The sequence below is a fragment of the Micropterus dolomieu genome, linkage group LG11, assembly GCF_021292245.1.
Source record: "Micropterus dolomieu isolate WLL.071019.BEF.003 ecotype Adirondacks linkage group LG11, ASM2129224v1, whole genome shotgun sequence".
Lineage (NCBI taxonomy): Eukaryota > Metazoa > Chordata > Actinopteri > Centrarchiformes > Centrarchidae > Micropterus > Micropterus dolomieu.
Window position 1 is genome coordinate 14,414,538 of NC_060160.1, and position 63,527 is coordinate 14,478,064.

At 39.6% G+C, this 63,527-nt stretch overlaps 6 protein-coding genes across 20 annotated transcripts in view; 2 read left to right on the plus strand and 4 right to left on the minus strand.

The window, feature by feature from the left end:
* The window catches only part of orc3 (origin recognition complex, subunit 3), a 9,502-nt gene extending 6,826 nt beyond the window's left edge, over nt 1-2,676 (minus strand). Inside the window, exons 1-8 of the mRNA XM_046062873.1 lie at nt 2,509-2,676; nt 2,308-2,359; nt 2,107-2,204; nt 1,530-1,668; nt 1,295-1,399; nt 982-1,145; nt 729-868; nt 434-593 (exon numbers count right to left, since the gene is read on the minus strand). Coding sequence (XP_045918829.1) covers nt 434-593; nt 729-868; nt 982-1,145; nt 1,295-1,399; nt 1,530-1,668; nt 2,107-2,204; nt 2,308-2,359; nt 2,509-2,532 — 882 coding nt within the window. The 5' untranslated portion in view covers nt 2,533-2,676. The remainder of the gene's footprint in view (nt 1-433; nt 594-728; nt 869-981; nt 1,146-1,294; nt 1,400-1,529; nt 1,669-2,106; nt 2,205-2,307; nt 2,360-2,508) is intronic.
* Nucleotides 2,677-3,867: 1,191 nt separating this feature from the next.
* Nucleotides 3,868-17,158, minus strand: znf292a (zinc finger protein 292a). Its single transcript, XM_046062930.1, has 8 exons — nt 17,003-17,158; nt 14,714-14,868; nt 13,326-13,404; nt 12,843-12,978; nt 12,472-12,674; nt 12,078-12,214; nt 10,572-10,713; nt 3,868-10,431 (listed from the first exon to the last, which is right to left on the minus strand). The coding sequence occupies exons 1-8, from the start codon at nt 17,150-17,152 to the stop codon at nt 4,291-4,293; spliced, it is 7,143 nt and encodes a 2,380-aa protein (XP_045918886.1). The 5' UTR covers nt 17,153-17,158; the 3' UTR covers nt 3,868-4,290.
* A 1,168-nt stretch (nt 17,159-18,326) lies between these two features.
* Nucleotides 18,327-26,831, minus strand: cga (glycoprotein hormones, alpha polypeptide). 3 transcript variants are annotated; one of them, XM_046063506.1, is made up of 4 exons: nt 26,681-26,831; nt 19,683-19,794; nt 19,204-19,388; nt 18,327-18,537 (listed from the first exon to the last, which is right to left on the minus strand). In XM_046063506.1, the coding sequence occupies exons 2-4, from the start codon at nt 19,774-19,776 to the stop codon at nt 18,463-18,465; spliced, it is 354 nt and encodes a 117-aa protein (XP_045919462.1). In that variant the 5' UTR covers nt 19,777-19,794; nt 26,681-26,831; the 3' UTR covers nt 18,327-18,462. The 3 variants fall into 3 exon arrangements, with proteins under 3 accessions (XP_045919462.1, XP_045919461.1, XP_045919459.1); XM_046063505.1 differs by lacking the exon at nt 26,681-26,831 and adding an exon at nt 20,507-20,568; XM_046063503.1 differs by lacking the exon at nt 26,681-26,831 and adding an exon at nt 19,882-20,120.
* On the plus strand, nt 25,593-34,005 carry LOC123979537 (heterogeneous nuclear ribonucleoprotein Q). Of its 5 annotated transcripts, none has more exons than XM_046063498.1 (12): nt 25,593-25,751; nt 27,585-27,744; nt 28,726-28,844; nt 29,117-29,224; nt 29,468-29,581; nt 29,886-30,062; nt 30,275-30,410; nt 30,810-31,015; nt 31,095-31,244; nt 31,360-31,481; nt 31,586-31,908; nt 32,484-34,005. In XM_046063498.1, exons 2-12 carry the CDS (start codon nt 27,597-27,599, stop codon nt 32,516-32,518), a joined length of 1,638 nt encoding a protein of 545 aa, XP_045919454.1. In that variant the 5' UTR covers nt 25,593-25,751; nt 27,585-27,596; the 3' UTR covers nt 32,519-34,005. The 5 variants fall into 5 exon arrangements, with proteins under 5 accessions (XP_045919454.1, XP_045919456.1, XP_045919457.1 ...); XM_046063500.1 differs by having other exon boundaries at nt 32,490-34,005; XM_046063501.1 differs by having other exon boundaries at nt 32,493-34,005.
* An 831-nt stretch (nt 34,006-34,836) lies between these two features.
* Nucleotides 34,837-53,721, plus strand: LOC123979535 (sorting nexin-14-like). 9 transcript variants are annotated; one of them, XM_046063489.1, is made up of 32 exons: nt 34,838-34,937; nt 35,126-35,455; nt 35,623-35,805; nt 35,920-36,040; nt 36,429-36,502; nt 36,994-37,072; nt 37,168-37,211; nt 37,302-37,389; nt 37,478-37,562; nt 37,631-37,787; nt 37,987-38,062; nt 38,211-38,255; nt 38,393-38,473; nt 38,684-38,798; nt 39,076-39,231; nt 39,750-39,874; nt 40,593-40,651; nt 41,218-41,244; nt 42,099-42,245; nt 42,958-43,090; nt 44,081-44,267; nt 46,174-46,257; nt 46,448-46,548; nt 47,868-47,979; nt 48,155-48,195; nt 48,351-48,470; nt 50,123-50,246; nt 51,308-51,472; nt 51,623-51,718; nt 51,874-51,965; nt 52,526-52,582; nt 53,478-53,721. In XM_046063489.1, the coding sequence occupies exons 3-32, from the start codon at nt 35,669-35,671 to the stop codon at nt 53,514-53,516; spliced, it is 2,967 nt and encodes a 988-aa protein (XP_045919445.1). In that variant the 5' UTR covers nt 34,838-34,937; nt 35,126-35,455; nt 35,623-35,668; the 3' UTR covers nt 53,517-53,721. The 9 variants fall into 9 exon arrangements, with proteins under 9 accessions (XP_045919448.1, XP_045919445.1, XP_045919447.1 ...); XM_046063491.1 differs by having other exon boundaries at nt 39,106-39,231; nt 53,475-53,721; XM_046063488.1 differs by having other exon boundaries at nt 34,839-34,937; nt 53,475-53,721.
* A 715-nt stretch (nt 53,722-54,436) lies between these two features.
* On the minus strand, nt 54,437-60,690 carry LOC123979407 (snake venom 5'-nucleotidase-like). The gene is made up of 9 exons (XM_046063320.1): nt 60,346-60,690; nt 59,960-60,182; nt 59,480-59,668; nt 59,136-59,333; nt 58,646-58,800; nt 57,552-57,660; nt 57,305-57,454; nt 56,485-56,685; nt 54,437-55,136 (listed from the first exon to the last, which is right to left on the minus strand). The coding sequence occupies exons 1-9, from the start codon at nt 60,688-60,690 to the stop codon at nt 54,964-54,966; spliced, it is 1,743 nt and encodes a 580-aa protein (XP_045919276.1). The 3' UTR covers nt 54,437-54,963.
* Nucleotides 60,691-63,527: the final 2,837 nt, after the last annotated feature.

The window sequence follows — 63,527 nt, forward strand, 5'->3', positions numbered from 1 at the left end:
TTTCTAACTAAGATATTGATTTTGTTGAGGAAAAGGCACTGAAAAAGGATTTTATTTAATTTTACTCATGCATATTTATTGAAAATTTTTTTTTAATGTTCGACCTCAGATGTGTTCAGTGATCCACTGTTTGGAAAGTTTGTCATGTTTTGATCATGAAGAATGGTTTAAAACCACAATTAACCATCTGATCTCAATCTTCTCTCAGGAACAAAAATCAGTCTCTAAAACTGAAAGAAATAATGACATTTATCGTGATGATTATCGATCTCGAATTCTCTCTCTCTCTCTCGTGTGTATATATATATATATATATATATATATATATATATATATACATACACACACACACACACACACACACACACACACACACACACATTTTTTTGTGGCCATATCGCCCCACCCTACTTGAACTCTACTCTTCTACTACCTTGTCTATGACTGTGGCCAGGTGCTGCGTACAGGACAGGGACTGGAAGAGCTCTATACACAGCAGAGAGGACACCGAGTGGGGCAGCATGTGTTGGATGGTGCTGGGTGATGTGGCGATACCAAAGATGAACATCAGCGGAAGACGTTCAATGTACCGGCTGTGGAACACAGAACACGTTCACAGATATACAGTTTTAACATTAGATACAAATGTCAGTCATTATATTGTAGTTCCGTAAACAGGAGGAGACTGATACGACAATAAAATTGTTCAACTCTGAGTTTCTCCTTACCTGCAAATGAGTATGAAGTCTTGAAGAACTCTTGGATTGAAAGCCTCAAAATCTTTGAAAATAATTACAACGGGCGGCTTCTGTAGATCATCTCTGACAGGAGAACTACGCTTTTCTCCAGGAGTACCAGTGTTTGATTTCTGAAATACGATGGGAAAATTGGCTTCAAGTGCTTTCAAGTGATCAAATTACTTTTATTCACCTAATCGCAAATGTAAAATCATGTGCACTAGCTATGCTATGATGGTCCCACCTTTGTTTTTGTAGTGTACCAATCACAGAGTGTACTGAGGCAGCAGTGCACGCTCTTGAGGAGAAGACTACTAGTCTGCTCAGCCTCCTCTTCTTCCTCATCATCCACATTCACAGCAGTGTCCATCAACCTCTCCAAGACCCTCTTCATCAAATGCTTCAATGCTGAAATGATAAAGCAGACATTATAAGAGACCACAAACTGTAATGTGGGTACATGACAAAATACTTAAACCACTACCATTGGTACTCTGACACAACGTTTTTCCAAGCCTTCCAAATCAAAAGAGTTGGTGATCCTCTGAGTCTCTTACCTCCACAATCTTTGGCCTGAATAGAGGCCACATGGGGACTGACAGACTGCTGGAGCAGGTCAGACAGACTCTGGAAGGTCATGTCATGGTCCGGGACATTCACACCTATGTGGGATATCAAAGGTAAAAGAAAAGCAGACACAATGTGTGGCTTCAAGAAAAGAATAATGATGAAAATAAAAAGAGTGGTGATGTTTCAATTGGGCTGGTGTTTGGATCAGCAAATGTCAAATACCAAGCACAAGAGCCGCTGTGGGAATCTCACTGGCCCTCATCTGTGATGCCCAGTCACTGTGTTGGCGGGTGGATGAGCACTTCCTTGTGAAGTCCAGCAAGCTGTCCAAGATTTTCCTGTTGAGTTCATCCTGTAAGACCTTACATGCAGAGAAAAAAAAATGTTAAACTTTTTTATTCCCTTTATTGAAAAAAATTCTATTCCATAAATTGTGTATAAGACCCAGTTTTGGGCTAATATTTAAAAAAAAATAAATACATATTTCTATACATTTTGTTTCAACTGAATTACAAATCAATGTCCTTTAGAGGGTTTTGTTCACAATAATGCACCGTTGAGGTTGGAGAGTTGGGGTGGCTTCTCCCGTTTCTGTCACCATAGATGGTTGTTTTTGTGACTTTGTAAAACACTGCTGTTGAGACACCACTAATGGGCTTTGCAAAGCTCCAAAACACTTAATACATCTTTAGTCTAACGCTTATAATGCGTTAGACTAAAGATGTCATGATTACCAAATCATGACATCGGCATATTAAACAAAGATATTTAGGTCCACATGTTCAACATCTGTTCTCACCTCTGTGTCTGTTTTAATTTTGTCCCACAGATCTTGACAGAGTTTGAATCGTATTTCACTGTTCTCGGCACCTTCGCAGCCATCGGTGAAATGATCCTCTGTGGAGAAATGGCCTCAACGTGAGTGTAACTCAGGACACCTCAAGAAGTCATCTGACAGCTCACCTGAGCATACTCTCCTATAAACATTACGACAACTCACCCAAACCGAGTGTTTTTTTCTTCTTAGCACTTGGCTTGAAAACAAAGCAGCCCTGAAATATCAACAGTGCCATTTAATTAAAAACATAAACAAAGAAACTAAACTGTGTAGCCATGTTTGGTCACGACTATCAATCTACTTTCATGAGGTTTAGTAAGCATAACGTTACACATGCAACATAGCGTCAGAATATTACGTTACCTTTGACACAGATGAAGTAGACATCCCAACTACATGTAAATGTATCGTTCGTTTTATATTTAGGATACTCAGTCAGACTTGCGCTTCTGCTGTTTAAAGGAATAATACTTTACGTTTAAAATGTAGCTTGTGCTGTGCCTTACTGAAGCGTCTACTTCCCGCCACTGTGACGTTTACGGAAAGGGTTGTGTACAGCTCATAAAAAGTTACGCGGGTATGTAAGTTTTATGTTATGTGGCATGATAAAATGAAATGACTGTCATAACCAAATTAAAAATGCCATATGCGACCTTAAGGTGTTTAACATCAGTTTAGTTTTTACTCTTTCTAGTTTTAATTGCGGTTGTTTTGTTTTTTTAACATTGCTGGTCTTGAACTACCCCAACCCTTTAAGCATCCCAGGCTGTTGCCTCCCTGCAGTCCAACTGTTTCCTGTTGCAGTATTCACACTCATGTTGCTCTCTAATACTAATAATCCGATTATAATAATAAATATACAATAGTAGTAATAAAAGTAATAGTTGAAATAAGTAATAGTATTACCTTTAGCTTTATTTATTTATATCAGCATGTACATTTTAAGTGTATATAGATGACATAATTAAAGTTTAGCTGTATATTTCAAGTGTTGAATTAATATTTTAATGTAAGTCTTATAAAAAAGGGACCTGGCTAGGACTTTATTTAGCCCTTTACAAAATTTTGTTAGCATTTCATGCAGTCCAGTAAGTAAGTGTGTTATTTGTGTGTAAAGTAAGTAAGCAGGCAAGAAGATTAATTAAAGTGATCTTCCTCTGATGTTTTGTAAGAAATTCAGCAATGGTATATGGCCATTATATGTCTATTTTCCATACTTTATCTATTATTGTGTATTTGTAATTGCATCTTATTACAGTAGGTCAGAGCATGAAATCTTGGATGCCTGAGAAACACATTTACTCTACTGCAGAGGATTTTAAAGTTTGAGGCGGGCTCAAAATAGTTTCAGGGGAGGCTCAGTAAATGGAAGTGAAACAATATTACATATTAAATTAGTTATCAACAGGAGATCACATAGAATAGCGTACATGTGAGAGAGCATACAGAGATACAGTAGTTTTGGGGAACTGTTTTTCTAATTTTATCAGAGTCAGAAACTAATAAATGCCTTAAGACAGACCTTTTTTAATGTATCTGGTGTAGTCTGAAGTTACGTCAAACAGCAATATTAGGCTATCTTGGCTCAATTGTTGAGTGTCTACGGGATCAAATAGTATAATCATGATCCCATAGGCTCTTCTCAGACTCTGAAAACCATTGGTCTACCATGAACAAGATATCAACAGAAAAACAGATCTGCAGCCAATACTTTACAAAAAGAACCAGTAACATTTTATTGAACACTGTGTGGAAGACATGTAAATATTACAGATAGGTCTACTAGTGTTGAAAAAGGATGAAATAAATACAAACAGAACTTGAAATCCCATAGGGATATATAAAAACATTGTTTTTCTTAAAAGTCTCCATTTAGCAAAAGAAAAAAAAACATCTTCAATACTAAGCATAAATACAAACATGTTTCTAAAATCTATGCCCTATAGATTACCTGGTTATTATAACTAACATACATACTTAAAATCATCCAAGACATTTTTTCATTAAGTACAAAATAGGCCATTTCATCGTTAACTGTGACCGTTACTGTTATCAGTTGGAAATCTGATGCATTAACAAACAAACCATTCTGCAGCATAACTTCTCAAATCCTGAGTGAGATCGAGTTGAAAACAAAATACCGGGCTATGATCCGCTATAAAGCCACTTTTTTATTAGGACTGTGGGTTTCATATCTTGTAGCTGCTTTAGCAAAAGATCAGCACCGTCTGAAAATGTTTTATCCATGACAATCTTGACATTGCTCACTGATTTCAGATTAAGGGGATTTCTGAAGTCTACAAGATTTTCACAGCCAGTTACTTTACTTTTCATCGCAAATTTCTGTTTGTGAGTTTGTTGTCTTTTGGACGGCAGTTCAGCACTAGATTTGTCATTTAATTTGCGTTTGGAAGAGTGAGTTGACTCTGAGGTTTCCAAGAACTTAAGAAAAGAGTCTTCAAGTCCTAAAGGCTTGAAAGACCCTGGCATAACCCCATCGTCACGTTGTTCTTGGGCTGTAGGGGTTCCAGGATTTGAGTTCTCTCTTGAGCTGTTAACAGTCGAACGATTCCGAAGTGTCTGCATCCTCTCTGGACAAGCTGGTGTAGGATGTGCAGGTTTTCTGGGACGGCCTCTTTTAGTTCCTCCGTCCGTCCCAGTGGAAGCTTGAGATTCTGCACTATCGTCGTTGGACTGCTTGCTGTCTTCTTGGCCTATTCTATCCACCAGCTCATCTGTTTTCTGGTCACTGGGCTTTTCTCCGTCGTCTGGCTCCGTCTCCTCAGAAGATGAGCTTGACGCGCCCTCTGGTTTCTTTGCATCCTTGAATCTGGCGCGTGAGTACTTTTTGCAGAAAATGAACTGGCTCCTCTGGTCTTCGATGTATCTTTCTGTGAGGCCATGAGTGGTGTAATGCTTAAATATACTTCTTTCAGCCCGCTCCACTGCATCGCAGCCTATTATCATGCATGGGTACTGCAGGGCAGACTTCTTGGTGCACATGGCTGATGCCTCCTCATGGGATTTTAGTGTAGGTTTTCCAAAACTAGTCCAGTGTTCAATGGACTTTCCATCTTTCTTTTTAGTGTTTTTCTTCTTCACTTTGAATTTGTTTTCTACATTCTCTTTCCCATTGTTAACCCCCGGGAAGAGTCCTACTGATTTGGTCCTTCTTCCGTCACTTGTTTTAGGATCATAAACATAATCATGCTTTTTTATAAGGTGTCTGAGGAGGTTTGATTTTGTAGTGTAAACGCGGTCGCATCCCTCATACTCGCACCTGAAAGTTGGATCAACTGAGCCGCTCTCTGAGATGGCGATTTCCTTGTGGAAATTCTTAATGTGCTCAATGTACTTATCCACAGAGTTGAAGGGGAGAGCGCACTCCGGCCGGTCACAGTTGAAAGTCCCTATGGTCATGCTGGCCATCATGGCGGTGGCTTTGTCACGGGTAAACTTGTGAAGTAAGAGGTAATGCTGCACTAACCTTGTGATTCCCATGAACACCCTTGAACAGTCTTTCACTTGACACCTGACTTCATTATCTTTGTCTACGCTCTGATCGCTCTCCTGTCCATTATTAACACTTGGCTTTTCAATGTCAGTTTCCGGTTTGGTGGGGGGGAGGGATGCCTGATGCATGGCCCTGTAATGGAGAATCAAATTCTGCTGGATGGTGAATGCGGCAGTGCATCCTTCATGAACACAGCGATATGGTCTATATGGACTGTAGGCGTCTGTTTCACACATTTTGAGGCTCAGCCGTTTCGGGGTTTTCTCTTTCCTCTGTGCTTCGTCCTTCGTTGGTGTGGTTTTGGAGCTGCTGGGTTTCTCTGGGGAAGATGAAGGAGATGCAGTAGGAGAGCTGGACTTGGGCTCTTTCACTTTACTTAATGGTGCATCTGATCGTCCTTGCTGCTCCTTCACTTTGCCAACTGGACTGGGTTTCTGTTGTAAACTGGATTTCTGTTTCACATCTGGACTCTTGTTTACAACAGCCACCTTAGGCTGCTCTGGGGCTTCATGAACTGATGGTGCCACCTCACCAAACGACCCATCAGTCAAATAGTTGGGAGGAGACGGTAGTCGTGTAACAGTTGATACTTCAGGTGTGAAGCCTTGTTTAACTGCCTCTCCTGGTAATATGATTTGAGGAACTTCTGGATTGTTGTCACTGTCTGTTTGAGGTGCAATTGCAATGTCAAGCGGTTCTTGTTTTATAGCAGGAATTACCGCTGCAGATTGGGTCATGTGACTGGTATTGGCATCAGTGGTTGCACGGCTAATAAACACTTCATCTTTGTTAAGTCTAAAAGCACGCCTGTTTCGAGCACTGATCCGTAGCTTCTGCATTTCTGCCTTTGACAGTCGATGGACTTTTTCATAGTGAATTCTCAAACCTGTCGTTCTTGTGAATGTTTTGGGGCAAATCTGACAAGGATATGGAGACAGTTTGGATGGGGTTCTCTTTAGTTCTTCAATCATCTCATTAGAGTAATCATGCATTTTACTCAAGTGTTTGAATAACGCTTCCTTTGTCATGAATGAGTACTCACAGTCATCCTGGTCACATTTAAAAGGTTTGGGTACCTTTTCAGAGGGCTTGTCATCATTTTTACTCAGCATTTTACTTTTTTCAATCTCAGGGGCTGTATCACAATGACTGACATTTTGCTCTAACGACAGAGCACTCCGCATTTTCTCTTGTGCTGCCTCAATCAAATCCAACCTTTGAAAGGCATGTGAAATTTCCATCAAGTGATCTTCTTGATAAGGTACAGCGAGGGCTGAATTAGCCAACTCTACTGGCTTCTCTTGCTGGATTTCAGAGGAAACCGATAAGGAGTTTGAATAGTCCATTATATTTGTATTTTGGGGCTCCTGTTTCAACACCATGGGTGAAGTCAAAGTGGTCAAGCTACACGATTGCTGTGAAAAATCACCATTTGACACATTGTATGTTGCTCCGTTAGTGTCAGGGACATGGGGGTCATTGAGAAAATCAAGAAAAGATGTTGGCAGATCAGCTGTTAGGTCGATTTCGTCTACAGGCCTGCACTGTGAGCGTTTAGATAAGTGACCTCCGAGAGACTTGGTGCTTGTGAACTCTCTGAAGCATCTCCTGCAGAGGACCTTGCCATCCTTAATGATGGCTGGCCATTTGGTTCGCTTGCTCAACCTGGTGCGTTTTCCTTTCTGCACGTCAGGCTCACTGCCCTTTTCATCTGAAGGGTTAGCCTCACAGTCAGCATTAAGACAGTCCTCTTCATAAGGGAACTCTGTTTGAGTGACACTGGGTGGACTGAGCATGCCATCCACGGAGTTGTCCATCGGTTCATACCCAGGAGTGGACATATTCTCTGTTTTAATGATTTGATTTGCTGCATTAAATGCAATGTGGGCCTCGGGGCTTAGACACTTCATGGGAATATCAACTGATGAGCCTTGAGTATGACAAGAGTTTTCGCTCTGAGCATATGGAGTGTGGTAACTTCTTTCATGGAGGCCATCAATTGTTGAGATATTGTTTCCATTATCCAAGTGACTTGTCATACTTTCACTGCTTTTTCTCATATCTACATTGTCTCCACTCCCCTCTGGATGCATTAGACCATACTGATGCCCTCCATTATGTATTTGCCCTCCATTGTCGAGCATCAAAGAACTGGAGACATACTGGGACATCAAACTTGAATCTGAAGGAGCGTGCGACATAGTGGGACCATGTATAGCTGCCATCGAAGGCTCTCTATCAGATGGGAGAGGCGCTGTGGTTTGATAAGGGTCTGCCTGCCATTGAGGATAGCTCCGAGAGGGGTACTCATTCATGTTAAAGGCATCTGGATAGCAGTTATTCATGGGAGGTGAAGACCATGACTGGGACATGTCTGAATGAATCATTCCGCTGGGATTACTTGGGCTTCCCCATGATGGATACAGAGTGGGGTTCACCATTGGAGTGATAGGCACAGGCTCCATTGATCCAGGATAACACTGGGAAGGTGAGGTTGAACATCCCGTTGGGTAATCCATTTGCTTCATCCCAGGTTTGTTGCATAGTATTCCTGGCTGATTTGATGGCCTGTTCCCCAGGTTCTGGGGCGGATTAGGTGAAGCTGGCCCACATGGTGCTTTTTTTGCTGTAATCTTGGCAACTTTGTTATATTTCTTTGCCAATTTCCAGTCTTCAAATATTTCCGGGTGTTGCTTCTTGACATGCCTAGAAAGACTTTTGTTTGTACTGTATGCCCTTGTACAGTCATTATATGGGCAGCAATGCAAGTTCTCCTCATTTCCAGCAGTTACAGCAGGCGTGCTGGAAGGGTATCCTTGCAGCGAAGAAGGAATTTCTGTCTTGATTTGACTTGGAGAAATAATTTGTGGAATAGCTTTTGAAACTTCATTGCTCTGTACATTATTAAGCCCCTCACCCTGTTGACTTGCCACAGGATTTGTTGTGCTGGGTACAGGGTACAATGGAGGGATCTCACCTTGCCCAGCCTCATCATGGTGCACATGAGGAGCCTCCGGTGCTGCTTCCACATCAGGTGGTGCTGCAGTGGGCTTTGTCAGCGGAGTGTAGCAGTTCTCTGGTTCTTCCATTTCAGGATCTTCCGCAGAATTCAGCATGCTTTCAATCGAGTGTTTCACTCTTACAGGACCAGCTTCTTTAGCAAGCTCTGCTAATGTGCATGGTGATGTGGTTGTCTTTGTCTCCTCCTTCATATATGTGTCTGTATTAGTCCTTTCAGGGCAGAAAACTGCAGGACTTGCATACTCTTTGCTCAGGGTGCTCTCGAGGGTTGCTTCTACTTTTGGAGTGAAAGGAGGGTTTTGATTTGTGATGGGCAAACAGTTAACTGCATAATTTGTACTATGATTCTCTTGATGAGACAAGAATTGAGACTGTGAGTAGAATATTTTGCCACAGTTATCAGTTTGGCAGGTGTAAGTAAGGTAATGCTGAGCCTCGTGATCATACAACAGGTAGGCCTCACTGAAAACTTGGCCACAGTTAGGGAACATGCACTGGGCCTTAAATTCAGGATGTGTTTTTCTATGCATGAGAAGCTCAGAATTGGAGTTAAAGTTGGCCTTGCAATCCAACTGTATGCAGATATATGGTTTGCTGCCACAGTGCATCTGCAAATGATCATTAAGATGTCTGACATTAACAAACTGCCGTCTGCAATACTGGCACACCACTTTTTGTTTTTGGATCTCTAAAAACCTCATGGCCTCTTCGTCGTCCTTGTGAGATCTGACATGAGCCATGAGGTTACGGAAAAACTTGAAAGCCTTGGAACAGTTTTTGACAGGACAGAAACAGTCTTGGCTGATGTGTGTGTCAGATGTAGTTTGTTCTATCTTAACAGGAGACACCAACTGGTCGGCAATTTGCGATTCAATTTTAACAGGACTAATGCTCATCTTTGCAGCAACCTTTGAATTTTTTGATGGACTTTTAGGGGACTGAGGTGGTTTTGTTACCTTTCTAGCAGCTTTCATTGCAGCTAGTCTCTCCTTGCAAGATTGCTTTACATGCGATGCTACATGTGGCTCTAAAACCTCCCTACTCTCAAAACTGTCAGCACAAATCGGACAAAGATAGACTCCATCTTTGAAGTGCTTCTGCGCATGGCGAACTATTCTGTGACCCAAGAACTCCTTGTCACACAACACACAATACTGCATGTAGGCTCGCCAATTTCTGAACCTGGCAGACACAAAGCCCTGCTCCCGGAGTTTTTTAGCCTCTCTGTTTTTCTCTCTTTCATCTGTGATTTCATTGAGTTCATTTGTAGTGGTTAACAGAAAATCCTCCAGATCTCTGTATTCAGGGAGTTTGCCAAGTGCACTTTCCACCTCATGTTCGTCTGTGTCATTGAGTGTGTCAATGGATGACACAATAGCTGCCTCCTCGCCCATCAGTGCCAAGCAGTTGCGTTTCAGTGTCTTCCAGTCCCAGAACTCTGGATCAAAAGGCCACTGTGTCTTCAAGGCCAGCAGTAACTCGCAGCGTAAAGAATTGGGCACTGGTAGACTCCCGTCCTCTGGCTTTTGGTCGGGTTCGTTGTACAGCGACTCCACAGCATAATACGAGTCAATGGTAGGTTGGAGGAGGAACTCAGTCAGCTGGCACGCACGCTTAACCTCTAGATCAGTTGGCAAGAGGCAGGAAATAGTTTTGCAGATGGTGGACTTGCTATCCTTATGGTCACTGGAGGTCATTTTCAGAGCTTGAATGCACATTTCCACGCACACTGGAAGCCCCACCTCTCCAACCTACGGAAATAAAAAAGTAACATAAATGTCAAGGATTTGATTAGTTGATTTGATTAGTTGTAGTATGAGTCATTGTTGGCGTGAATGGCTCTGTGTAATGGTTCTGCTATAAGCTAAAATCTGCAGACTATTTTTCTTACCTCGTTTTGGATTACTTTGATTAGAAACAGAATATGACAGACGCTTCTGCAGAGAAGAGCCATCTCTTTGCTGTGTCCAAGAAATGCATCAGCTGACGACGCTAAACGAATGAGTAGCTTACTCCAGAACAGTGTGAGTTCCCTGGAAAACATCACAAACACAACTGTTAAACACAACTAATGTTTATTTTAATTATTGACTGGGCGATATGGCCAAAAATTTTATCACGATAAAACATATCAGTCGATAATTATCACGATAAATGTCAAATTTCCTAAGTTTAAAGGCTGATCTTTGCTCCTGAATGAAAGTTGAAGAAACCAGATGGTTAATTGTGTTTTAAACTATTCTTTATGGTCAGAACATGACAAACACTTGCCAAACAGTGGATCACTTAATATATCTGAAGTAGAACATTCAAAACAATCATAATAATAAAAGAAAAGTCAACAAATAAGTTAATAAGTTAAATCTTTTTGGAGCTTTTTCCTTGACAAAATAAATATCTTAATAGAAAAAATAAGTTACTGAGTCATTTTTGAGTCAGTTGAGTCAATTGAACATTTACTATACTGTTATTGAGGAAAATTATATTGCGATGATTATCGTTATCGTTTTATCACCCAGCCCTATTATAATCTTTCAATCAAAGTCTTGGTCTAGAAAATATTACAAAACAATGAAAAATACCCATCGCAATCTCCTAGATCCCAAGGTGACATCATCATACCAAAAGTCCCAAAAACCCATAATATTCAATTTACTATCATATAGAACAAGGAAAGTCTATTTCTCACATATAAGAACATGAAGCCATTAAATGTTTGGTGTTTTTGCTTGAAACATGACCTAAATGATGAATCAATTACCAATAGTTTTCGATGAATGTTCTGTTAATTGACTAATTGTTGCAGTTTTATTTATTCAAAAAGTATACGGTATATTCAGATTACAGATAACCACTTATCTAAAAGTGTACTTGTACAGTTTCAACTAGACGGTTGCTGTTGCAGTCATGGATTAATGAGAGCAAGTCATTTATACTCTTACTCATTCAGTCACAGTTAGCCAAGTCTCACATATCCAGATCTCCACACTTGATTTTAGCACTGTGCCAGCGCTCGAGAAAGGCTGGCTGAACACCTCATCATTCTGGTATAGAGGAAAAAGCAGCCTGGCTTGTTTGTATTTCTTTAAACCCATCACAATCATCTTGAGTGCCACCAAGCCCAGGATGCAACAACGGTGCCCTCGCAAAACGGTAACATGCAGATAACAGAAGGAGCGGAGAATTCCCACTGAAGTAGTTGTATCTGCACCCTACTTCCTGTGAGACTAAAGTTGGCCTGTCTTTAGCATCAGCACAGTGAGGGTATCTTTGTTTGCTTCGGGTTTGGATAAAAGTCAGTTGCATAATACATTTGTTCCATGACCACTGTATTCTAAAGGGCAATGTGTGGTAAGTGTTAAAAGAGTATTTATGTGAATTAAACAGCAATACTTACCAGGCACAATAAACATCTCCTTGGAGAAGCTGTCGCTTGAGAAAGGCAGAACATAAACAGAGAGCTCCTTTCTCATCTGCCTCTGACTCCAAGTTGCAGATCATTTCAAGAGCATCTTTACAGTCTATTGACGCAATCTAGAAAGAGAAATAATCAAAGAAACAGTCAATTTAAATGAAATCAAATAAAGATGTTTGAAACCCCTGTTGGGCCATCAAACAAGTGCTGAATGATTACTTGGTTTAGCTAAGTCCATTTTCAGTCCAATCTGTTTTAATGATTCTTACAAAAAAAAAAAAAAAAACAACTTAAAAATGGCAGCAGAGTACTTGTTCAAGTGTTACATGTAACAACTTTGTGTGTACAAATAACTCTGCTGTGTGTCATTTCTTACCTCTTCCATTAGCTGCTCCTGATTTTTTGTCATGCAGATGCAGAGCAAGTAGGTTTGTTTGAAGTTTCCTTTTCCTTCATATCCGGCATACTCCGAGCACATCTTTGCAAGGACAGCAGCTTTATCAATGCTGTCCACTTTGATAAGGTGCTTTATTCTCATGTTCAGAAGCGTGGGACCTTCCAACTCAAGATACTCATGAACTAAGAAACAAATCATTAAAAAAAAGAGAGTAGAAGACAAGAGACAAAAGATGAGAAACTGCTGATAAGAGGCCATTCAGACGATTATAATATACACACTGAACAATTATAATTTCACGTGACTGTGCAAGTTAGGGTGGTGCATCTTCGTACAAAGTGAGAGCTAACCTTGCTCAGTTTGAGGGATTTGATTGGAGAGGATGCTGCTTAGTGTGGTGTTGGACCAGACGCCATCCTGCTGCGCCAGAACTGAGAGCAGGCAAAGCTGTGTGCTCCCACTTTCTTGTAAAAGGCTTTGTGCCAACTGCAACAGAAGATAAATAAATATGTAGTAAGTAAATTACTACAACTTCTGTGACTCATCAGTGTTAGACAGTCAAGAATCTAAAGTCATCGTTACAACAATGTTATTGTAGTGATTTTGTCACCATTCAACAGTTTAAATTTCTTCAAAGGCAGCAGTGAACAGAACATTTCATAAAATGTCATTCTTGTAAAGAGAACCAACCGAACATTCAGCCCAGTTGTTTATACTACTTTCCAATGATGAGCTAAACCAAATGCATTCTAATTGCTAAACAACCTTTCTTTGCTTATCGCTGCAAAGATAAGCCTCAGAAAAAGTCTCCGAACAGCCCTGGGGATACTGACCTTCATGGAGGACTGAAACTCCTCCCATAAGGCACCAGGGACATGCTGGGGCAGTAAGAGCAGCAGCTCCGCACAGCTCCTGTGGATCAAACACAGCCATTTTTTTAAAGCCACATTTAGGTCAAGGATGTGCACACACTCCAAAATATAAGGGTAACCACTAAGTGAGATCAGTCAGTGTGACATTTTGGAAATACAATAAAGTTTTAAACAGGAACAATGCAGGGTGTAAGTCAGTAGCAGTGAGACACTTTAGTTAGATGGCTCAATATAGGTGTTATTAAATAGTTGTTTATAATATGGTAGTTATGGAAAAACAGCTCAGAAAGGCTTCATCAGTAATTGTGATCAATACTTAAGTTGCATTCTTGGCATTAATAATGGTTGCCTCCGATTCCCTTCATTTTGTGTATGGAGTGCACCTCCATGTGCAAAGTAGCTCGTCCCAAATATGTCGAAGCTCCCCAAGAGGTAGCCTACATTTCTATTCTGTATTACAGCCTCAAGGACTTTGCCTCCAATAACTACTTCAACAGCACATTGTGCGAATAGCTGAGTAGTTCCTGTATACTGTTTGCTGAGTCTTTCCAAATGTTTCATACGGTACCTAAATTTCCTTTGAGATTTGGGTGTGTTTAGTTTTATTGTTATTGTCAAATATTTTGCATCTTTCATGTAATATCTAAAGAGATCACTGTCAGCCAAAGACAAAGCTACACCAGTGGAACAGCAAAGCAAACTAATGTTAATGCATTATAATGCTAATAATGTTAATGGTGTAACGCAGTATGTGGTGCAGTAATAGAAAATAAATAAATACATTTACTCAAGTACTATAAGTATACAAGTGTGTGTGTGTGTGTGTATATATATATTTATTTACTCCACTACATCTCAGTGGGAAATACTGTACTTTTCACTCTGTTACTTTGCATATCAACAAAAGAATTATGATGTTTTAGATAAGACATAAAAAAAATTACCCAACAGTATAAAAAGTAATGAAAATAAGCTCCACTTTTAATAGCTGCAAAACTTTTACTCAAGTCAATTATTAAATGCTAGACTTTCACTTGTAACTAAGTATTTCTACACTGTGGTATTACTATGTTAACTTAAATTAATGATGAGCTTATCTTTTACCACTGACGTCATCTGCACATCCACAACCTGTAAGCCATTCTTTGCCACATCAACTTTACACTAACACAGGAGAGCTTGAAGGAGATGCTCTCCCCTAATATACAATCTGAGCATTATATTTCTGTCATCCATGCATAACATGTAGTTACACATCCACAGTAAAGATGCTGTTTGAAAGAACAAGACAAAATAATACAGGATTTTAAGAAATTTCCAGCGACACCCCTGTCAGAGTCTCTACTCACAGTGCTAACTTTTCAAGTAGCAGTGGCACGTTTTCACATTCGGAGGAGAGACAGGAGGCGGCCTTAGCAAAGCTGAGGATAGCTACAGTGTAGACCTCCAGCAAAGGCAGTGGATCCTCATCCGTTTTCCAACGGCCAGCATGTTCCACAAGGACCTGGAAAACATTAAAATTGCTACAATTAGAATAAACCCACTGACAGATTGATTAAAGTTAAAGCCAACTGCTGATTCGGCACATCCTAGTATAGAATAACTGGCTGGGAAAAATGAAAATCCAAGCTTATAAAAATAAACACCATGTGTTTAAATCACTATTATCTTTCTTTAGCGCTGAAACAACTACTCAATTACTCCATCACGTAAAAATGCACAACATCCTGTGTCTAGCTTCTCATGTGAGGATTTGCTGCTTTTCTCTGTTTTACATCATTTGGAAATTGAATTTCTTTGGGGTTTTGGGCAACTGCCTGGATAAAACAACCAATTTAGAGAGGTCACCTTTGGCACTGGGAAATTGTGTCAGGCATGTTTCACAGTTCTGACATTTTGTAAACTCAGCAAATAATCAGTTATTCTTAAAACCAACCGACAGATTGGAGATTGGAGACTGGAGACAGGTTTCAGACCTATTTTGCTAATTTATTAACTATTTTTGTTGTATATGTGTATTTACATATAGACAAATTATGCTTAGTGATGCCCCTGTGTCAATAATATAAGCTAAGTAAAATCAGAATCAGCTTTATTGCCAGGTATGTGTAAACATACGAGGAATTTGACTAAGGATTGTACATTGCTCATGATGTGCTTACTCATAAATGTGTCCATAGTAGTAAAAAGACAAAATACAGGCTTCATAGTCATGGAGGCTGAATCAAAATCAAAGTTGTTAAGTGAGAAAAAATATTCCTCTGTACTAGGACTGATTACAAACATGTTGTAAAAGATTTAGCTTTGCCGTTTGCTTTTACTTGAAAAAGCTACTTAAGATTTTAATATATATATCACAAACTATTAAAGTTGAAATGTTTAATTTGCATCAATATTTATTATGTTATTATTTGCTGATAATGATGTCATGTAGACACCTAAAACAACAAAGCACCAAGTTATGAGTAGCCTTTTTTTATCCTCCCTCTCTTTTTTCCTTTCCCTCAGCTCAAGTAATGCCAAACCTTCATCTCTTAAAAAAGTCCCTCCATTTCTTCCACCCACAATATTCATGCCGATCCATTTCATCCAGAATGACTCTAATATGCAGCTGTAAGTTACTTTTATTAGATAAATCTCGATCATGAGCATTCAGCATACAGCCCGAGGCTCATCCCCCCCTTTTCCCCCTCAAATAACTTAAACTTAAAGTTGAATTAATTCCTCACTGCCGGTTAATGTGGGATAGAAACAAACCCATAATCTTACATTAATTTGGTGCAATGACAGTAATCCTTGCAGTATCAGATGGATATCAGGTAAATGGATACCTCGCGTGATATTTACGTGGTCAGGGCAAATTAATGAGGAGAATGTGTAATGGAGTCAGTGACCACTGCCACCCTTTCCCTTTTTAAATCACTGCCACGGCCAGCTGCAGGCACATCGGTTGCCATAAAATTGAATCAATTTAACATCTTTTTTTCTGGTGCAGGCTATATGACTATAACGAGCATCTCCGCTGATGTGGTTAGCAGGATTAATTAGTGCACAAGGCCTGGGCTAGCACCTTAGAAAAATCATTGATCTTTCCGTACGATAAAACAGCTTCATAAAAGTAACCCCTTTTCCATCAAGCGAAAACTTAAACAAGCATGGAGATGCAGTATAATAACGTCTGAATGATATTTTCTACGTGGCGTATACTCTTGTAATTCAGTGCATATCAATGCAATCGCCCTGTAAAATCTCGCTAACGTAGCTTTCCATTTTTTGCACAGCATGACCACTGCACAGGACAGGGGGACCCTGCATACCAGCTAGCAACATCCATCTGCTAATAGCTATGTGGCCTGGAAAATACGAGTAATACATGCACAATGCACACACATTGCTGTGACTTCTCGCCGCGTGGATAGTGAGACTTTGCAAATAAGTTAAAGCCACAGACAAACATCATTGAGGGAATAGCTGAAAACCGCGGAGGAGTTTTTTTCCCCATCTTGAAATGCCAGGCAGCTAGCTATGCAGCTAGCTCCTTAGCTACATTGTTGTAGCAAACGTAGACGCGCATCCTCGGCCAGGAAGCCAGAGGGGCTGCAGGCTGCCCGGGATGAGCAGCAGGAGAACGGGCTAACCTGGCAAAACTCCTGGCAGAAATGCAGCGAGGCTTCCAGCGGAGACTGCAAGCTCTCTTTCAAAGCTGTGGTCAAACCCTGGAACCGCTCTCGGAGCTCCTCGATGGCTTTCCGTGTGTCATATTCCTTCTCTGTCTCCCCCTCCGCCATCTTCACAACAATCACGACCGCGTACGCACAGATGTTACGCTGCCAGACTCGCACTCGCACGCGCACGCAGGGGAGGGGGTGGCGATGGGGTTGAGGGGTGGGGATGGCTGGGGTGGGGGAGGGCACACAGTGTGCTCCAAATACACATACACCCCCTGATGTCAACAAAGCATCCATGACCTTACAGTGGCACAAAATCACACTCTTCACACAGGCAGGGCTGAAATGTTTGCTTATGAGCTACTCTCAGGTATGACTGGACTTTCCCTGAACATGCTCCATGCTATACCATCCATGCACAGACACTACTGCATGTCAGCTATGACCTCCATTAAGCAACCTCTGGGAAGCAAATTGTATTTTCCAACAAGTTTTAACCAACCTCCAATATCTCCAAGGCAAGATAATCATATCTTTCTTGTCCCTCCAGACTTAAACACTTAAAAAGAGTGATGTTAAAATATCATTGGTTACTGTACAGTAGTTACTATGATGTGCACTACAGTTTATGTTAACTTCTTAGTTTTTAGTTCTTAGTAAGTTTTACATTACCCTCAAAATGTGTCTAAATTTATTTCCGCAAACAAACTAAGGTGTTGACTTTCCACATTACAATCTCCACACGGAATGTGCATTAAATAGGCATTTTATTTCAAAATAATTTTGATTCTGGCGCTGTTCTATGTATAGTATGTCATACCACACAACCTTCATCAGCATCACTTGTCATGGAAATGTAGAGGTTAAAATTACCATTTTTTTCTCCTTTTTTTGTTTTGAGCACTTTAATGACTTCTCTCCAGCTTCAATTTCAATCCTGTTTTTTATTGGCTACTTGACTGCCAGTCCTGATTGGTGAATCAGGGTTGTCATAGCTAAAGCTTGTAATCAACCTCAAAGTCAAGTTTCACTTTCAGACAGTTTCTCACTTTCCCTTTCACTGCATTCATTTAGACACATATGTCAACTTACGTAAAACGATTTGTTACACAACCAAAACAATTAGCCTACTCCTCCACACATGCCCACACACACTACAATCCCATGCATTTTAGTGTAGGACAAATTCATGAAAATGCAACATCTGGGTGCACATTTTAATTGCTTTTCAATCTACAGGAAATAATATACATATATCAATGCAAAATGTAGATGTCACATTACACATCGCAAACACAGGATTCCTACAAAAATATTTTCTGGAAAAGCAACAACTTACACTGTAAAACAGACAAGAGCTTGTGCATATTAAAATAAACACAATTTGTTGCAAAGCGGACTGCTGCAGAATGGTCTCCACTTTCCACCTGTCATATCTTGTGAAAATAGCAAGTGCTGCAGTGGCAGTCTGTATGGTTTCTCACCCTTATGCCGGCCACCTCTGTCTGAAAGAAGAACAGATGGAGAAAGAAACAAGAGTGAATATTAACAAAGCCTCATCAATCTACAGCAGCAACTATGTATGATGGAATGTTCTTTTTAGCATTGTGAGGAGTCAAAACGTCTGCACTTCTGAACAACTTGAAGTGACAGAAACCAGAATTGAAATAAACTGCAAAATCAATTAAAACGAAACATTGGTAAAATAACAGAAGAATTTAAATATTTTACCTAAATAGACATACCAATACCACAAGGTATAAATACTCCATTATAAGTTTAAGTACTGCATTTGAAGTCTTACTTAAGTAAAATGTAGAGATTCAGCTAAATGTACTTTAAGTATAGGTTCACAATTTTTCAAGTCTGTCTTAAAACCCCATGTGATTTGCTTGCTGTAATCACTCCTCCTGTTCATACTGGGCATTCAAAGATCCTTGTCCAAAGATCCATGTGATTAATGGTGATGGGGGACCAAATCTACACTACACTCCTTGTGCAAACCTTTACTCAAAAGTTTATCTGAAGTTAATCTGAGTCATCTGTGGCAATTACACGGTATACAGTCAGGACAGACTCTTTTCAATCTCGCTATAACCTCTACAATGTATAGTAAATAGGCACAGTATTAAGAAAAGTTTGACTAGCATGTCTTGTGTCTGCTCCTGTACCTCGTAGCTGTGCTTGGCGACACAGCACGTTGCCTCCGAGGTGATGTTCTTTGGGATCGTCATTGTCTTCATGGCCTTGAGAGGGGTTGGGTACGCTCTGGAGAAGCAGCAGCCCATGCACTGGTAGACTGGACGATCCCTCGAGAAAACAATGTTCTTTCTCAGTGTGCACTCCTCACAGCCCACTGGAGAAAGTACAAGTTTTACAACCAGAGTCAAAAAAGTATTGATCACGAACAGCTTGTGATACAGAGCCTGTAACAGCTGAAATCTGAGACTGAAAGCACAGTGCACACTCTTTGTGAATAGAGATAAGTAAAAGCAGATGGTGCCAATTCACTGAACAAGATCCTTAGTTTGTGTACTCACATTACATTTAAATTTCAGTTATTATTTACATATGAACAATTAAATGCCTTTATAGTAAATGAGAGGAGAGTACTTAACACACTAGTGCTTTTATTATAAACAAATCTTACTGTTTGACAAGTCAGTGTTGGGGTATGAATCAGCTACATAAAGAAGAAAAGACAACAGGAGAAGAGAAAGTCCGGTTGACTTCACTGAGCCCATCGTGGTTGAGGCAGTTACCTAATATAACAGAGATAAAACAAAATGGTCAATCAAAAATCTGTTGAATCAAGCCAGAGTAAGCCATAGAAAGAGATAGAGTATTACCATGTTGAGAGAAAGTATCCCCTTCATTGTGCTTCTGTGTGGGAAGGCTTTTTATTGAAAACCTCTGCTTCACTCCAGGTCGATTTATACCCGTGCCCCGCAGTGTGTGACGACTTCCTGGATTAAGTGAACCCTACCAACCTTATCAGTGATCTCACTGACTCACTGCCCACTTTGCAACCTTTCTCATAATCCCTTTAAAGCACAAAATTATGGTGAAAAGTCAAAACATACTTCCACCATCCTTCCTTCCTGACTATGGATGCTGCATTTAATCCCTGGGTTTTTGTTACTTGGTAACTGAGGGTTGTTATTGGGGTTGTCATGTCACAGCAAAAGAAGGGTCATTAGTTTTGGCGTTTCTTGACTCATTTTGGCTTGCTGCAGAAAGACAGTTTGTAGCCTGTGAGTGGCCTAAATGTGTTATGTGTAAATTATAAAGAGTGTCAGAGGCATAGGCTATCACTTTCTAAAGCAATGTCCTAGGTGTCATAAACTTTAAAAAAAAAAAAAAAAATAAAAAAAATTCTGAATATTAATTACATGATGTGTATTTTCCCATATACTGTAAAATCTAATGAAATAGGAGTAAGTAAAATTGTCTTTGATTTCAAAATAGACATACCCCATTTGAGAAGGTTCTGGCTGCCTCCTGGCAAAAATGAACAATTTGAGATCTTCCTTGAGTTAAAATCGATTTTGTTGATTGGCATCTATTTTGAAAGTGAAAACATGCCCAAACATTCTGTAGTTCCAGCTTCTCAAATTTGGTGTGGCTTTTTTTTGTGTCATGTATGATTGTTAATTGAACACCGGTGGAGTTTGCACCTTGGTCGGACACAACAAGGCATTTTGAGGTGTCACAAGGGTCTCTTGGAAGTTGTGTTGGGATTTTTTTTAAGGTAGATATTTAATAGACTAAACAATTAATCACTTAATAAAAAAAATCGCACACTAATCCTAATAAAATCATTATGTAGTTTAACATTGCATACTATACATATTAATACAACAAAACGCTGGAATGCTGCCATATGTCATTTTAGGTTTAAAAATAACACATTTTATTTAGAAATATATATGAATGATTCATTTATATTGGGTGTATTATTTCTACCCATAATTCTTGACTATATATTGAGGCAAAACTAATTTCAGTGACCCTGGCTCCTTCAAAACTGTAGGCTGGATGGAAAAGGTGATGAATAAATGGAGAGATATTTGATAGTTGATATTTGAGGTCTGTCCACCTCCTACATCTGAAATGTCAAGGATGAATATGAATTTATTTTGTATTTCATCTGTCTGTTTACTTAAGTACCCATGTCCTGTGTCCTTGGTTGTGCTGGTGATAAATCCTTGGCCTAAGATTTGTAATTCAGTAAGAGCAAAAAATGAGATGGTAAATCCCACAGATGTTTAAAGGGAGTTTTTGTGTTGTCTAAATTCACAGTATTTGTACCCTTCTATCCAAAGTTGTTTTGTAAATCATTTAACAAATGGTGCTAATTGTCCTATAAATGGCTGTTACACTGTGTGTTGTGGCTTTGGCTATATGTAATTTTAGTTATATATTGTACAATCATTTAATCAAATAAAATGTACTGTCTATATAATTGACACACATTATTTGACCACATCTACCTACACAGACTTACTGAAAAATACATTTCAAAACATTAAAAAATAATCTCGATCATCAACCTGAGGGAAAAATGAGTAACAACAACTCTCTCGGGACCCCACAGGTTATTGATCATATCATGCTTACTTGTCTGGGACTCTTCTATTACATCAGACTTAGCAATTTGCAGCTGTGTTTGAAATAACTGCTTGAAATAATCATAGAGTGGACTGGTGACTGAGTTAAATGTTTCCGAGCCAGCTGAGTATGTTTAAGATACTAAGAGATGAGATGTTATGAGATATTTAAGAAAAAAGGCAACCAGGTGAGAATAGAGGCACAGAGGATTAGTTTGAGGACATGTTCCTTTCTCTATATTTCGACGCTGTTATTGACCCGCTATACAGCCTCCTGATGTTTGAATCAAGGAGTGGAGTTTCTTATGTTCTGCAGGCAGCAAGATCAAGATGCTCTGACTCTCTCTTTGTGTCCTACATTGATCTGGATGAGGACAAGAACCAAATCAATTCAATTTTATTCATTATTTTTATTTATTTATTATTTATATAGCGCCAATTCATAATATGAAAGTTATCTTGTTGCATTTTTGATATAGAGCAGGTCTAGACCGTACTCTTTGTAATATTATTAACAGAGACCCACCATGAGCAAGCACTTGGTGACACAGGCAAGGAAAAACTCCCTTTTAGGAGGTATAAACCTTGAGAGAAAAAGATAGAGAGAGGGAGAGGGTGAGAAGCAGTCCAGCACAATATCCACACAGACATACAGTAAAGGTGGTAATGGTACACACGGAAAAAAAATTATAGTACTAATAATGATAGTTTTAATGATAATAATAATAGGACTAATAATAATAATAATAATAACAATCGTAGCAATGGGTGTCAAGCAAGAACATGAGGGCAGCAGAAAGATTGTAACCACAGATCCAGACCCCACAGCCCCGGAGGCAGAAACACCTGCAGAAACACCTGCAGAAAGCAACAGAGATGTAGAAAGCCCCAGCTGTACAGTAAATGGTGTGTAGCCCACATGGTCATGCTCTGGGACACACTAGTGAGATATATGCTCCGGTGTCAACACTGCCACGGTTGCTGTAGTCTGGAGAGAGCACAGGACACACAGTGAGGTTAGCAGGTCATGTCTATTCTCAGCCAGGTGCTACACAGTTCAAAGCCAATGTGCTCTAGATGGCATCCCCAAGATAACCCCCAACAAGCCAGTGACACCAGACAACAAATGAGGTAATTAGATTAGACCTGTAATTTTCTTGGTTATGAAGCTAATGACAATATTATTAAGTGAAGCAGTAAAGAGAAAAGTGAGGATGATTATGAAAACCATCAAGTCCGTCCATATTCATGATCCTAGCTCATTCCCAGCTCAACACAAACTGAGGGTTGACTAAAAAAATATTAATTAAATGAAAGTCACAGCAGGCTGTTAAAAGATGTTGCACTCTGGACAAGTGCAAAAATTCAGTAGTTTACCAGTTAAAAATGACTATCCATCTTATTTATTGCATTTACACAAAGATTTTTCTTTTTTAAATTCTTGTAAAATATTAATTATTTTCCTTAATATCAAAGCATAATTTTAATGGGATATAGGTAATTTTGCACCATACATGCAGGCACACACACTTATGCTCTTGTGTACTCTTGTAAACACAAAAACAAAAGGCTGAATGTGATGAACAGGGGTTTTGCTCAAGATGTGTTGCTTAAGAGCTCAGATAATTTTGCTTTGGTTGATGAGTACACAGAGGCACTCTCTCCACACGGTGGCATGAGAGATCTGCAGTGTAGGAACAATTATGGTCCTTATCTTATTCAAGAGTTCGTATGGAGCCAAAAATACTGGCTCTGCAGGTTCTCAGAGGCTTTTATGCTGGAATAATGATTGTATGTCACTGAAATCAAAGTAGAAGTTGTCGGAGACAGACAAACAATGAGGTTTTCATAAGCATGCATAAAAATTGTCATAAAAAAAGTGTCTGGGTTGAAGAGGAAATTTGATGTCAATACTGACCTTGTTCATTCCTCAAACTCAGAACATTTTAATACGTCAATCCAAACCTAAATACTTATTTTATCCTGGAGTTTTTTTACTTGAGAATCTTGTTAATCATGATCAAATCAGGCTTTTGGCATACGCCTCTTGGAACAATGAACAGTGCTGTTGTCATACCAGTCATGCCCATCTTGGGTCCTCATTTTCAATTTAGAAACAAAACCAACAAAAATTTCCCCTTTTCTGTTGTTTCTATTTAAGGGGCTGCACCTCTATAAATAATGCTGAAACTGGATCTTCATTTGACTTTTTATGGTAAAATAAGGTTTATTTTATAGTTCCAGCAGTTCAGAATCACAAATTCTACTGACAGAGTTTTGGCTAATACCTGAAAATCTACAGAGCTCTTCTACAGTCATGGTTATTAGTTTTAGAGCTGAATACAAAACTTTCTGAGCCAATTGTTTTGTACTGAAATATCTTTCTGAGCTATGATAACGATTTGTTGACAAGCCTTTAGTGGCATGAGTAATTAACGTATTGTAGTCTCATACAGTGAAAAACATTACTCTGAACTCCATCTGTAGAGTTTCCAGGTCTATAACAGGCTGCAGCTGATTAAACAAGAAGGCAAAGCTTATAAGCAAAGTCTTAATTATGCCAATAGTATTTATTTTATTATCTTTCTCTGGATATTCTTTGTTTTGATAATATCTGAACTTTCATTTATTCTTTCTTAATCATTATGTTAAACTTTGCCATTCTGTGAAACAACTTGCAACAGACTTGGATTCTGTTTATGAAACATTAGTACTGATTGGGGAAATGTTCCAGGAAATCCATCTGTAGCTCAGTTCCTCAACAGCTGCGTAAGTTATTCCTCTAAATCTTCCAGCCATCATCATCCAGCTGTTAATGCTCTATACCTGTGGGGGTTGTTGGAGTCAGTTACCTGCTAAAAGTTTTATTATTTCAGCCATGAGCCAAAGATTAAGGCTGTGAATCATGCACCCCAGCTATGATGAAGATAGCAGATAACCCAATTCAAAATTCATAACTACATTTTATTGTCACTGCAAAGTATTTTCAAGGATCAACACTGACACATGTACATTTCACATGATAATTACTGATAAGTAACGTATTAATCTTGGACTGTTCAAATATATTAATTGTAATTTAAAAATATATTAACAGGTGGGATTTGACCAGTTTTTGACACACACAGTAAGATATTGTGAACACTTAACATTGCTTACAAACTAGATTTTTCTGCAACAAACTAAGACACGTGTAGCACATTTTTATTCAAATCCAGTTTGTAAAGCATGGATGATGAAAAATAACTTTTCTTTCCCATAATGTGGCAGAGAATATTTTACAACAGCAGTACAATTGTTATGTACTTTGGCATTACATAAATAAAGAACTCTTCACTAGAGAAAACCCTTAACCCCCCTCCCCCATCTGTTGAATCAAACAAATAATTTTGTTTTCTATACACATACACACTCTTGACGTATTCTTTTGTTCATGTTGTAGAAGATATGTTAAATATATAGCAAGAGTGACACAGTGTGGTGGGAAGTGGGACCTACTTCACGTTTTCCAGTCAAGCACTGCTAAAATACTCTTGTATAAAGTAAAATGTGGGTCTGTTACGGTCCCATACAGCATTTCATTTTAAATTTAAATATATGTGTACTTGATATAATTATGTCTGACAATACTGACCATATTTAAAATATATTAGTGTATTAGTAAATTATTAATAATACACTAAATTGTTTCATTGTTATTATTACTTATTTTATTTCATTATTATTTACTTTAGTGGTAAAGATCAGTTTTGGCTTTTAGTCTCAACGTTTTGTTTCTGTAACTGTTTTATTAGGAAGCACTTGAATGTATCCGTCAAATAAACGGCACTGTTGTGAAATTACTCATCGTTAGTAATTATGATGGATGCTGTGGATGACCTGCTGCTCTTCTGTAAAATGCATACAAGGCAAGCCCGTGCAGGGTTGTCCAAGAAACCCCATCGACGAGACAAAACTCGAGGCGTGAACGTGGCAGCCATTTTACATCATCAAGAGTGAATGACTGAAGCCGGATCAGTGCCGGGAGTTTTACACTTTTTCTGTCTTTTAAATATCACATTTATCTTCCTAAATAATCAACACCATACACGTTGGTGATCCAGCGGCAGGTAGGGCGAATGCTATTAATTGGTCACGTGATTGTTGCTTAATTGATTGCTAAAAAGTCTGAATCGTGCGGTGCTGTTTGAAACAATGTGGAAACTGGTGGTTGGGAACGAGTTCTCCAGACCGGCTTTTTGAAAATGGACTCTTCCTATATGGCGGCACGTTGACAAACCACGCATCTAGAAGGCTAAACCTCTAGCTTTCAAGGCCTCGTTGAATGTAATTAAAATTTAGAGCCATATTTTGTCAATTGGAGAAGACCGCGTACAGACAAATGACGTTGTAACAATGGCCTCACTGAAATTCCGTCCGAATTAGCATGCTAGCTTAAGCTAGCCTATTTTGACAGATCATGGAATTGACATGCTCATTGTCATCGTATGCTAACAGCAGCTAGCTGGCCACAGGCAGTTAACTTTGCAAGAATGTGCGATCCTGCGTTGCTGCTGTACTAACTGACATGCTCCTTCCCTGCTGAAATACTAACGCAGATGTAGTCATAGAAAATTGATACTAGCGCGTCATGTTATTGTCCCGATGAAGGTCCTCAGTTCGCTCGATTTGCTGTAACGTTAGCTGTGCAAACTAGCCCGCTAGCTAGCTAACGTTAGCCTCAACGTGTGCGAGTCAGTCCCTCCCCGCTAAAACTAACGTTTTCATTAACCTCGGATTAAAATAATAGAGACCCGGAAATGCGTTAATGTTAGAGTTACATGTTTAAGGCTGACTTACACGATGGGTTTACGGTTACTTTTAACGTTGCAGAAATGTTTTAACCACAGTGAAAGCACGTGCTTAACGTTGCCGATATGAGAGTGATTAGCAGACGCTAGTTACAAGATAAAGGTTGCATGATATCATAAGTTTTAACTTACGTGAGCCTAGTTAACGTTTTGCTTAAACAGAATACTGCAGTCCACCGTTAACTTACCAGACTCGGTAACGTTAATGTGATCAGAGAGTATCGTTAGATTGTTGTTCTGCACAGGTTCATGTCTCTTTATCAGTCGATACAAACAAATGGGAAGTAATAGTTGGGTTGGTCATTAACGTGATAATTGGAGCATTTAATGTTACCTTAGTGTTACAGTATATGCTGTCAAAGTGTCAAGAAACAAAATGCTATAGGGTGCATACTTTTTCAATGGACAGCCACCGGAAACCGGGGCTCGCTCGCTCTCTGATGGAACACGTGTATCGGCTATCTAGCCTGTGCTGAAGTCAGCAGTGAGAAGGTAGGCTAACATGTAATTTGGAGACCAAAGCAGACCAGGCTTCCTCACCAACAACGACCAAGAGAGCTGTGAAACAGGCGTTAGCAAGTGAACTTGGCTCCATTTGCACAAACTTCTTAACCTAGGACAAACCAAAATGGAAAAAAATGCAGTATGGACCCAAACCCAGTAGTTTCACTGTTTAAAAAAAAAAAAAAGAAAAGAAAAAGTCATTCAGTTGATTTCGGTGCGGAATTTGGTATGTGCATCGTCTGTGTTGCGTGCAATGTTGAATCATCTGTCCACTGCCTTATAAACAGCTTTCCGGGCTTCTACCACTTGCAAACTGAGAGCAGCAAGTGTTGACTCAGGAAAGTGAAAAGTCTCCAGACGATAAGACCACATAACCATGTTAACTTGTTTTGCACACCATGACATCCCCTGTTGATTGATAAATTGTGCCTAATAACATGACAGTCAGCCTGTATCCAGGTTCATAAATGTTAAATTTTTTGTGTTAGAAATGATTTTCCTGACAAGTGTGAGACTTTGCACTCTCCTGAACACATCCAAAGTCTTGCCCTTGACCCAGGATTAATTTGGCTCATTGCATTTACACAGATTTCTGGAGACATGGCCACAGAACATATTAATGGAAATGGTCCAGAAGAACCAATGGACACCTCTGCTGCAGTTACCCATTCTGAGCACTTCCAGACTTTATTAGAAGCTGGTTTACCACAGAAAGTTGCTGAAAAACTAGATGAAATTTACATAGCAGGTAAGGCACAATGAATATACTTGCATATTCAAATATGCAATTTTCCATGTTTATCAATTTCTTGCATGTATTGTCATTTATCGCCTTTTTGAATGGGGGGAATTGGGATCCTGAAGCAACTTTTTGTGGTTTCCTACCAAAATGGGTACTGCAGTGCTACAAAATATTAAATTACACATTACCAGTGTGAAAATGTGTAAATGACTGCAGCATTTGCATTCCCTACATAGTTGCATGATCACTGGTGTCAGGGTGAATTGAATGTCTTCTCCCTGGGAGTGTCGTGGTGAGCCTGTCCAGTCTCTCTTAGTTTCTATTAAGTTTCCCTGCACCTCATAAGATTAATGCAGAGGGATAAGTTTTGTGAGCTACAGTTTTAAGTATCTGTCGGTCACATCTATACACGTTTGTACCGGGTGAGCTGCAGGGAACGAGTTTGGGGGTCATTTTAGAACTTGTCTGGTTGGTCAGATATTGAAAAGTACTGCTCTGGCCTTTTCAACCATCTGGGGCCGAGACAGAAACAATGGCAGCAGCTGCCTGGTGTGTGGCTGCCTGGGACAGGTGATGGCCCCTCCGTAGAGGAGAATGCAGACCTGCTCATTAGAAACTCCTAGCCACAGTATAGAGGGGCACTGGCATATCGAGTTGCATTGTCACATCTGTTGTGATTAGTTCTGCAAAAACGTGCTGGTTGGAGAGTGAAGAGAATGCAGCCTCACTACTGAATACAGCTCTATTGGGTTAAGCTGCCCCTCATTCCTAATTGTAGTAATTATTGATCATTTAGCAATAAAAAAAAAGATGTTTGTTATGCAAGATGACTCGCATGTAAAAGCTTCTCTATAGTCCTTTTTAAGTTGTACTTTAACCTCTCTGCTTAAATGACGAGCTTGTAATGAAACCTTTCTCAGTCTTTCTTGTTAGTAGCTCATCTGATCATTTCTCTCTCTGTGTTGTCCCCCCTCCTGCCTCCCCCAGGTTTGGTGTCACACAGTGACTTAGATGATCGAGCGATTGAGGCTCTGAAAGAATTCAACGAGGAAGGTGCTCTGCAAGTCCTCTTGCAATTTAAGGACAGTGACCTCTCACATGTTCAGGTATGCATGTGGCACTGTTGGTGTATTGTTTAGATAACTTGGACCTTTTCATTTCTGTTGCCTTCATACAAAGTGGATGATTGTCCTCTGTGTGATGTGTACTGGCATTATGTAGTGGAAATGGGGTTGCACAATAGCTTTAAGCTGTTATTGATTGTATCTACAAGACAGACTCTTGCTGTCTTGTGTAGCAGCTTCTTTTTTATGTGTGTACAACCAGGAATCAGAAGTTTTAAATGTTTCATAGTATTTATCTTTTTTTGTCTTTTCAGAACAAAAGTGCCTTTCTTTGTGGCGTGATGAAGACGTACAGACAGAGAGAGAAACAAGGGACCAAAGTGTCAGACACCAATAAAGGACCAGATGAAGCCAAAATCAAAGTGAGAATTTTACATTTAAAAAGGACTATTTGATTTTAATGCTTAGGACAACATGTGATTGTGGCTGAAATGCTTGTAAGTGTAAAAATGTAGTTCATCTTTATAACCAGGATGCTGTTTGAATATAAGACCCATTTCAAATAAGAAATGTTGTCAGCTTTTAATGTGCTTATTGAGACTTTAATTTATTTGACTCTGAGTAAACTGTGTCCTCCTTTCTTTTCACTGTTTTCTGATGATCAGGCTTTGCTGGAGAGGACTGGCTACACGCTTGATGTGACAACAGGCCAGAGGAAGTATGGGGGTCCCCCACCAGAGACCGCTCACTCAGGGGCACAGCCCACCATCGGTACAGAGGTACATATCTAAGACACCTTTTAAGTTGTACTATAAAGATTTTGAAAATGAGGCACTTTTATTTTTACCTGTTGAGCTGTTTGTTGTAAGTTATGGGCCAAGTGCATTCAGGTTTCATGCCTTGTCCAAATGATGAAGCTTTTTTTTTGATCAGTAGTAACCTTGGTTTCATTAATAGTTTACCGCTAAGAGCTGACTGGATACCTTTTAACCTAAAGGCCATCTGTACCTTGTCTTAAGTTTACATGTCAAATTGAGCAGTTTCTCTCATTCACCATATCTCCCTTTCCTCTCAACCTGGCAGATATTTGTAGGCAAAATCCCCAGAGACCTCTTTGAGGATGAGCTGGTTCCGCTGTTTGAAAAAGCTGGACCCATCTGGGATTTGCGCCTGATGATGGATCCCCTCAGTGGCCTGAACAGAGGCTACGCCTTTGTCACTTTCTGCACTAAAGAAGCTGCACAGCAGGCTGTCAAATTGGTATGTCCACTCTACTGCCAGTATGACCAGAAAGAGAGCGGCTGATTGAATTTTTGTTTGAAACGCAGACAGTAGGCTTCAGATAACAAAGTAAGCTTGTGTATAAGGATGTAAAATGTTAATCACAAGTTGCTGTTAAGCTCCTTTATGTTGGTTCTGTTGCTTTTTCCCTCCTTCTCTTACTTATCACAGTAATATCTATCCATTCGCAGTGCAACAACAATGAAATTCGACCGGGGAAACACATCGGCGTGTGCATCTCTGTGGCCAATAATAGACTGTTTGTTGGCTCCATCCCCAAGAGTAAAACAAAAGAGCAGATTGTTGAAGAATTTGCAAAAGTCACAGGTGAGTCGGCACCATCCTTGGATATGTCATTCCATAAGATCTGTGTAATATTTATTCATCAGTTTCATCACTACATTTTTAATAGTATTTACTTGATTGTGTCCACATGATGACCTCATTACAATGCTGGAGTGACTCACGTTACTGTGATGGTTTACCGCTAAGATCTGACTGGACACTAAACACAGTAAAAGTAGTTCTTTGACATCACTCACAGGTGTCTTGAGAGAGAGAGATATAAAAAATCAGTTTTATTGTGTTTGTGGCTGTTTCTAAAGGAAGGTTTTATGTCACTAGTTTGTTGGTAGGTCATTGATATAACAGTGACTTTTGTTGAATAAATACACTTAACCACCTGCTGCCTTTTCTTCACCTCTCTCCCATTTCTTGTCTCGACAGAGGGTCTAAATGATGTCATATTGTACCACCAGCCAGACGACAAGAAGAAGAATCGGGGGTTCTGCTTCCTGGAGTATGAAGACCACAAGACGGCAGCTCAGGCCCGTCGGCGGCTAATGAGCGGCAAGGTGAAAGTGTGGGGAAATGTGGTCACCGTAGAGTGGGCAGATCCCATCGAGGACCCAGACCCAGAGGTCATGGCCAAGGTAAGGCATGCTGTTAATGATGTGTGACCAATATGTGTTTGTTCGTGGCTGTCTGCTGACCCTGTGTTTACATCACCAGGTCAAAGTGCTCTTTGTGAGGAACTTGGCGAGCACCGTTACGGAGGAGATACTTGAAAAGGCCTTTAGTCAGTTTGGCAAGCTGGAGCGGGTGAAAAAGTTGAAAGACTATGCCTTTATCCACTTCGAGGAAAGGGATGGCGCCGTGAAGGTATGGACGAAAAAAAGCTTTGTCACTGGACAGACATGCAACACGTTTATCATGAACATAAAATTAACTTTGTTGTAATTGCACTGAAAACATAATTTTATATTCATTTTCACAGGCTTTGGCTGATCTCAATGGCAAAGACCTCGAGGGAGAGCATATTGAAATCGTCTTCGCCAAGCCGCCTGACCAGAAGAGGAAAGAGCGCAAAGCCCAGAGACAAGCAGCTAAAACACAAATGTAAGAGACCAGTGCAACTAAACCTGTGAGCCGTGGCGTTATCAACTTAAATTTTGATATAAAGCAGGATGCCATGTTTGTTGAGTCTGTCTGTCCTCTTTCAGGTATGATGAATACTATTATTATGGGCCTCCCCACATGCCGCCACCCTCACGAGGCAGAGGCCGAGGTGGGCGGGGGGGTTATTCTTACCCTCCTGACTATTACGGCTATGAAGACTATTATGATTACTATGGATACGACTACCACAACTACCGGGGCGGCTACGATGACCCATACTATGGCTACGATGACTTCCAGGGGTCTGGGAGAGGACGAGTAGGAAGAGGAGTCCGTGGTGGTGCCAGTCAGACCAGGGGCCGCGGTGGTGTCACACCAAGGGGCCGAGTAGGCTTCTCCCAACGAGGAGGCCCTGGAACAAGCAGAGGTAAATTTAAAAATATTATGATAATGTTGGTTTCAAAGTGGGTAAAATCAAATGAGTCACTCTGTGGTGAATAAAAGTTTGATTACTGCTCCTTGGTGAAAAGAGCTTGCTACGTGGCTCAGTTTAGTTTGAGTTGATGCTTTTTTAGATCACTTGGCTGGTCTTTGTGTCGGCATATGTTCCATCAGTGGGTCAGTTGCAAAAGCACACAGTACAGAGGAATGAACGGAAGGCGCATGGTTGGTAAGCACATGAAAGACGCTGTAGTTGGGGAAGCTGAAAGTGAAAGATTACCTACAGTGCAGGTACTGATTGTCTTGAAAGGAAGTTCCACCTGCTGATTGGATTCCATAACTAATCGCTGACAGGTTTTCAGGCCAGCCATTCAGCTTGTTTGCTAGCAGGAAAAGGTCATTCACAATGTTACTATATTTTTAAGAAGGCTAACAGAGTCCCTCCCTTGTGGCAAAACGGTCAGTTTCTGTCAAAATTTTGTGGGATTTCATGAATCTGTATTTTGTTGTTTTTTTTTTTTCCATCAAAACTCTGTACTAATTTTATCTTTGCTCTCATTGGCCTAGCAGGGAAACGTGGCCGAGGGCGGTCCTGACCTGTCACAGTGGATACTGACTTGATGTGTGGGGTTACACCGTAAGCTGCAATGGATGTGAAAAGAGCACGACAAAAAGGTCCAATGATATTCCAGCCTTACAGAAGAATCATCTCCCTTTTACCCATGTTTTTTTATTTTCATTTTTTTCTGAAACTGCCACCTTTTTTTTTTTTAAAAGATGACCGGAGGATTCTGAATACTCGCCACAGCCTCTTTGCCCCAAGCCCTTGTACCCAGCCCTGATATCCAGGGCTCTTACGTATTGCCCTTACAATCTACCCCTACCCTGTCCCTCAACATGCCATTTATTATTGAAGAATTTGCACTTTTTAAGTTCTTAGGTTTGAAGTGGCTCAAACGAGCTTGATGCTATTGTATATTTTTGTGCTAATCGCAATTTTTATGTCGGAATATCCATGTTAATCTTAATCTTTTGATCTGGATGTTTGACAGAGAACATTTGCAGGTTTATAGGGTGAGCCCACCTGGCATGGATAAGTCAGGCATTCCAGGAAAGTGGTTCTTTTCAGAACTTGTCTTTAAAGGGTTGGTTGACTACCTCAGTACAGAGGACTAAACTACCCGGCCTGTACTGTAAATAGGGAAACTATATTGATGAAAGCAGGGCTTGTTTTCATACAAAATATGCACAAGAGCTGCAGCGCAAAAACGATGTACTTAATGTAATATAGTCATTTCTACTGCAGCTCTGACACTGCAAACAGTCAAACTGGGCATGCAAAACAATCTCATATGATGAGTCTGAACAAGCCCTGCTTTTATCTTATTTTGAACTGAATTAGCCGCCTTGCTTTTTCAGAGTATGTAGTTTAATGGTTGTATAGTTTTTTCTGGATAAAATGTTACTTTTGTAAAGGCTTCAACGTCACAGGCATCCAACTGCCTTTGATTTAAAAAAATAAAAAACAAAAATAAAGCCCTGCAGTGTCCCTTTTGTGCCACTGTATTATTCCAGTGGGTTTGTTTTTATAAGATACAATACATTTTCAAACGACGTCAGCATAATGTAAAACAACCTAATCCTATCCTTCATATGAAATCATGTTTAATCTTGAATGATCCCTTTCCAGCTCCCAAGACGGCAACTATGTAGAAGATCTTTCGAGTTACTCTTGATGGATGACTGAATTGCCATATTGCCCAGCCAGTGAGCATGTGTGCCTAATGTTAGCTGCCATGGTTTGGTAAGGGATCATAGTCACATAGTGGTAGAAGGGATACTGCAGTGAATGATTTCTATTTCCGGGTATAGCAAAAAGGAAACTGCTCTTCAATCCCAGTTTTCTATACAGTTAACTCCCTCAATAAAATCATAACAACCACCTTTTGAAAAAAAGATGTTAGCAGTTTTAAACTATTGTTGGTGGCCAACAACGTTTTTTGCATTCCTGCAAATAAATTGTTTTATACTGTAAAATGGAGGTGAGTGTAACTTATTTTTGTAATAAAGTTTTTGATTTCTATTTGTGTCTTACTCTTTGGATAAAATCTTCCTGAGATGCAAATTGAGTGGTGTTTGATTCAGTTTTGGTAACTCATTGTGTGAATTTATTTCAATTACTCTTGGTGTGTTGTGAACAAATATCTCTTACTGTGTTCATCTCAGTTAGAAATTATTCATTTTGAGGAACAAGCTCATTAAGTGCCAGTAAATCCAGAACAAACGTGGGTGTACAGGTAGGCCTTGAAAAGATCATTAAGATTAAAATTTAGTACAATCACTCTTTCAGGTTTTAGCTATTAAACGGACCAAAATGCATTTTCTTATTAATTTACGAAACATTGTAGATTTCAGAGCAGACATTTGTAGTCACAGCAAAGGTGAAATAATAATGACTCGGTTTCATTTTAAGTGTCGCAGGAAACCATACAAGGGAGCTGTCATGCACAATACTGTGGCCCTGAAACTGACAGAACTAAATTGACTAAAGCTATAAATTACACCTTTGTTTTTCGTTTTGACATTTCAAAAACACTGGAGTGAAAATACTCTACTTAATAGAACTAACAATACCCAAAGGCCAATTAGGTAAGTTAGTCGGCTCCCAGTGCATAACGTTAAACAGTGAGTGAATTGTATGTGTTGCTATAAAAGTGTGAATATATGGCAAGAAGAGCCATCGTTACTTTAAAATAAGTGCCTTTCCAGCTGGCCGGGACCTGTAAAATAGATTTTATGGTTTACACCTCAAACACAAATGCGCTGTAGGGTAATATCTTTTTATGTACAGTCTATGGGTAATATGCGGGTAACCATAGCAACAGCGCTGGTGTGGCTACTTCAGCGGAACTCATTCATTTGCGGTTGTTTCCAAGATAACGTTAGCGCAAGTTAGCAAAAAAACAAACAACAAACGTAACATGGATGTTGTGTGTGTAATGTTAGTTGTCTTGGGTAAGTTATCAACCAAACTGATATCGCGAAAGCACTTTGAACCCCTTAACGTTATTTAAAGAAAAATAATAAAAATCAACATGGCGGACCGCCCCCCCCTTCGGCCTCGTATTTTTATGTGGGACATGTATTGTGGCTTATTTATTTTAAGTTGCAGCTGGTGTACTACTTGTTTGTCTGAATTACAGTCGATGTGGGCGCAGCGGAGGTGACATCACGCGTCCCCACCGCTGACAGCAGTAACCGTTGGCCTCTCGGCGAGTGGTGGGCAGGATTGACAGCTGGAGCACCGCAGCCATTAGCCAAACAGTAGCTGAGTCCCAGGACAGCGTACACACACATATATATGATGCTGTGTAATTACCTCTAATTCGGTTTACAGCTGTGTACGGCACCTCTCATCTCCTCTAAGCTGATCCTACACACAGGCAGCCTGCGTATTTATTCGGCAAATTCATGACGCTGTCGCTGCTGGACTACAGAGAGAAATGGCCCGCATCATGCGCCGTACACTTACAGTAAGTGCTGGAGTGGATTTAAACAAAATTACGGACACCTTGGTATGTAAAGCAAAGAAGCAGCAGAAATATTTCACGATATTAAGTTGTCGCTTTAATGTGTCGCAGCTACACGCCCTTATTTATTTTTCGACAGTCGCTCCAATGGTTTCTTTTTTATTTTACAGTTCTATATAACAGGCTACATGTGAGCAGACCACCAAAGCGACGACGATGGGATGCATCAGGGCTTGTCTGCAGGCAGTAAGACGCAGGATGAAGCTAAACCGGTTTAGAGAGCTGGGCCGACAGTATCCAGTGTTCTGCTTTCTGCTGCTGGTCTTGCTGTTGTCCACTGTGCTTTTAAACAGGTGTGGTGTACTGTTTGTATAAAGTAGCTGTTACTCCATAATACTACTTCATATGTGACACCACTGACAGCATCATCTCTTCTCTTTGTATGCTTAAACTGTCTGTTTTGACAGATATATTCACATCATAATGGTGTTTTGGTCCTTCCTGGCTGGAGTCGTCACTTTCTACTGCTCTTTGGGGCCTGAGTCTCTGCTGCCCAACATCTTCGTCTCCATCAAACCAAAAACCAAGGTCGGTGAGAAAGCAAGAATTACTGAATAGAGTTGTCTGATGTTGACAACATTAAAAATTCACAGTATTTGTGAATCTGTGCCTTGATCATACCATTTTCGGTGTCTTTTGATGCTTTTAATATGGTTTATAGTGATGTCTGAAGAAAAAATTCTACTGATATGAGCGTGTGAACACAATAACATGAAATTATACTGATATTCAGTGTCTATATGACGGTGTGTTAGAAATGGCAGGTAAATTAAACAAAAATTGGCTGTTTGCTGTAAATGAATGGACATTTAATTGCTTGGACATACAATCCCTTATGATTAAGGCACTTTTGTGGCTGCAGTGGTAAGACGCCGTGAACGCTGGTAACCAACATTATATTGACTTTCTCTTGCAGTCATACCAACAGGAGCTGTTTCCACTGGGCCACAGCTGTGCCGTTTGTGGAAAAATCAGATGCAAAAGGCACAGGTGAGATACCTGGTTCTGTTGTGGTGCAGTGAGGACGTGGTTGTATTGTGTTGTTCTGTGACCTTATCATTTGCCTCAGCAGTAGTTATGCTTACAAGGTAAACTCTTAGTGTCTGCAGACACAAGAGGGCATGCGATAGACCTGGATATTACCTGTGACTGTGTATATCAGCATGCATTTCTTAGGTTTACGTGCGGTAGTAATAGTGCAGTCCAGTGTAAAAATCTAACATAGTGATTAATTTGGAAGGACACTGTGAGGTAAAGTGGAAAATAGTCCTCTGTATTAATTGAAGAGAGACTATATTTATATATTTATATAATTCTGCCTGAATCATGTTGTATTTGGTATGTAATCATGCAGTCAATGTGGTCAATTGTTCATCAAGTTATGAGAGATGTTACACTGCACTCTAGTGGTCAGAAAGGATTCGATGTTTTTATTTACGTATTAGAGGGTGATTTATTTGTTTTTACTTATTTATTGATAGACCAACTTTATTACTGGAAAACTATCAACCATGGCTTGACCTGGAAGTTCCCTCTAAGGTGGATGCCTCCCTTTCAGAGGTAATGCATTGCATGCATGGATATTTGGGTTGAACATATATTTAAATATGATTATTAAATGAATAGACCAAATTATCTGTTTTATTTTGGTCAAGATTCTGGAGCTGGTGCTGGAAAATTTTGTGTACCCTTGGTATAGGTAGGCCATGCTTTCTGTATTCATGTACAAAGTGAGGCATCATAATATTATATGTAGTGACAGATGTGACTGTAAAATGTTTCTTTTCAGAGACATCACAGATGATGAGGCGTTTGTTGACGAGCTGAGGGTGACATTGCGCTTCTTTGCAGCTGTGCTGGTCCGCCGAACCCAGAAGGTGACAAACTAGACTGCATTGAGGTAAAATGCTGGGATGCTGGTTGACTGAGCGTGAATTATCTTTTATAATTTTTTTTCTCTCTTAGGTGGAAGTGGCGTCCCTCATCACACGGAAGCTTCTTAAAGTTTCCATGAAGCACATTGAAATAATTAGCAAAGCAAGACAGAAAGGTATTGCTAAAAATGCTTCACCCACCAAGTCCTGTCTTTGTGTTCACCATCTATGCTCTCCTCCATAGTAAAGAACTCAGAGTATCTTCAACAAGCTGCCCTGGAGGAATATGGTCCTGACCTCCACATTGCCCTTCGCAGTCGCAGAGATGAGCTCCTCTACCTCAGGAAGCTGACTGAGATGCTCTTCCCCTACATCCTGCCACCCAAGGCTACAGACTGCAGGTAAACTCAGTGCTGTGACAATAAAGGCCATGCAGTGCCTCCATATATTTATATATTTGTTTAAGTGAGTCACAAAACATCACAGCATCAGCGCACTTTATTGTCCCCCAAGGAGAAAGTCTGACAGCATTAGATAAGGATCACTCTTTACGCTTTCATTTTCTTATTTCCTGCTGCCTTATCTCTTCGCTCCTCTCAGATCTCTTACTCTCCTGATAAGAGAAGTCTTGGCTGGTTCTGTCTTCCTTCCTTCAATGGACTACTTGGCTGATCCTGTGAGTGTAGACACATCAAGGGCAGATTATTGGATTTGTAGTCAGTTAATGTTATTTGCCACAAGTATGTGAATGGAAGACAAAGATGTCTCTTTTGCATAACATCAAAAATACTTCTACTTACTGGCTGCACTTTTTTTTATTTCAGGACACAGTGAATCATCTAATTTTGATATTCATCGAAAACTCCCCTGTAAGTATATGAACTGTGGACTGATGCACAGGCAGTTCTATTTAGATTCTGTGTATTTAAATGTATTGCTGCAGAGCGTATGTCATTTGTGGGAGAATACGATAAACTTGTTTTCTGTCTATTTTTGTCCATTCCAGCCTGAAGAAGCCACAGAGCCCACTTCGATGTTGGTTCCGTTCCTGCAAAAGTACTCTGATACTCGCAACAAAAAGCCCTCAGTAAGTGTTTCCTCTGATCCAGGGGACTGTAGTCATACAGTGATTCTTAAAATGTTTGAAATGCATACAATCTCTGATCACATTGAGCCGACAGATATGGTAGATAATAATATCTAGTATATACTGTAAGCACAATAAGCAGACTTAGTGTGTTTCAGTACATTATGTAACTTACTGTATCTTTCCCTACTGCCCTCTCTCTCTCATCAGGTGCTGAAACTGGAGTTGAAGGAAATCAGAGAACAGCAAGACCTTCTCTTCCGTTTTATGAACTTTCTGAAGCAAGAAGGGGCTGTCCATGTGCTCCAGTTCTGCCTTGCAGTCGGTAAGCATGTCCCGAACCTTTTTAGATGTTTTCAAAAGATCCCTTCTTTTACCAGCTTGAAATTCAGGTTTTAAATTGTAAATTTCAAATTTTAAATGATTTTCAAAATATGTTACACTTTACAAGTTACAAGTTAAGTAAGTCTCCCATTTCTCATTTTTTTTTTTGTTTAATTTCTTGGAAGTTGTAGTAGCTATAGCACTCTCACAGATACCACAGTGACTTCTTAGGTCCTTGCACAGTGAGACTGAGATGTCCGACTCTTTTAATATCTCAGAGGAATTCAATGATAGGATACTGTGCCCAGAGCTGTCTGACTCAGAGAAGATGATGCTTCATGAGGAGGTGAAGAAGATCTATGAGACCTACTGTTTGGACGAGAGTGTTGACAAGATCCGCTTCGACCCCTTTATAGTGGAAGAAATACGCAACAGTATGTGACATGATCACTGAAATTGCTAGAGCCTGACCGATAATCTACGTGCTGAAATTATTGGCTCATATGAGGTAATTGCAGATAAATCGGGAATGGTGTTTATAACAGACAATAAATTACAACTAAAAAAGAAATGGGATGACTGAAGATGGATCCTTCTGCCATGTTATGAGTGTTGTTGTTGCATAGTTTGTCCACCAGAGGGCACTCTGCAACTCCCCAATCAGCTGACACAATCAGCTGTACTATGCATAACAATAGCACTGCATTATGTAATTTTATCTTGGTGAGGTCTACTACACATGACAAATGTTCAGGACAATCTTTTTTATGTTATGTTTTTCTGTAAAGAAGCAAAAAGAATATCGGGCGATATATAGGAATATAAGTCCCATATCGGCCAGGCTCTAGTAATTACAATTTCTCAAAGAAGGACATAATAATAATACCTACTGGACCCACCTTAACAAGTGTGTATGCTGTTAACCTGCATGTTGTTTTGTTTAACTTCCCAGTTGCAGACGGTCCGTATTCAGAGGTGGTGAAACTGCAGACCATGAGGTGTTTGTTTGAAGCCTACGAGCACGTCCTGTCCCTGCTGGAGAATGTTTTCACCCCCATGTTTTGTCACAGTGATGAGGTTAGTGTCTCCTAATCAATCAACTCACTGTCACCTAGCTTGACAACACAAGCCTGAGGCTCAGCCCAATTAATGTACCTCCTTTATATCTGTATTGCATATGTCTGTCACACTCTGGTTTCTAAATACTCTTCTTTCAAAATAAGGGTGTTTTAGCACAGACTGAAAGTTAATGTTGACTTGTTTGTGTCTGAAGTAACAAAACAAAATCTGCCAAATGTGGGATTTAGAGTTGATTAGGAATTCATTGGCTAATACTCTTCCGATCTCTCAAACACCAACCACTATCAGCCGTGTCATCAATACCAGATGCGCGACTGGCCAATGAGCCGACTCTGGCGTTATGCCAAGCTGCTGAGCCGGATTTCATCCCTCAGAGGCTGTTTCATTGAATACAGCTAGGTGGACCAGTGCTAAGCCATTGTCCACAGCAGGCCACTGCCCTGAATGAACAGTCTGTCTGTAAAATAATTATATTATTTGATATATTGTTGGCGACTCCTACCACTCCCGTTTGTGCTCCAAATAAACAGTGCAGTCACTATTATTATTATTATTATTATTATTATTATTATTAAGACATAAATAGGTCACTTGGTACATACAGTTGTCTATTTATTTAGTGTCTCTTATATACTGTCCCAGAATTTGCAAATGCTGTGTTTGACTAACCTGAAATGTACATACCTTAATTTGCTCTTTCCATGTCATTCTCCAGTACTTCCGCCAGCTTCTGAGAGGGGCCGAGTCCCCTGCCAGGAATTCCAAGATGAGCAGGTACGTTTCACCTTACCAACAGAAAATAAAAGAAACCTGACCATAATGTTTTTAGCAGTATATTGATTTATCAGTTAGTATTTGACAAAAGGTACAGATGACTTTTGATTATTTAGTCACAGAAAGCAATTAAAACCCAGAAAGCCTCACTGAAAGTTTTTTAAGGTAGAAAAGTGAGTGCTGTGTTTGCACCCACATATAACCCAAGTTCATTTAATCTTTCTGAAATTCGCTGATAAAATATTTTTTATATATATATATATATATATATATATATATATATATATATTAATTATACTGTTTTAAAATTTGCAGTACTCTCAATGTGCCAGCTGCATCAAATCTAAACATAAGTTTTGTCATAATACAGCCTAACAGAAGCTGTAAATTAGCTTGTAAATTTAATTTTACAAGCTAAATGTAAATTTACCTTGCAGTATAATGAAACTTAAATTAGATGTGAAGTGACCTGAGCCCAGGGATCGACTATCATGTTTCTATCACGGGGTGTGGTGTGTATGTGGCCACGCGGCCCTGCCACTAACTCCTTGTGCATATTGTTCCAGAAATAGCCTCAGTTTGGATGACATTCGGTGAGTATAAGGCATCGGTGTGCTGATCAGAACAGTGGCTGGCTGAACAGTGCTGCTGCACGCTAGATACAAACGACACTTCATTCTTGCCTGACTGGTCTACAGAGGAACATGTGCTGCCTTTTTAACAAATTCACTGTGCTCTGGGCCCTCTGCAATCAGGGCTTCAGTTCAATGAGCACTAGTTGATATGTTAATTATATATAATTTTATTGCAAATCTAATTTCCCCCCTAAATATGTGTTGTATTTGGTGCCTGTGCTGTAAATGCAAATGAGAGAAGATTGAGAAAAGTGACCTTAATCAGCTAATCATGTTAATCACAGCATGAGTCATCATTAAGCATATATTAATATGAGGCATAAGAGTCATGCTGCTGAACACATGCAATATCAAATCTTAATTTTGGGAGGTTTAGGCATTATTTTTTAATGATTTTCTTGTTACATTTTACAAACTTAGTTTTGCTTGCTTCCAAAATTACAGAATTAAAAATCAGGGGTTGTTTTTGTTCATCTAGTTAAGAAAGCATTCTTATTCTAAAGGAAGTTTTCAAAGCAGCATGAATTATGCATCTGAAAGGGGATAGATGAGATAATGACTCTTACTCCATTCGTAAACACTGACCAATTATGAGCCTCAACTCCCTCCATGTCTGCGATTCAGTAACCCCCCCCCCCTCCACTCTGCCTGTCTGTCTGCCCGTTACTCCATCTATGTATTGCCACCACCGTGCTGTGTCTGTGACTGTATGTCCACTCTGATTCTGTAACCACCATACTGCCTGCCCCGGTATGATCCACGGTCCTCTCCTTCCTCTTGCCCGTGGGGACGTGACCCTGTTCTGCTTATAGTTCCTGGGACTGGAGCCCCGAGTCCCCATCCTCACTGTTCACCGCCTCTGGCAGCTCTTCACCTGCATCTTTTAACTCCCTCCATGCCCAGTCCACGTTCACGACTTTCCCATATGGCTCGTTATCCCACCGCCACTCATCACCCAAGTAAGTCAGGGTCCATCCATGTGTCACAGGTCGCTCAGTGTGATGTCATGCTGTCCACTTTCCCCTACCTGAACCCGGTCCCAGCGAGACGCCTGCATGATGGGACCAATGCATGGGATCCCGTTTTTATTTGTCATGTGTCCTTCCTCCAACTTTGTCGTGTTGTTTAGGCCAAAGACTCTCCTGTTGTTTTTTGACAATGCAGTGACTTTTCAATGTTCAGTTTCTCGTGTATTGGGTACATTAACATGTATCATATGGTGATTTTTTTTATTTCACTTAATCTAACAGGCACTCACACAGAGCACCTGTGATGTTTTGTGTGTGGTCTAGTTGACTGGTAACTGATCATACAGCATTTTTGCAATCATTACAATTTGTGATCCCCTTCCAACTAGACATCTGTTCATGAAATCACTGCTCACTGCTGTATGCTGTGTTTGCTTTTGGCCCTGTAGCCCCTAATCAGCAACCCACGCATTTCATTTCATTGTGAAATGGCTGTGAAGTGACATTTTGGCTTTGGGTTTGGCTACCATAGCTTTTTCTCCCCATTGTACAGTCATGATACCAATGCAGTACACTGCTCCTTGCTTCTCCTCCTCTCCTCTACAGTTCCTTCCCTGTTTTCTTAAGCTGCATGCGCTTTGCTGAAGCCATGCGCATGTGCGACATCACGCATTGTCTAATAACCTCCCTGTTTGGCCTGCAGGAGCACGGCAAAGAGGGGCGAGTCCTTTGGGATCAGCCGCATTGGCAGTAAGATCAAAGGAGTGTTCAAGAGCACGACCATGGAGGGAGCCATGCTGCCATCCTATGGGCTGGTTGAGGGAGAAGACGATATGGTGAGGCTGATCTAAAAATATTCCAAACACTAGTTTTTAGATGATTTAAATTAGTTGTTATAACAGGACGATAGTTTCCTGCAGTCTTGATTGAAACCATAAAAATCAAATGCTGCTGTATGTGTTCCTCATTTTTACAGATGTCTCTGATTAATGCTGCATGTACACTTTAAAGCAATACATCAAATTAAAAAAGTAGTAACACATTTAAAAAAAAATAAATCCTGTTTTGATTTTTTCTTAACCAAATAGGCAACTGCAAAAAGTAAAATTCTAACTAAAGCACTTCTCTACACAATTACTGTAGTTACCACTTGGGGGCGTTGGTGAGTGAAGAAAGAAAGCCACACTGTTCACCAAATCTGCCTCCCATATGTTAACTCCTTTCAACTTTGATGATATCACAAGTTTTAGTCTTGGATCACTGCTGTCTGGCATCCAGACATTCACGTGATTCCTTTGAGTGAAATGTAACCGGTGTGTTCTGTTTGTACAGTTCTGATCAAAATGACTTTCTGTACCTAAGATCACTGTTTGGGACTATTAAGATTGTGCATGAGAAAATCAACCATATCTACAGATATAATGATGCCCTCCATAGCTGGTGCAGTTAAACAGGACCTAACAGCAGAATGTGTGGAAATATTTATTTAATTTCCCTTCCTGTAATTAGAGTAAGAGGATGTGCTGTGTTTCTTTTGCAATTCCTTCATTTGTGGCTGAGTCTCAGCCAGCCTTGTTTTTAAAGACTTATTGCCTTCATAGTGTGTGATAGGTGTACACTGTATGTTAAATGAGCTACAAGGAGAAGACACAGTTGAACAAGCAGAATATGAACTCAAAGAACATAAAACAACAATAATTAAAGATCTCTCTCCAGCCAGTAGTGATCTTAGGATTGTACACAGTGTTTTACACCTTTAGTCGCTGACAATGACCTATTTCTTCTAAAGACTCTACTTGACATAATGTCTTGACTTTCTGTTCAAGGTAGAGGAAGCCATGATGGTGCTGGAGGATGACTCCCCCATGGAGGCAGCCTCCACCCCCAGCACCCCCCGAAACCTCTCAGCCTGGAACATCACCATCCCGTACATTGATTTCTATGACGACGATGTGAAGAGGGAGCGGATTCCTGTTTTCTGTATCGATGTGGAGCGCAACGACCGGAAGGCAGGTGAGGTTTGGGGACCTGTCCTTTTGTCTCACTTACTGTCATCTGAGAGCGGAGATGTGGTGTCCTTTTCTATTGGTTATAGTTTTGCATACAGAGTAAGAATTTGACCAATAATGTGTGATTTTATCTCATTCGCAGATATGTTACAGATACATTTTTAAACCAAGTTATTAAAGCTTGATATGTAAATAAACACAGAGTAAAGGTTTGGAGAAAAGAACTGATAAACTAATCATTCAGCAAACCGGTATGGGTGTAGTTTGATCAGATATGATTTATAACATTCTGTTAATGTTAGCAGACAAACCGCCAATTCTGGTGACTTTATAGTGAGAAAGTAGGTAAAATAAGCAGCCAGTTAGCTAAGCTTTGCACATAGACTGGAAACAGTAGGAAACAGCTAGCCAGGTGCTATCCAAAGGTAACGTTATCTGTCTACTAGCACCTCTTGTATTTACACTTTGGACAGAGACAGGCTGATTCCAGTCTTCATGCTAAACAAAGTTGAGCTAAGCTAAGTGGCTTCTGAACTTCATATTTACCATAAAAACATGAGTGGTCTTATTCTACTCAAATAACCCTCAGCAGGGAAACGAATAGGAGAGAGTGGGGTGAGTTGAGCCAGTTTTTACTTGAGGTGTCTTTATACTGAGGACATGACAGTAAAGTCTCCAACTAAAATATGTGCATTTATTTTAGGATGTGGTGCATCCCTGGGAATCATCAATTTGGATCTTAAATAAACTGTTTTCAAAATATGGCTTTCCAAAAAAAAAAGTGGACTCTTTGCTCAACTTAACCCATATGAGGGGTGAGTTGAGCCAAGGGACAGGATAGGTTGAGCCACATGGGGGTCATGGATATCAATGTCATTTCATCGTGCAAACTCAAACGCCAGGTCCCAACATTCAATTGCACTTAGATAGTAAAACATTGCAGCTATGTCTCCTAGTTGTCTCATATCAGTGTATCTTTTAAAGTCATCCTGTTTATCATCACGTCCTGTGCCACCTGATGAATGGACTTCCCATCTTGTACCTCTCCTGCTCCCCAAATCCACAATAAGAGTTGAAGCCTGTCTGTTTTCCATTTATAGAAGCATGACATGATGGTTTCTGGACTAAAATGCATAATGTCACATCATTTTGGTTATGCTTAAAAATTTAATGTAAAATTACAGTAAAATAGTTGGCTCAACTTCCCCCAGGTCTTTTGGAGTTAACGTTACGCTAACCGTATAGCCTCATATTGGAACTTATGCATACGTAAGATTTTCTCAAACCTGTCTGTAAATGTTCAGACACAAGAATCAGGACTCCTCGAACATATAAAAATCACTTTGAATGGAAAAAAACAGTTTTTTGATCTTAAATGTGCTTATTCCATGGGCCTCCATCACAGGGTGAGTAAAATGGATGACTCTTTTATGTGTGGTCACATGACCAATTTTGTCTATGGTTTCTGAGAAACAAGGGGTGGCTCAACTTCCCCACAGGCTCAAATCACCCCGCTGTCCCCTAAACATGTTTTCCAAAATGCACAACTATATCTTTTATTGGAAAAAGTATGGCTTTGACCTTTGAGTATGGCACTTGTTGCACAAACAAGCTAACAAAAATCTAAATATAAGAGGAAAATATAAGATAACTACTGCATAAAAAGCAGTGAGAAAAAGCAGTGTTACATCTTTCCTCTCTTATTTTTCCTTCTTGGAGTTTCTTGTTGTGAATATTCACAGACTAGCTACAGTAAGTTGGATGATGTAAGCACTGAGAAGTAACAGCTACTCTCACTGCCTGTTGGAGCTGCCGACATTCATAGTCCCTCTGGATTGCAGAGATGCTAACTGAAAGTGGTTCTAATGTCTTACTCTTACTGAGTTTTCCCTGTTTGTATTTCTCTGCAGTGGGACATGAGACTGAGCACTGGTCCGTGTACAGACGATATCTGGAGTTCTATGTCCTCGAATCAAAGCTCACCGAGTTCCATGGTAAGATTTCTACATTTTGTTTCTGTAGTTTGCATTAGAGCGCCCTTAATTTCCAAATGTCCTTTAATTTGTTGCGTCATTTAGGGACTCTTAAGAAACTACAGGTATTTTGCTATGGAGGTAAAAGAAAGATTGTTCTTTGAATCATTTTTTCAGCATTCCTTTCTGTGAATTCTTACACTCTTTGTAGGCTCGTTTCCAGATGCACAGTTGCCTTCGAAGAGAATCATCGGCCCCAAGAATTACGAGTTCCTCACATCGAAGCGGGAGGAATTCCAGGAGTACCTTCAGGTAGATGTCCTGATGAGAAAATATGACACACAAAATACGATTCTTTGCCTCTGAATTTTATTATAAACAAATACTCAATACGGATTGATGGGTCTGGAGATGAGCCAGGATTTAACAAGAAACTATTGATTACGATCCTGTACAGAGATGAAGATTATTTAAACATACTGCAGTCTCTGTGTGGGCTGATATAATTGTCAAGCAAATGCGCGAGTGCCCAGTTTCAGAAAATACCCTTTTGAAGAAGTAAGAGTTCTGTATGTCAGGACCACGGACAAATTAAATCACTCTTCTAAATGGACAAGAAATGTTCTCTCTGTCTTTGGCTGTATCAAGTTTTCAGCAGCTGACTCGCAAATCCCAGATGTGTTGGAACTGGAGTGTCCTTGAACAAGGAAAGATCTTTAAATGGTCCCTGCTCGCTTGTGCATCACCACAAGATGATAACTGACAAAGAACAACAAGACAAAGACCATGCACCCATGCTAGCAGCTCTGTAAAGCTGTACTTAGGCTGTACTTATGTTTATTCAAACATCTGCCAATGTCGCTGTGAGTCCATCCACAGATGATTGAATAAACCTACAGAAAGACAAGTGTTTGTTTCAAGGTGTTCATTTCAACAGAATTACCACCACAATGTTTACCATGTTTAGCATCTTATTTTAGTGTTTTGGCCTGCTAGCATTTGGTAATTAGCACAAAACACAAAGTACAACGGAGGCTGATGGGAATGTCATTTGTTTTGCAGCAAAGTATTGGACTAATAAAAATTCTGACTTTATGGCGCTCTAGACAAAAACACCAGCATGCCAAAGTTATTACAGTTCATCCTGAGGGGGATATGAATCACTGTACAAAATTTAACAGTAATTTATCCAGTAGCAGTTGAGATCAACATTTAGATCCCTAGAGCCATGCCGCCAGCATGGCTAAAAGGCAGAGAAACCGTTCGCTGTGACAGCTTCCCTATCTCTTTTAAGTCTCTTTATGCTATGCTGAAATGAGTGGACACAAAAGGCTACTTTGAAGGCTGGAAATTAATTAGAAAATCTATAATATTTAGTGGGAAATGGCTAATAATATAAACACTGTTGATAAGCTAAAAACACATGAACCACTGGTAAGGTCATTGAGAAACTACAGTCTGCTTTACAAAATGAGGAAAACATCTGTGGTTAATGACTCTACCTGCTGTTGCTAAACTTAATGCCTAATATATTTTAAAAACCATAGCATTGATCCAAGGTCGTCTGAATAATGTTCCAGTATAGAAGAACACAACTTACTTCATAGTATATTTATGTGTTTTCTTTCCAGAAACTTCTGCAGCACCCGGAGCTGAGCAACAGTCAGCTCCTTGCCGACTTCCTGTCCCCTTATAGTATGGAGTCTCAGTTCCTGGACAAGATGTTACCTGACGTGAACCTGGGTACAGTAGGATTGTGACAAAGAGCGGTGTGATGGATTATGTTTGAACAGCAGAACATGTGAAACATGCTGTCAAAATGTTTGGTCAGCCTGACCTTGGTGTTGCAGTGAAACGATGTTTTTCAGACAGAGGCACAATGTGACATCACTGAGATAAAGTGTTTTATGTTTCACAGGGAAAATCATTAAGTCGGTTCCCAGCAAATTGATAAAAGAGGTAAGAATTAATTCCTAGAGGTGCGTGTGTGGCTCATCTCATCTTTCAACAGTACAAATGTTTCCCATCACATCTCTGCACAATTTAAGCAGTCACTTGTGTATTTCTTAGATCGAGGCCTGTAAAAGAAATAATGCTGTCCCTCTCTCTGTCAGAAAGGACAGCATCTGGAGCCTTTCATCCAGTCCTTCTTCAACTCCTGTGAATGTCCCAAACCCAAACCCAGCCGCCCTGAGCTCACTATCCTGAGCCCCACCTCGGAAAATGATAAAAAGGTCCAAATTATTTTTCCCTTTCTGCAAGCCTAGGCCCCAGGAATGTTATCCTTTGAGTACAACTGGAGTCCTCCCCGACGTTCAAATTTAGTTCACTCGTTTAGATTGAAGGGTTGCCAGTTACCTCTTTCTGGTCGAAAACCCACAATCCTATCAAGCTTTCCAGTTCACTGTTTTAGAGAAAGTTTCAGAGCAAAGTCATGGTTTGCATCTGCCAAGATGTTGTGGGAACTGTTTACACTGTTATTTTGTTTGTACGTGTTGATGATAATGTCAGTTTTCAGTAGTTTCTTTTTTTTCTTTTTATTAATAGATTTTACTGAGTCTTTGACAGGAACAAAGAACAGCATAGTGCATCAAAAAACATTGTTGCCGGGCAACATTGTAACATCTGCATTAGTCATATATCAGACCTCATTTTCAAAATTACTGACATTGGGGGGCTTCGTACAGTGCTACATAATTTGTATTCATTTTCCATGCTTGGTAGAGTAAAACCAAGTAAAATCACCTTTTGACAGTACAAGGCAACAGGGAAAATTATCACCAACCACACCTCTCATCTACACAGATATCCTCTCCTTTTTTACCACCTTGCGATGTATAAGTCATTCCACAATTTTAGAGTCAGTCTTTCCATCTCATAGATCTCTTTGATTTTTGATTTCGAGCCAGTCTTCTATTGTAGGTTGATCAGTTTGTAACCATTTCTGTGTTATTACTTATTTTTGCCGCTACAGCCATTATTTTCAGAAGATACCTGTCATTTCCTGCTATTCCTTCTGGCAGATCATCCAAATAAAGTGTCCTACATGTAAAAGGAATCTCTCTTCCAAGAATATCCTGCATTGTTTCTCAAATACAAATACCCCAAAATAATTATATTTTTGGGTAGTTCCAAATGATGTGGTGGTGGTTAGCCTCATCATCCCACATTTTCTCCAATAATTATGGTTTGCAGATATTAGATATGTCTTCATTTTAGGAGTAGTTTTCAGTTGTTTTGAAATGTATTTTTTTTGGTCCAGCTGTCTTCAAATAAAAGCAAATTTAACTGAACTTTAAAGTAATGAGAGACATTTTAAATGCAACTTCACAACTAGTGGTTATTTTAGTGTTCATCTTGCCCATAGTTTATCCTGTTTTGTTTACACTATGTGGGGGAAAAAAATAATGTCAATGTATACAGTTTTAGCAAGTACTGAGTCACCAAATGACCCATCTGTTTAAAACGGTTCACAAAATTGTTCTCTGCTCTGACATGCAGTAACATTCTTAACCCTTGTTTTGGCACTATTTGACATTTTTCCAGAGGCTGAATTGAAAAGATCATAAAAGGTTTCACACGCCTTGCCCTATTTAAACATAGTTCAGCCCCTTTCTGGCTGATTTAAATATAAATGTCCAGTACTAGAACAAATGTGTCATTGATTCAAAATTCAGAGATTAACACATACAGTTTAAAAAGAAAGACTTTTGTTGCAATATTTACATTGTTCACATTTTGTTTTTGAAAAGAAAACCCAGACATTGTTTTCCTCAGCGGAGTTCAGTCAGTAACTCAGAGTAGAAAAGTAGGAAATCAGAATAAGGCAGGTGTATATAAATGGGCTTCAGTCTTAAACACGGATGTAAATCTCTCTCTCTCGTAGCTCTTTAATGATCTCTTCAAAAACAACGCGAACCGATCAGAGCTGTCTGAGAAGAAACACAATCAGAATTACTTCATGGAAATGATCACTGTTGAAGGGGTGTATGACTACTTAATGTTTGTGGGTAAGTGAGTTTCTCCTGGAGTTCTCGTGTTTATTGCAATATGATTATTATTTGTCACATCCATTTTATTACTTAATGAATTATAGTCGTCTTATAAGATTATAAGTGAGGGAGAGCTTGTTTGTTTCCTTGTACAAGTGTGTCTGTAGCTCAGGAGATAGTGTACTGGTTATTAATCGTAGGGCTGGTGGTTTGGTCCCCAGATCCTTCTGTCAGCAAGTTGTAGTGCCCTTGAGCAAGAAGCTGAACATTAAATTGCTCCTCCACTGTCTGTTGTGTATGTGGGGGGGATTTAATGTAATGCAAGGTCTTCATATAGTGCCCGTAAATAGATTTGATCAGTTAGCATCTTAAAATAGAATTATTATTTTTTGTTTCTTTTTACCAAGAATACAAATAAGCTTGCATTTAGTAAAGATAAGAGAGACTTCATTGTCATCCATCTGTATATAGTGCAGTACAGTCCAAAGAGGAACAAAACTGTGTTTCTACTGGAGCCAAACACAAAGAGTTAGAGATGCAACATACAGTGGGAGTGGAGCTAACACTCCCACTGGATTAAATGATTAAATCCCATATTTAATATAGAAATCATTTATATATAATAGCTGATTGACATCATTCCAGCAAAACGAAAAGTACACATTTAACAGTACCTAGCTGCAAGGAAATCTAACCCATTAACTTTGTGGGATATCTGCATAATGGTTAATGGTTGCATAATGATTTGTTTGTACATTGTAATTATGAAAGAATGCAGTTATTGTATTGAATTACTAGTATTCAGACCTGTTACATCTAGTAATAATAGTAGTTTTATGTACATAACAACATATCACAAAGTTGCAAAGCGACTTACAGTACAGTAAAATAAAATACAGAACATAAACATTTATTTTAAAATACAGTAACAATTGCTGCAGAATTGTAGACTTGAAGTAGGGGTTGGTCTTCCCTTATGAATCACCACCATGACAAGACCCCTGAACCCCTGACTTAGAGCCTGTTGCTCACTCACACACTCTCTTTCTTCCTCTCTCTTCCCTCTTCACGGCTGTCAGGCCGAGTCATCTTCCACATCCCCGACTGGCTCCACCACCTGCTAATGGCTGGCAGGATCCTCTTGAAGAACACACTGGAAGCCTACACAGATTACTACCTTCAGCACAAATTGAACCAGGTTGTCCAGGAGCACCGGCTGGTCTCCCTCATCACCCTGCTTAGAGGTACACTGCAGAGATATTCAGGAAAGAGAGTGGTATTGATCTTATCTATTTCTAGGAGGAAAAGGGAGAGTAAATGTATTCCCCAAAATGTTGAACCATTCCTTGAACACTAATAAGGTGAAATAATTTGCATTATGTTTGCCCTTCTAGACACTGTTTTCTGTGAGAGCAGTCTGCCCCGCTCGGCTCAGGACAAGCAGAGGAGGGCGAAGAAGACATTTGAGGAGATGATGACCTATATCCCAGGTATTTGTTCAGATCTTCCACATGGTGTTTTATTTTTGGAATTTCTAGACAACCTTATTGCCAACATTTCCACATACAAGACAAATGTAAAGATGTGAAAACAAGTGGTCAGTTTTATGTGTCAGCTGGGAAATTCATAAGCCATTTATCTTTAGACTTTCTGGTTAAATGTATCGGAGAAGAGGCCAAGTATGAAGGAGTACGTCTCCTCTTTGATGGACTGCAACAACCAGTTCTCAACAAACAGGTACACAAGGACAAGAACAAACAAACACACACACAAACGCACATAATTTTCAGGACATTACAGTGACCTACATTCATTCCCTAGAGACTTACCTTAACCCTAACCCTAACCTTAAACCAAGTCTTCATCCTAAAATGTAATGATTTATGTTACGGGGACTTGCTTTTTGTCCCCATAAGGAAGGTGAGTCCCTACAATGTGACTGTGCAAACACAAATATTACCCCCACGACATTAGTAATATCTGCCCACACAAAAAGAATGCCTTCCTCGTTTTCCCTGCATGTTTGTACTTCATTGACCTGGGAGAAAATGTGACAGGTAATGTGTGAGTGAAAGTGTATTTCAGCCTGTTTCCCGGACATATAGTATCTCTGCTCTCATACCTGAGTGTAAGTACACACTGTAACATGGGACGTGGCAAACCACAACCCAAAAATCTTTTTTTCGTAATTTGATTGCAATATCCAAAGTTCAATTCAGCATTTGGAAATTGTTTTAGAATGTGTTTGCTGTTTGTATTTAAAGGTCACTAACCTTAATGCTTTTTCACTTTCCCAGTTGACATATGTGCTTTTGGACATCGCCATTCAAGAACTTTTCCCTGAGCTAAACAAGGTAAACAGATGCTGGCACTGGTTTCTAAAGAAATACAGAGTCTGAACATCCATCCATCCATTATCTACAGTATACTGGCTTATCTGCTGCAGAGTCACGGGGGAGAAAAATGTTATTTATTAAAGTGTAAAGATTATTATTACAACTGGTGTAAATTAAGGAGTGAAACCTATGACTGCGTGGTGATGTCTGACAAATAAGATACCATTAAAGTAAATTTTCAAATCACTGTATTGTGGTCTTTAGAAAATAATAATCACAATACGTACGTATGCTAGTAAGACTTTAAAATGTACCTGTAGTTATCCTATAGAGGATTATGTTTTGTTACGTCTTAATTTACATTTTCAGTGTTTTGGAAATGGAAAAATCACCTGTTGCTCTTACGTAGTTATATTTGGCTAAGATGTCAGAGCCAAGATTGGCTGTAGTAATACCATGTTAAAGATAGTGAGAAAAGTTCAGATTTCTGTATATTCTTATGGGAAGTCTTGTTTTTTTTCCTCCAGAATAATTTATTAGCTATTTCAGGCGTCTGACTGTAAATCCGGAAGAAATGACAAGCTTACCTTACAGAGTTTGTGGTTTTTAAAACTTATATTTTGTGATACTTAAGCTTTACAGTGCAGTTTTTATCAGACAGTCAGATACCAGCGGCAGTTGTGAATGTGAATTTTATGAGTTATGCGTATGATAAAGAAAGAGTAGGATAGGGCAGTCATTGGTGGGTTCTCCTTTATTTATCAATAACATACATTTTTCTACAGATCAGTGTAATCATTTTGTAATTAATAGTGGTGTTATGTATGTATGTATGTATGTATGTATGTATGTATGTATCCTATTAGACTAACTACGAACTTTTGTGCTTACTGTGTTTTTGTTTCCTCAGCAGGCACAGAAGGAGACCTCTGTGATGGCTACATGGATGTAAAATAGTAACAGTTCAATAGACATTAGCTGACATGCTTATGGGGCTAATTAAGCTAAACCTAAACTATTGCAGAGACTTTTGTTGATCTGGTAACCTGAAACTAACCTGTAGATAACATGTAGTCAGTTTGCCAGAGCAAGAATATGAAACACGAGGCTTCTCCAGCTGTGTCATTTAATTTGTAAAATAAATTATATAAACAGTGGTCCTTGTGTAATTATTTTCAACTATGAAAGCGAAGTGTAAAGGTGTGCATCTGTTTGACAGACGTATTTGGTTGTAGTAAAACTTTAAATGAAATGACTTTTTTCTACTATTTCACACCTCAACTGCTATAAAACCCTTACCTCATATTATAGCCTTTAACTCCTTGACAAAGTGGTCACTGTGGAATCAAAGTCCAAATGTTTTTTTGTTTGTTTTTTTTTGATTGTCATTGTTTAAAGAAAGGGAGAAAAATCTACATCACATGTAGTCTCTAATCTATTAAACCTAATTATTTGTGCTACATTTCTAAGTGGGTGAGGAAGCATCACCATCAACTATAGCAACTGTAACATAGAAGCTAAATCACAGATCGTTAATTATGGTACTACAAGACATCCAAGCCATTGTCTTTGTAAATTCAATACAAAGGGATATCTGACAGTTCAGTTTGATGATGCCACTTCAGGCTTGGTAACTTAAAAGTGTAAAATTAATTTAAGTTTTAGAAACTAAAATACTAATTACTAAAGGACTCCACCACAAATTGAAACAATCAAAATACTATAATTCAAACTTATCATTTAAAAAAAACATGGTTATTTATTTGTCAACTAAGATTACATGGACAATAGAAATAATGCTAAATCTGCAGGACTGTTCGTTGTATTCTATAGAAAGATATGTCACAATGTCAAGAGTCATTCTGATGAATTGTCATGATGCCATTTATTTTTCAATATGTAAAAAAATTCCTTCCATTTCCACTTTCAGTTTATTCTAACAAGCTTACAAAAGTACTTAGTAAGTAAAATAAGTAAAAATAAAGATGACTTTGGAGTAAACAAAGGCAGTAAGCACATACATAGGTATTTGTTTTTCTGTGTGGATGAATATGCTCAAATAGGCACTGGTCATGAGAACAAACAAAAAACTATGACTTATTTATAGATCATATCTACAATATATTGTTGTAGCAATACATCTGTGCCTGTCATTTAATGAACATACTTAAATAGGTAGGGTAATATACTGTAATTCTTCGATTAGCACTCACGTTGCTCTGTTATTTGTCATAATGAGTCAAATGAAATGAGTTTAAGGTGGAAGACTAGAAAACTGTAATACGTTTAGGCACATTCAGGTGCATAAATACTTAGAAGCTTTGGCTTGGTTACATTCATTTCTACTCAGTGACGGAAGGCAGAAATATATCACCCAGGCAAACTTGCCCTTCAGTTCATCACAGTTTGCCAGAGTGTACAAAGCCATTCAGACATAAACCCAGCAGCAACAAACCAAGGCTGTGGCCTGTAAAGACAGCTGAGTTCCTGAACATAATCCGGCCTTCCACTGCAGGGTACACACGCTTCATGTCCGAGATGTATTTGGAAAAAACAGAAATGTCCATATCACCTGCAAGAGGCAGAAAAATGACAGCTGGCTGGTATCTGGTTGGTATTTAATGGTTTCCTGATAAACTGTATCTCCTTCCTACCTATGCTTAAAACCACCTGTTCTCAATCACCTCTGTGAGCATTAGAAACAGCTGCAGAGTCACAGTAAACTATACATCTGCTTTAAATAAACTGTTCCCACCACAGTAAGTTCGCCAAGAGTACAACAGGATACAGTATTCGATAGATAATCTGCATTCTCAATGTCCTTGCTTTCATTTCAAGTGAGTAAAATATAATGAAAGACATTTAAATGTAAAATGATATAATGAAGGGAAGCAAATGCGCAAAAAATTGTTAAATTTGTATTATCAGTCATTGGACAGAATGAAAAAGCACACAACAAGACTAAGACAGCCATGCTAACTGCTCTTCAAGGCTGTATTTAGGCACATACACACTTTGAGCAAGTGCAAACATCAGCATGCTAACTTGCTACATTAATGTTTGCACCAAATTTCAGGGCAATCCATCCAATAGTCATTTAGACTTTTCCGTCTGCTTGGAGTGGAAATTGCATGTGTGCCTCATGTTTCAAGCTTGCCGCTCTTCTCTTGCCCTTCATATATATATTTTTTGCGCTGATTGGCCTCCCCTCTTTCTTCTGGGTGCTCCTGCTGATGTGTTTAAAAAACTGACTTTCCGCTGAGGTGCCAGGTTTGAGAAATCCGAGCCAGGGAACCACTTTATTGCAGTAAAACAACGTAAGATCAGAGGTAAATAGGTCTGACAGTCTGTATTTCCGTGTGTTCTCAAGATGTTTAACAGGCAACTGAAAGTGGGGAAAATTCATTTGAGATTAACAACTGGCACTCATGCCTCCCCTAAAAGTTTTCCCACTCATGATTGAAAATTTATTCATCATCTATAGCACAAACTGAATTTGACTTTATGTTTTAAATATTATTCATAAAGTCAATTCATGGACATTTAAATGTTGCCAGTGAGCACCCTGAATGACTGACTAAATATGTTTCAATACAAAATTCAGCCCCTTCGAATGATTTGTCATTAGAAAAATCATTAAAGCCCTGGGCTTACTTATTGTCCAGTCCAACAGAAAGGAAAAGTAGGGGAGGGAGGACTTTAGGAGACATGGGTCATTAGAGACCATGAGCGAGTGTTTTAGCGGTCAGTCAACTCTGTGATTTCCAGCATTTGTTCATAAACATTGGTAATTGTTTCTTTGCTTAGAAGTTAGACATTTTTGTTTTGAGATTAAGCAGAGAAACAAGCAAATAAAACCAACACTTCTTTCCAGCTAAACTTTTCTCACACACAATCACTATACAGCCTCTGCTGCCCACCTGTGCTATGCTTCAGTAACTCCTTCCGGATCATGGTGAAGTCATCCCCTCCGTCCACCATGAATGAAGGCATGACCACAGTGTACGTCTTCTCAAGGTCTAACGGCTTATACTTGGGGACACGGCACTCGGTGCAGAGCATTGACACAGACACTACACGCTGATTCACTGGTTTGGACAGGTCATACTCGATGTGAATGCCTAGAAATGTCCAAGAAAAAATGAGGAAATATTATGTTTGTTAGCACCAGTAGTCAGCTTAGCATAAAGAGTGGAAACAGGGGAAAACAGCTAGCCTGGCTCTATCCAAAGCACTAAGACGTTACTCAGAGGACGGATGCTGCAGGATGCATTAGCTTGGCACAGGGGCTGAAGACAAAAAGAGCAGACAAGCGCATCTAAATGCTGGTAAATCAAATGTTGCATGCTGTGTCTTCTTAGCTGCCAACTAGCCATCGATAGCTTTGCCTATACTTGGCAAGCCAACCTTCAGTTGAGGCCAGCACTTCTCTGAAGTCACCAGGGTTAATCTTTTGATGTTCAGTACCTATAACTGCAGGCCGGCTGCTTGTTAAACCTCTGTTTCCAGTCTTTATGCTAAGCTAAGCTAACTGGCTGCTGGCAGTAGCTTCTTTTTTACCAGGCAGAGTGGTACAGATCCTCTCAGCTAATTCCTGGCAAGAAAGTGAATACAATTACCAAAATGTTGAATAATTCCTTTAATACAAAACCTCATCAGAGAGAGTAACAGTTAATAGTACTCTAGGAGACTCTGGATGAAACTGTGATTGTGGAGCCGCACAGGGGCTAGAACACAGACCTGAGACTTGAAGAAATTCTCCAGACATGCTTCCATATCTGTGAATGGAGTGTTCAAATGCCCTTTTCACCGTTGATCCCTTTATCTTGACCAAGTCAAAGGTTCCACCAAATGGTAAAACAGTGAGGATCTCCTCCATAGTTATGGAACCTAAAAGTAAAGGCAAATGCCTATTATAAAAAGAAAGTACAACTGCAGCCACTGCAAAATGGCACTCAGTAATTCTGTAGAAAAACCAATGAAGTACCATTTTTGTAGCGCTCGTCTATAGCTGCCCGTATGGCCCCACTATTCAGCATACAAATACCCACGTGGTTCCACTGCAGCTCACTTGAATACTTTATATTGTGATGAATCTGGCAACCCAAATGGTAAAAAATAAATGTTAAACAACAGTCAAACTCTACTTCTTGGAGAGAGTTGCTTTCCCGTGGTTGTGGAGACCTTTTGTCGCCGTGGACAGCCAAAAGATCTCCTACGTGCTAGACGAAGGAAGAGGATAAGTGTACTTCAACCGTCTCACAAAGGATAAAGCCTGTCTGGTGCTCTCAGAGAACGGCAATCTTTTAATTCAATTCAATTCAAATTAGCTTTATTGGCATGAATGTGTAATAACAATATTGCCAAAGCATCATACATACAACATAAGAACAATCAGCCCCATACATTTATTAAACAAGTAATTAAAGCGTAAAGTAATCAAAGCGTAAGTGTGTTTGTGTTTAAAAAAGAAATAATATATATTAAAAATTAAAATAAAATAAATAAATAAAATAGTAAGCGTGTGTGTGTTAAAAAATTAAAATAAATAAAAAATAAAATAAATAAACAAAACAGTAAGCGTGTGTGTTAAAAAAATAAATATATATATACATATATTAAAAATTAAAATAAAATAAATAAATAAAATGGTAAGCGTGTGTGTGTGTGTATATATATATATATATATATATCAAATATATATATACACATAGATAACACCTTTTATCTGGAGAGACTTCAGAGATAAGATCCAAAAGATTCTGGGGAACTTATGGCCACAAACTATTAAATGACTCACATTAAACATTAGTCATCTCCTAAGTGCTATTTATTTCAGTCTCCTCCAAACCCCTACTGACCTCTCAGTTTCACGAAATCCCTATCCCTAATGCTTTACACTGAACATGCACAGGCAGGATCTGAGGAAACAATCAGTGGTTTGAAGTTAGAGTTCTCTGTTGTTTCTCTTTCATTTCAGTTGTTAATGTAATGAAGAACACAGTGAGGAAGCTGCTAAGGCTATCTGAACATACTGTAAATGAATGACAGAATGAACTAAACTTTGCCCGTAATTATTACCATAGCATCACAGATCAGGTTTCCAAGGTTACACTCCCGAAATCGACACTCCTCAAACGTCCCGTTGAGATAGACTAAGGTTTGTCCGACATACTGTGAGGAGTACTGAGCCAAGTCTTCCCTCCACTTCTCAATGTCAGCAAGGATATCTGGGTCTGAGAGTTACAAAATAAGTAAAGCTTGTGTAAAGAAAGGATTTATGAAAACACGAGACACATTTATTGTATTTTAAATGAACCCTTGAGAATGGAAAATAGGTTATTAAATGTGCTGCTATAATTTTAACAAACAGAGCATGCATTAAAGCGTTCTGAACATATTCAGAGATAAGCTAAATGCATTTGGATTTTTCAAGTCAAATCAAATCATTTTAACATGATAAAATCTCGTTTGGTTAAATGAACTCTTTCAACATTTCAACCAGCGAAAAACTGAAAAGTCAAACATGGGCCATGTGTAATTACTGACGGAGGCTGTCATTGCAGTCTACCTTGAGGTATGCTGCTGTCCATTAGGATGGGGTTTCCAATAGCTTTTATCACATTCCCTGCCTCATCAAAGGTAACTTTCAAGTAGCCAAGGTACTTCCCAAAAGCAAACGCCTGCACCACCGGCACATCTCTCCCATCGTTAGACCTCACTATAAAAGGGTATGGACCTGCTTTCATTTCAGTGGATGGGGGGCTTCCTGCAGAGAAAGACATTTTGAGGTTTGTACTCACTTCCTGTTAACTGTAAAGGTAAAACTGCGGCTTTGCTCTTGCAGTTGCAGAATCAAAAGCACAAGTCATACTGTAAGATACAAGCCAGTGGAATGAAACAACATAAAAATACCAGTATAGAGGAATGTGTTGGTGTGTCCTCCGATAACGACGTCAACCCCTCTTACACGTTTGGCGATTTCTTGATCCACTTCAAAGCCAGAGTGGCCCAGAGCGATTATCTTATTATAGCCTAAGGTTTCCAGCTTATCGACCTGACGCTGAAGCGCCTCCACCTCATCCTCAAACTTGAGGTGATGGCCTAACACCCAGGGGAGAAATGTGAACTAGGGTTATTTTGGTCACAAACTTCCAGGGGTCAATGCTCTTATAAAGCTGAATAAAACCTGAAACATCAGATTAGCTTCAGATGACATGAAGATGTAAATAAAATACCAAAAGCAGGCCTACTATAAACAACTGGAGCTTTTCCATTGCAAGTTTCAAGTGACTTGTCTAACAAAGCTTTAACTCACTGTACACACAAACTGCTGCATGCAACAATGTGCCATTAAATAAATTTCATAAATCAAACAGCAGATTATGCTTTTACCTGGCATGGATAGGAAGGGGGTCTCTGCAGTGGTGTAGCCGACTACAGCCACTTTCTCTGAGCCCACATTTATGACTGTGTAGGGCTCATAGTAGCCACTGAGTTTTGGGGCCAGAGTCTGGTCGGGTTGTATGTTGGCACTCACCACAGAGAAATTTACATTCAGGAGGAAAGGCTGGATCAGTCCCTCCACTCCATTGTCAAACTCATGGTTTCCAAAAGCCTTAAACACACAAAAAGCGTTACTTTTATTAACTGATGGACTCCAGTAATTTTATCAAATCAAAAACTAACTACTATTATAACAATGTATCTAAATAAAACAACTATTTTCAGCAGGGTGGTTCAAAGAGTGTACAGCTGTGTTTAATTAAAAGATAATTTACCATAGCATCATAACCAAGTTTGTTCATGAAGTGCGCTGCTTCGGCGCCCTTATAGTAATTGAACCAGACAGTTCCCTGAAACTGGTCTCCAGCATCCAGAAACAACACATTCTTCTCCCTTTTTCGTATTTCCGACACTTTAGTGAACCTCCTGGCAACCCCGCCAAAGCAAGGACCGTCGGGCAGACACTTCCCGGAGTCCTCGCTGGTCTCCTCGATCCGTGCATGGTTGTCGTTGGTGTGAAGCAGTGTTACTTCGAAAGTCGCCACTGTGCACGAACAGTTTAAAAGCAGAAAGAGGTAGACCGAGGTGAAGAGAGCGAACCGAGACGTCCAGACGCTCATCGTGGTGCTGTGCGTCATAAGTGAATGTATAGCACATTAAAAAAAAGGCGTGGGCTTGTCCTCTGAAGTACGTAGAGCAAAATACTGAGGTCACAAAATGGGAGAAAATTCCCACAAAAAGATACAGCAACTTTTAAAAAGGCTGTTATAAACAGTAACTAATGAGATTATAAATGGTTAATAAATAATTTCCCTAAATTTAGAGATACTTTATAGGTCGTGATTAAGTTTTAGAACGCCAGGTTATGAAAAAGCCTTTGACTGTTTGGACCCTATGAATACATACTTTCTGGAACAAGGCTGGAGGTAGACCTCGACCAGAATTAATTTATTAATAAAACATTTACTAACAAGAACTTAATTGTAGCAAACATTTATAGTTTCATTATTTCCAAATAGAAAAGATCATTATCACCCAAAGAAAACTTTCCCAAACTGGCATCCTCCTAAATTTGTTTTTATTAGAAATTGTACAAAAATTATTGGGGTGGGGAAGGGGACTCAACCTTATGTTTGAGTATTTTGAAAAGCAAGACTCTCCCCAGGGTTATTAATATTATGTAGTTTCAATACATACTAGTAAGAGCAGCAATAAGTACTAGTAAGAGCTAATGGCACATATCGAATCAATGGGGTAAATACCTGGGGAAAGAAGTAAGAGTTAAGAATAAAAGTGCAATCAATACAAGAGAATTGTAAGGGGATAGAAGAAGAAGATCACAGGAAGTGCATGTTAGAGGTTAGGAGTTGTAGGTATTATAAGAGGAAGTATTCTCGGAAAAGATGAGTTTTCAAGTGCTTCTTGAAGTTCGAGAGGGACGCCCCTGCTCTGATGGCGTGTAGCTCGTTCACCATCATGGTGTCACAGATGAGAACAGCCGGGACTTGGATTGCTTTGTGTGAAGGGATGACAGCCCACATTTAACTTTAAAACCGGTCTGTTGCAGCTGCTACTAAAAATACTGAAAACATGACATCGTCATCAATCCCTACTAACTATAAACTAAACTACCACCAGTCATAGTCGTTCTACTAGAAAGTGAAGCCCCAAGTGATTGTCACCCTGCATATGGCAAAAATTAATGTTTCACATAACATTACTATTTTCACAGTAAATCTCACAAGAAAAGGCAAGACAGCTATTTTTTAAAAGCACATTTAAAACATAAAGGTAACAAAAAAAAACTTCAGCTCCAGCAGTGGAGTTTCCTCATGTTCATACAGTCTATGATCACCACATGCTACAGTCTGCATGGATGTGTCTGTTCTGTTGAACACAGGGCCTGTTGCCCAGCGGCTCCACTTAATGGAGAGACTGGGATTTTCTAATAAATGAAATACTTTAAAAGATAATCTGCATAACCAAATAGCATAGGACACTAATTCAATAAATGTTAAAATACCATACCACCACTGTGAACTCAACATCATAGTGAATGATAAGGTAGCCTAGATCAACTGAAAAAATCATCAAATATTTTGGTGGGCTGATTGGCCTTTGAATACACTTTTATTTGTGGCAACCTTAAGCCATTCTGCACATAGGGAATCCACAGAAGAGATGCTGCCAAAAATATCTTGAAATATCTTGTTCAGAAGAAAAATTGCAGAATGAGAAACAAAAACAGACAGATCTCAGCGATCAGAGAATGAAATCCAAACAAAACATCATGAAAGAACCCAATGATCTGAAATCTGAAAATAAATAATATGATCAAAATTAGCGTGACTCATTGCACAGAGGTTTGTGCTTTAACTCATTAGCAAATCTCATTGGCTTTTGCCTTTTGAAACTCTTAATAAATAATGCCTTAAGAAGTTTTAATTGTTGCTTGTTAAGTGATATATATTTTATTTATTTAACACTAAATTTCGGGGGCTTTAATATTTTCAGTTCAATCACATTTTAATTTATTTAGCGCCAAATCATATCATAGCATCCTTTTTTTCCTCAGCAAATGGCGAACTGCTCATTGCTCACTGAATTCACCACCTCCACTGATCGCCACTTCTAGAAAATGATCTTTGCACCAGGGCGAGGTGACCCATTTCCTGCCCCCTGTTTTTTGAGTAAAACATGTTAATTACATTCCTTAAAGAGCTAAGTTAAATTCTCTCATCAAAGAGAGCACGAGAGAACGTTAACTCCTGGGGTGAGGCTAAGGGTTCGCCCTGCGGCCTTGTGTTCACGAAGCCACTGTTCTAACATGTGCTGCTTGTGTGTAAACTGTGGTGATGCTTGTGAATGTTAAACTGTTTATTAGAAACACATTACATTCTTAAAAGTGCAAATTCCCCACCACCAACCCCTTCCATTGAGCTAGCCGTGTTCAACGCGCCGCTGCGCTCACCGACGCTAAGCTAACGGTTCGCCCCACGGTCAGAACTGAGTGAGAGGGTGGGTGAGGCCCCAGCACAGCGTTCAGCTGACTAGCTGCAACAGCATGAGTCGAGCTAACGCCAATCTAGGTCAGATATAGCCAGAGAGACGCAACTAGACAACACGTCACGGCCCGTGGCACTTTATCACAGTGAATAGCTGCTCATTCTCCCAGCAGCAGCTTGCTGCAGTGGAGAGGAGGATGCCCTGTCCTGACTTGGCTTCACTCCGCAGCTGTGTTGATATTGACTGCTCCACTGACGACGCGTTCATGGTGACACTGTTGCAAGTTGAACCGTCATTGGAGCAACGAGCTGTGGTGCGTTCAAGGACACCACAGATCAACAGACCGTGAAGTATTCAAGGACACCACAGAGCAGCAAGCTGTGGTGCGTTCAAAGACACCAGGGAGCAACCGGCCCTGGTGCGTTCAGGGACACTATAGCCTTTCGACGTC

Bases quoted from the DNA above. Each gene is read 5' to 3' on its own strand.
- LOC123979535 (XM_046063488.1), top strand. From the start codon at position 35,669: ATGGGATGCATCAGGGCTTGTCTGCAGGCAGTAAGACGCAGGATGAAG. The intron at 41,245-42,098 runs GTGAGTATAAGG...TTCTGCTTATAG, and splicing joins CTCAGTTTGGATGACATTCG to TTCCTGGGACTGGAGCCCCG. The intron at 51,966-52,525 runs GTACACAAGGAC...TCACTTTCCCAG, and splicing joins AACCAGTTCTCAACAAACAG to TTGACATATGTGCTTTTGGA.
- LOC123979407 (XM_046063320.1), bottom strand. From the start codon at position 60,690: ATGAGCGTCTGGACGTCTCGGTTCGCTCTCTTCACCTCGGTCTACCTC. The intron at 59,669-59,959 runs GTAAAAGCATAA...CCTGGGTGTTAG, and splicing joins CCCCTTCCTATCCATGCCAG to GCCATCACCTCAAGTTTGAG. The intron at 58,801-59,135 runs GTAGACTGCAAT...TGTAACTCTCAG, and splicing joins GGACAGCAGCATACCTCAAG to ACCCAGATATCCTTGCTGAC.
- LOC123979537 (XM_046063498.1), top strand. From the start codon at position 27,597: ATGGCCACAGAACATATTAATGGAAATGGTCCAGAAGAACCAATGGAC. The intron at 31,245-31,359 runs GTATGGACGAAA...TCATTTTCACAG, and splicing joins AAAGGGATGGCGCCGTGAAG to GCTTTGGCTGATCTCAATGG. The intron at 31,482-31,585 runs GTAAGAGACCAG...GTCCTCTTTCAG, and splicing joins CAAGCAGCTAAAACACAAAT to GTATGATGAATACTATTATT.
- cga (XM_046063503.1), bottom strand. From the start codon at position 19,908: ATGAAGGGGATACTTTCTCTCAACATG. The intron at 19,795-19,881 runs GTAATACTCTAT...CTGTTATATTAG, and splicing joins GGATACTTTCTCTCAACATG to GTAACTGCCTCAACCACGAT. The intron at 18,538-19,203 runs GTACAGGAGCAG...TTCTTCTTTCAG, and splicing joins TCGCCAAGCACAGCTACGAG to ACAGAGGTGGCCGGCATAAG.
- znf292a (XM_046062930.1), bottom strand. From the start codon at position 17,152: ATGGCGGAGGGGGAGACAGAGAAGGAATATGACACACGGAAAGCCATC. The intron at 13,405-14,713 runs GTGAGTAGAGAC...TTTGATCCACAG, and splicing joins CTACTTGAAAAGTTAGCACT to GAGCTGTGCGGAGCTGCTGC. The intron at 12,215-12,471 runs GTAAGAAATGAC...TTCTCTTTCTAG, and splicing joins AGGAGCAGCTAATGGAAGAG to ATTGCGTCAATAGACTGTAA.